This window comes from Cetorhinus maximus, chromosome 15, assembly GCF_964194155.1.
Source record: "Cetorhinus maximus chromosome 15, sCetMax3.hap1.1, whole genome shotgun sequence".
NCBI lineage: Eukaryota > Metazoa > Chordata > Chondrichthyes > Lamniformes > Cetorhinidae > Cetorhinus > Cetorhinus maximus.
In genome coordinates, this window is record NC_135893.1 from 87,861,366 (window position 1) to 87,933,454 (window position 72,089).

Sequence of the window (72,089 nt, forward strand, 5' to 3'; positions counted from 1 at the left end):
TCTTTGCTGGAGGTGAGGACCTGGATGGAGCTGACTGAGGGTGTCAGTCACTTGGCAGAGCTCCCTGTGAACCAAAGTAGAGATAATTAGTGCATAGCGGCAGAGTCAAAAGCAGGAGAGAGAGCACTCACAGTTGTGTTGAGAGAGGGAAGATGTGGTGCAGGATCCTCAGGTGTGTGTTCACCGCCGACCTCACCGTCATCGCAGGCACGACCCATGCCCTCACCAGTCAGTACGATGGCACACTCCTCAAAGTGAGTGAGGGGCCTAATGTGGGCTACTCCACCCCCTGGTCTGGGACCTCTCCCTGCTGTTGTGAGCCAACTTCTCCTGCATGAAAACAGATGGAGAGAGTGTGACCACCAGATTGTGAACCCGAGCCTGCATAGCACTGCATGGAATGTTTGTGTGGTGAGCAGAGCCCTGGACAGGATGAGGATGTGAGCTCCAGAGGATATGAGCCTGATGGAGATGTGAGGGTGTGTGCTCCTGCTCCTAATTCATACGTTCATTTCGGAAACAATGACTAGGGGGATGCCAATGATGGGCTATAAAAGCCTGTAAATTGTAGGAGGGAGGGAAGATTAGAGGCGGTGGGGAGTTTCATAGATGTAAAGGTCAGGACGAAAGCAAGTTAAAGCATTATGGGGGTGGCAATCCTTCAGTTCCACGCAGTGAGGATTGCATGGAGGAGGAACTTTGTGTCAGTTATGAAGCTTATGAAGAACAAGAGAGGACATCTCACTCGCCATCGCTGTGTCAACAAAATAAGGACAAGAAAGGTTCTTATATTGCAAACAGCATACGACAGTGGGTGTTAAAGCTGTTAGACACTAAACATATTTGTGGGACTGCCCTATCCCTTTTTTACTGCTGGCTGTGGGATCAGTCCAATCAGTAGTGTTTTTTGATGCTCTTTTCTAGCTCTTTATTTTCCAAAATCTTATGGTCATTGACCTACATTTACCTTTTCAAAGGTGTTAAGTAATTTTCCACATTTCTTGGCGTCATTCTTAATTTAGTTATTGGGGCTAATGGAGTTATTTCAATGACCTACCGTAGTTTTTATTCTTCCTCTTTGATAAATCAGTAAACCAAACTATAAAGTATCTGCAGTCTAACATACGACTTGCATGTTATATTTTTTGACTGTCATTTTCTAACATCTGACACAACAGAAATGAACTGTCTTCTCAACAATGGTCATGGATTAAACCTATTAAAGCTTTATACCTCCATCTCATTTTAGTTGCTCCTTAAAACCTGTCTCTTTGACCAAGATTTTGGTCACCTATTCTGATATCTCTTTATGTGGCTTGATGTCAATTTTTCTTTATAACACTCCTGTGAAGTGCCTTGAGAGCTTTCACTATGTTAAAGGTGCCATATAAATTCAGGTTGTAGCTAAGGATCTTTAATTCCACCGATTCCATCGGACATTATCAGCCATAAATTCGCATGCAAAGTAAGTTTCATATTGTTGAGAAGCCAATAGTCACAAGTTGAATCTTAGTAGCCCTTAGAGGAAGTGATGTGCAAGTTTTGATCCTTCCGTGTTAGCTACTATGAGTCCTAGTCTCAACTAACAGTCTGAATATCATTCCCAGCAGATCAGCAACAATCTATTATTAGCACTAGTTCAGCAATACTTTCACTTAGAGATGCAAAACCTGTGATAAAGCAGCTGCACAGTTGAGAGATGTAATGAAAGTAACATAAGCAGAGCCTCGCACCAATCCTGACCTCTCCACATTAAAGCTAGCCCCACAGTGCTTGCTTATGTCATGTCATGTCATATGTGCAAATGTGTAAATTGTTCCGTGCATCACACACTCATCTGTACCCTTAATAGGACATTTCTGCAGTGCAGTTATTGAGTCAGATGCAATATGAAGTTGTCTTGCATTGCTAAAACATATTTAGGGTCAGAGTCATTGCAGAGTCAGTGATGAAGAAAACCCAAAGCAGATGTGAAATCTGTAAAACCATAAAGAAGATGGTTACTAAATTTTTTAAAGTTCTTTTTAATCGTCCTTGGGGTGTGAGTGTTGCTGGCTAGGCCAGCATTTATTGCCCATCCCTAATTGCCCTTGAAAAGGTGGTGGCGAGCTGCCTTCTTGAACTGCTGCAGTCCATGCGGTGTAGGTACACCCACCGTGCTGTTAAGGGAGGGACTTCAAGGATTTTGACTCAGTGACAGTGAGTTGGAGGGGGGCCTACAAGTATGTTCCTGTGTATCTGCTACCTTTGTTCTTTTAGGTGGTCGAGGCCACAGGTTTGGAAGATACTGACAATGCAGACATCAGAAACAAAATTGGATTAAACACAGTCATTTACAAGGCTATGGGGAAAGAGCAGGCGTGTGGGATTAATCGATAGGTCTTTCAATGAGCCAGAGCAGACATGATGGGCTGGATGGCCTCCTCCTGTGCTGTAAGATTCTTTGATAAACAAAATGAAAACTCAGATCCTTTTGTTTTGTTCTTTCTTAAAAAGCTTACTCTTCTCTTTCGTCACAAATTATTCCCTTGTCACTCCTATTTTCCATCAGTTTCCAAATGAACAGGGAAGCAATTCCGGAACACGGAATGTTGCCTGTGATAGCTCCCCCAAGGTTTCTTCTGGCTCTTCGACTTTCCCTCCCTCCTCAGGGGATCTGAGCAGAATTCTTCAGATTCACATATTGTCAGTGCTGTTCAGCCTTGTTATAGGACCATAAGGCACAGAAGGAGGCCATTTGACCCATTGTGTTGCTGCTGGCTCTTCCAAAGAGTTAGCCAGTTATTTCCACACCTCCTGTCCTTTCTCCATAACCCTGCAATTTTATTTCCTTTTTCAATCACATATCCAATTCCCTTTTAAAAGTTACTATTGAATCTGCTTCCACCATCTTTTCAGACAGTGCATTGTAGCTGGCTGCATAAAAGAAATTCTCCTCATCTTCCCTGATTCTTTTGCCAATTATCTTAAATCTTTTGTCCATGAAAAGCATTTCACCTAATTTATTCTAAAGCCCACGTATGTTAGCCATGGCTTGGTTGGTATGGCTCTCACCTCTGAGTTACAAGGTTCTGAGTTCAAGCCCCACTCTAGGGCTTGAGCACAAATTTCAACACTGGCACTCTGATGTAATACTGAGGGGGCAATACCACTGTTGGAGATGCCGTTTTGTGGCTGGGATGTTAAATCGAGTCCCTATCTGCCTGCTTGGTGGATGTAAAAAAAAAACACTTTGAAGAAAAGCAGAGGAGTTATTGCTGGCCATTATTGCTGGTCCTTTAATCAACATCACAGAAAGCAAATGATCTGGTCATTTTTACATTGCTGTCTGTGGTAATTTGCTGGCCAGGATTTCCCGGTCGGTGAGCAGGGGGTGGGGCCCACTCGCCGACGCGTAAAATAACGCACGGTGACATCAGGCGGAACTCCCGACCTCACTGCGACCCCATTTAAATTTTCAGGTCGGCAGGGACTCAGCAGAATCAGCTGTGCGTCCGCCGACCAGTCAATGGCCAATTGAGGCCATTGACAAAGCCGTTAAACTAATTAGTGGACCTACCCGTCCAACCTTAAGGTTGTCGGGATGAGGTTTCATGTAGGTTTTTAAAAATGTAATTAAAGTGTATTTAAAAGTGATGGACATGTCCCAACTCATGTGACAGTGTCACTGAGAGGACATGTCAGGAAGGTTTTTTTTCTATTTTTCAGGTTTTTTATTGTGGAGCTGATCTCCCTGAGGCAGCACTTAGCCTCAGGGAGATGAGTGCGCTCTTTCGTGCGCATGCGTGAAAGAGCACACTCTCGGCTGAGGGAATCTCCTTCCCGCCCGCACAGGGAGCGCATAGCACTTCCTTGTGGACGTCACACTGGGCGGGCCTTAACTGGCCTGCCCACGTAAAATGGCGACGCCCCCCCCAATTGGGGGGTGCCGATCAGAGGCGCGCCTCTGCACGCCCGCTCCTAAACTCCCCCCCACCCCCACAAAGGGAGGTAAGTTCTGCCCGCTGTGTGCAAATTGGCTGCCATGTTTCCTACATTACAACAGTGAATACACTTCAAAAACTACCTCTTTGGCTGTAAAGTGCTTTGAGGTGCCACGTGATCATGGAAAGTGTTATGTAAATGCAAGATTTTCCTTGCCTCACAATTTTGAATGTCTCTGTTAAATCTCCCTTAACCTTTCTATTCTAAAGGAGAATAATGGCTAGCCTCTCCACATAATCTAGCCAGTTTTATAAGAGAGTAATTTTGACTTAATAAATCCAGTCCAAATATTGTAGATACCTACACCAAATATAATAAATAAAGCTCATAGCCATGACAAGCTACTTGCAGACAACAGCATTAAACCTGGCCTCTAATTAATGAGTGCTCAGTTCCTCTGAATTAATGCAGTGTAACATTACTGAGTGTGCAAAGAAAACATTCCTTTAATCTAATCATTCCCATTGAGTAAACATGGCCGAATATTTCAGGAATTAATTGCTGTCTCAGTAAATGATCCACTATCACATTAATGGTGTGCATTGTACTGTCGCACTCCCAGGGACCTTTACACAACCATTAAACGGCACTCAGAATGCCTTACTAGAAATGGTTATTGGGCTGTAACGCTTTTAGAGCTTTTAAATAGCACTGGAGTGTACAGTTTGTAAACACTTCAGCACACCTTTGAAAGAAGTAGCTTCTATTGTTCTGTTATTGTTTCAGTACCTCTTGTGGGCAATCCTTGCACTTGCCCAGCACTAACCACACTGTAGATACTGAGAGGGCTGAATCATTGCTACCTTACACTGACACACTGTGGTGTGTTTTATGGTGTAGGTGTGATTAGTCTTACTGCTAAAGATTAATGGTGTGGCTGTTTGCCAGATCATCAATGGAGATTTAAAAGGAAATTGCTCATTTGTTTAATAATTTCTCTGTCAGAGCCAAGAACTAAGGTTATTGGTTTAGTGAGTTTAAAAAAACAATTTTGCCCTCTTGTCCGGAATAAATTTCTGTCAACAGTTGGTTTAATTAGGGTCAGATTAATGAGGTGTGACTTCAGGAATCTTTGAGCCCTAAAGGAATGAAGCTGAATTGGTATTTGATATATTAAGAATTTTTCTTTTAGTAAAATGGTATCTCCCACATTGGGCTTCTCTTCAGAGGTCCTAAGATGGCACCTTCATCTAGACTGACATTTGATTTCATGCTTGCTATATCAATTTACAGGATTTGGTTAGCCTGCATACAGATCACCTCAAGGTAGCAGAGTGCGAACTGGTCTGGGGACAGAAAGGAAGTAAAATCCATAAGAAACTCTCGACAGCATTTAAAAAAAAAACACTCAATGTTATCTGAAGCTCACTAGCACAAGTAAAAGAAGAATGAAATAAAAACAGTGCTGTAGTTGTAACGTCACTAAACTAGTAATCCAGAGGCCTGGGTTAATGTTCTGGAGTCACGAGTTCAAATCCCATCACGGCAGCTGGTGGAATTTAAATTCAATTCACTAATAAATCTGGAATTGAAAAGCTAGTCTCAGTAACGGTGACCATGAAACTATCATCAGTTGTTGTAAAAGCCCACCTGGTTCACTAGGGAATGAAATCTCCTGTCCTTACCTGGTCCGGCCTACATGAGACTCCAGGTCCACAGCAATGTGGTTGACTCTTAACTGCCCTCTGAAATGGCCTAGCAAACCACTCAGAGGTACCAAAACCATCCAGCACTATGGTGTACCTGCACCAGGGGCACTGCAGCAGTTCAAGAGGGTTGACCACCATCTTCTCAAGGGCAATTAGGGATGGGGAACAAATGCTTGCCTTGTCAGTGACAGTCACATACCATGAAAGAATAAATACAATGAAAATTCTGGAAATAGTCAGCAGATCAGGCAGTATCTGTGAAGAGAGAAACAGAGTTAATGCTTCAGGTTGATGACCTTCCATCAGATCTGGGAAAGGTTAGAAATGCAATAGATTTTAAGTATGTCAAATGGGGAGGGGGGAGGAAGAACAAAAGGGAAGGTCTGAAATAGGGTAGAAGGCTGAAGACATTAAATGGTGAAAGAATTGGTGAGGCAGACCCAAAGGAAGTAGCATTCAGATCAGTAAAGAAAGAAAAGATGTGTCCAGAAGGGGTCTGAATGGCAGAAAAATTAAAGTTGCTGTCCGAAAGAAAAACAAGATTAGGATGGAAACAAACAAAGAAAAGGAAACAAAATTGGCAGGATGGGGGGTGGGGGACAAAGGTTATGGTCTGAAATTGTTGAACTCAATGTTGAGTCTAGAAGGCTGCAAAGTGCCTAGTCAAAAGATGAGGTGCTGTTCCCCAAACTTTCTCTGAGCATCATTGGAACACTGCAATAATCTGAGGACAGAGACAGCGTGAGAGCAAGGTGGTGAATTAAAATGACAGGCGAACGGAAGCTGGTCACGCTTACAGACTGAACACAAGTGTTCCGCAAAGCTGTCACTCAAGCGGCATTTGGTCTCCCCAATGTAGAACAGTGGAAAGAATGGACTTGCCTTTGTATAGTGCCTTTCATGACCTCAGGATGTTCCAAAGCACTTTACAGCCAACGAAGAACCATTGGAGGATGGTCAGGTTTTTGGTGTAGGAAAAGCAGCAGCCAGTTTGTGCACAGCAAGGTCTCATAAGTGGTAATCTATTAAGAACTGGATAATCACCTTTTTTGCTGTTCGTTGAGGAATCAACATTGGCTGGCACACCAGGGAGAACTCCTCTGGTCTTCTTTGAATAGCGTCCTTTTCTGTGTCTTAATCCTGCTCTTGAATCTCGACTTCCTGAGCAACAGGGTCGTCTTGATCAATGGGGGTGGGAGGAGCGCAGTGGGATGGGGCAGTGCTGGCAGGGGAGGTCTCCAGCTAGTTACCTGGGTGAATGGGGACATGGAGCAGCTCTGACGGAAGTAATGTGTGCAACATGACTTGAAGCAGAATCAACATCGGCAAAACCTCAACTAATCACCTTAATGGTGGCGACTGTAATACAAATTGAAGTTAATCTTTCTTTGGGCTGTGTGACAGACTTATGTCAAGCAGGGGAAAGATATGGCATTAGCTTGTTGTGCATCAAGACAAATTGTCCTACTCCCTCGATCTGTGGCGTAAACGAGGAAGACGGAATTGGAAGGTCCTCCATTGTATCATGATCCCATCTGAAATTAGAACAGAGGACTTTTGACTTTAATATAAATTAAGACCAGCAAAATCTTGTCACCTTGGGGGGTTATGGTGTGTTCAGAGAGCAGAGGGAAAACCCAACACTGCCTCTGGGATGGATCGGCATGTTTCAACTCCCAATTATCACCCACAGAAGCAGCTCTCGGTGCCAATAATCTGTCAACATTGAGGTTAGACTTGGTTAATAGAAAATGATCAAACAGAGAAATAGAAGTAAATTTTGGCAGTGGATATAAGAGCTGGGGGGGGGAGGGGGTGGGAAACAGCTAAACTAACATTCTTGGATGCCCCCGCCCCACCTCAATGGGTTTGTGATACTGTTCTTAATTTACAAGCTCTTCTGTGTTGAGCAAGTCTTGAAGTGAAGCACAGGCACAAAAAAAAAGACTTCAAGCATTGGAGAGCCTTCATCAAATGAAACCATTTCTTTTATTGTAAAAACACAGATTAAAGTGACCTAATTTAACCAGTTTTGATTGACATAAAGAGCTTTTTAAAGATAAAATGTTGGTGTTTCTATCAAAAGAATCCCAGGTGCATTGACCTGAACAGGCAAGTTTGAATCAAATGATAGACAACAGTTAAGTAGTTGGGAAAATAGGCCTGTTTTCAGAAATAATTACTTGCCACATTCATTCAGAGAGCATAAAAATAGTGGCAATAAATGTGTCACGAAATCAGCACCTGGTGTGAAAATGGTAAAAATGTGTTTGCTCGCCATATGTAAGTCAATTATAAAATAAATGGTAACTTGTGCTAACAAAATAGTTACATGGTATACTTGGTGGGTTCTTCCCGCTTTCAAAGGTGTTTAATCCATCTGGTGGCTAGACTTCACCCAGAAAGAAAATCGCAATCAGCCCAAGAACCATCCCATTTAGGGAGATTGGAACAAACCCCTGGCTTTCTTTGATTTGATTTAGCCTCAAAAAATATAGTACCTCAATGTCAACCACTGCCTTGAGTTTCACAAAAATTGCTGCATTTACACATTAGCTACCCATTAAACATGCCACAGGTTAATCAAGAGGTTAATGTTCCTCCATTGCCACTCAACCTCTCCCATCCCAGAAGAAAAGATAGATAAAGCTTTTATGTGGCACCTTTTACAGTCGCAGGCCAACCCAAAGCGTCATAGCCTATAAAGTACTTTTGAAGTGTAGTCATGGTAACGTAGGAAATTCGACAACCGATTTGCACGCAGCAAGCTCCCTCAAACAGCAATGTGATAATGGCCAGATTATCTGGGGTTTTTTTTTTTGATGATTGGGAGATAAATATTGGCCAGGAAATCGGGGAGAACTCCCTCGCTCTTCTTTAAAAGAGTGCCATGAGATTTTCTATGCGTCCTCATCTCATTCGAAAGGTAGCACCGCCAACAGTGCAGCACTTCCTCAGTACTGTACAGGAGTGTCAGCTTTGGCATTTGGGCACAATTCCGGGAGTGGGGCTTGATAGCCCCCACAGCTGACGCGCAGGGGGAAGGGAATATTGAAACTGTGGAGTTTCATTTCTACAGGTAGTAAGTTCTTCCAAGAGCTCTTTGGAATTAATTTTTTCTTACTTTTCTTTTCTCCCTTTCACTTTCTCCTTTAATCCGATCTTTCCTTCCCTCTATGTGTGTACTTTCCTTCCCTGTTGTTCCTACGTTTCATTTTCTATCCTTAAATCTCATTGGTTAAAGGTGATAGACTGGTGATCATGTTCTTTGTCAGGGTGCAAGGTTGACTCCATTGCCAGCTTTCGCTGCCAGCAACTTGGCCTGAAGGATGAGGGGCCAAATGTCTCACCGATGAGACTTACTGCAAGATACCCGGCTCAAACAAACTCTGTGCCATTAGTTTTTAATTTCCACAGCATTTGAAAATTCAGGTGCAATCGTGCATTCCTATAATAAAGCTGCACGCAAACTGTTCTGTTTTAATTAACACGTCGTGAACAGCTGAGTGCTGCTAAAATATAGCCACGGTAATAAATTCACAGGAAAATATTTAGCGATGTCTGTCATTAAGGCAAGGGATTTACTGCTCAAAGCCCCTGGGGCTTTTTAACTTAAATTTGCAGCACTTCACCAGAAAATCACAGTGCACACACAATCAAGAGATTATGGAACCAAAGTCCTTATATTTATATAATGCCTCTTAGGATATCCCAACCATAGAGTCATAGATTCATTATGGCCAGTCCGGGATGACTTCCCATATAGTCAACACAGGCCATTGCTCATCCACATTGGCCTTTGCCTTCCAGTCATCAACTGTGCAAAGAAGAGGTGATGGAATTTCCGCAAAGCAGATTGGCCAACATACAGCTAGACGTTGGAGCGCATCATTGTAACTGTGCCTATTCATAATATACCCCTGGAAGAATCATTAAGTGCTTTTGTGCTGCCCTTCACAAAGCTGCTTGAACAGCCATCCCCCATGCCTTCATGCAGCACTCCTAAAGGAATATGAATCATCTGATGTCGCTGACCCAGCAGACCGCCTCACTGAGTCTCTCAATGCTGCACATCCCGCCAGGTGGGAGGGAGCGACAGCAAGGCTCAGTTTCACTGACTCCAGTCGGAAGTGCTGGAGCCTGATTCACCATCTCGGAGCAGCCCAAAAATCACCTACCTTAAAACACCCATCAGTCACCCCGAACCAAGCTGCCAGTCACCTGCTCCACGTAGGAGGGACACCCTTGGAGAAGAAAATAAAAGGCATCACCTGTAGCAAACTGAAAAAAAATAACAGCAGCAACATGCAGAACACGGCACCCCTGATCTCTTTGAGATCACAGGACTGGAGAAAGCACTAAGGGACAAGAAATGTGGCAAAGCAGTGGGATATGTTAACATTGCACCAGAATTGCTGAAACAATTTGACCCCCATGCTGGTGCCTGGCTGACTGACCTACACAAGAATCATCGGCTCAAACATACTCCCGGAGGTGTGGTATATGGCAAAAAGCATTGCCATTCCAGAACTGGAAAAGATCTCACATTGGCGGCCAACCACTCACCAAATTCACTGCTTTCTGTGTACTTGAAGATCTTTCAGCATCTTATCCTGAAACTGAAATCTCCAGAAGTAGAGACCATCCTTAATGTCGACCAAGCTGGTTCCCTTAAAGCGCTCAGCACAAGCAATCAAGTTCTGGCACTCGCCACCTACATCACAAATAGCTTCCAAAAGAACCTGAAGACAGGGCATGGTGCTTCTGGGCCTCACAGTTGCCTAGGACACAGTGTGGCGCACTGGCCTGCTCCTAAAGACATCCGGAATGCTCCCAACCTGAGTCGGGACAGTTGTTGAAACACTCCTTTCTCAACAGGCGATTCAGAGTGCGCCTTGAGCAAGGGAGAAGTGCGTGGAGAAGACAGGCTAACGGACAGGGTCATCCCCTGGTGGGGGGTGGGGTCTGGGGCCCAGGGCAAATCACACTGCGTGGGCACCCCCCCCCCCCCCCACCCCCGGTAACATTTTTAGACGAGTTTCCTCTGATGGCTGGGCCCCTGAGAGAGTGTGAGAAAAAGAGCAGCAGCATCTTCCCAGTTACAGAGCACGCGGTTACAAGCACAGACTGCACGATTGACTGCGATGACTGTGTCGCACGTAAAACTACATCTTTCTTCCAAGGCTGAACATAATTGTTGTCTCTCCTTTTGTTCGGGTGAAATCCACGATCTCCATGGGATTCCGTTACAACATTTTTTACTAACACACACCCCACACAGCCCAACTGGAGAAAACTTTAAGGCCTGAATTTTACAGCCCCTCACGCCGGTGGGATCTTCCAGACCCGCGGGTGTGAACGGAGATTTCAATGGCTCATCAGCCCCGCTGCAGGGGGGGGACTGGAAAATTCCAACCCAAACGTCGGAGTGAGGAAATTCGCTGTGTTCAAATTATTTTTTTTTAAATTACAAACACGATGCAATAAATAATTTGACTTATTTAAAAAAAAGTACTGTCCATCTTCCAACGTGAAGCAAATGTTAGCTGCAAATGCATACTGCAGGAAAAATAAAATAAGGAGCGGAGGGTTTCAATTGCCTGGAACCGAAAATAAACACAGCAAGTGAGCGGCTTACCCCACAGGTCAGACGCTGTGCGCTATATGCTGGCTTTGTTTTATTTTTATTTGTTCATGGGGTGTGGGCATCGCTGGCTAGGCCAGCATTTATTGCCCATCCCTAATTACCCTTGTTCAGAGGGCTTTTGTTTTTAAGTGTCTGTTCCATTGCTGTGGGTCTGGAGTCACGTGTAGGCCAGACCAGGTAAGGGCGGCAGATTTCCTTCCTTAAAGGACATTTAAAGACGTTTACTATTTCGGAAACTTCACCTTGCCCCTCTGCGGGGAACGAGAGCTGGAATAAAAGCCGCTCTGCCGCTGCCGCCGAGGTCAGCGCTGCCCCCTCCAAGGGTGATGGGACGGTGCTAAGCCTGGTCAGCGCTTCCAGTTGCCCGGCCCTCTGCCTTGGCAGAGATTTATCCCAGTTCACATCGTTTTAACCTGCTTTCTCTTCTACCCTTTTATGAGTTTTTGAGAGGGGATACCTGCTTCGTTTATTCGCTTATATCCACCAGTAAACATTCATCTTGAGCTTAGAGTGCGAGAGACAGCGAATCAGCTGGTGCATACTACAGGCTAATTTATATCGCGGGGCCCCCCAAAGCACAGGGCCCAGAGCGGTCGCCCCGATTTGCCATACTCTAGGGAGAGCTCTGCCAATGGACTGCCACAGGACTCAGTGCTAGCCCTGCCAATCCTGTTCAACATATAGACAAACAACCTGCCAACAATCATGGTCCACAAGTTCATCTATGCTCATGACATTTGTTGAGCCACCCAAGCTCCATCCTTCTCCACTCTGGACCAGAACCTTACCAAAGATGGTACAAAATCGATGGACTACTGCAGCACATGGCGTCTCACATTAAATCATTCTAAAACCATATCCAGTGTATTCCACCTCCACAATGCCAGTGCCAAAAAAGAATTGCATATCTACATAGATAGCCACAAACTAAAGCATGGTCCCAACCCAACATACCTGGGTGCGACCATAGATAAGACTCTGTCCTTCTGGGAACATCTAAGGAAAACAGCTGTTGAGGTCAAAACCAGAAATAACCCACTCACCAAGCTTGCTGGATCTACATGGGGTGCTGCTGCCACAACGCTCCGGACCTCAGAACTTGCCCTATCATACTCCACATCAGAGCGCCGTGCACCTGTCTGGCAAAGGTCATCACACACACACACATCTTGCTGACACTCAACTGAATGCAATAATGCACATCATGACCGGAACTCTCCGCTCATCACCCATTCCCTGGCTTCCTGTCCTCACTAACATCACTCCGACACACATCCACTGACTGACGGAAACCCACAAGCTGGTTGAAACCAGCCGTGCTGCACCTCACTAACCACTCGGTGATAACCTGCTCAACCCACCTACTGCCCGCCTTCCATCTTGGCGCCCCATGTTGAGTACCTTTCCTGAGGAAGATCTACCAGCAGACATCCTTTGGATCAAGGAGTGGGAAACACGGGAAGTCACTAACAAGTTCCTTGTGACAAACCCCATCTGTCGAAAGGCAGGCTTTGAACTCCTGCGGCGATAGTCGCCCTTGCTAAACAGGTTCAGGACAGGCCAGGGCCCCTGTGCAGCCAACCTCCACCACTGAGGTCTCAGTACAATCACTTTATGCATTGTGGGAAGTCACAAACATTGCTGCACGTTAACGCGGTGTGTCCCCTCTACACACTAAGTGGCGGACTAATCTCCTTAAACTCAGCAAATGAGGAGGCTATCACTTGGCTTCAGGGAATTGCATTCGCTAAATAAAGTTATGGCACAGAAAGAGGCCATTTGGCCCACTGAGTCGTTGCTAGCTCTCTGTAGAGGAATCCACTCACTCCCATTCCTTCACTCTATCCCCATAGCCCTGTAAGTTTATTTCCCTCCAGTGCCCATCCAACATCCTTTTGAAATCATTCATCGCCTCTACTTCAACCAACCTCATATGGAGCGAGTTCCAGGTCATTATCACAGCTGTGTAAGAAAGTTCTTCCTCACATTCCACCTGTACCTAAACCTCTCCGGCTCTCTCGCCTTCTCTTTTAAGAAGCTCCTTAAACCCGCCTCTTTGGCCAAGCTTTCAGTCACTCCTTATAATATCCCCTTATGTGGTTTGGTGTCAAACATTGCCTAATAACGCCCCAGTGAAGCGCTTTGGCTGTATTACTGCATTGAAGGTGCTATGTAAATGCAAGTTATTGTTGTTGATTGAGCTGCTGTGTTCTTTTATCATTTCCAGTCCTCATTTCAGATTGCCAGCATTCACCCTTCCAGGTTTTGTTCTCGCCTCGAGAGTGCGTGTGTTTTTTGCCAACTGCAAGGACTTGCTAACAATGGTACAAAGTTGTTCGAAAGCAGCTGGATTTCCCTGGGCAAGGCGGAGCTGTGGGACAGGAAAGAGAACAGAGTCTAATGAAGGTTGGTTTGTTGCAATTGGAGAAGGGGGCAGTTGTGGGGGGGGTGGGTCACAGCCCATTCACAGGCTTGAAGGTGTAACTGCTTAGGTGGGAAACAGATAGCTCAATACCCAACTCCAGTGGGGCACCTTCAAAAGATTGGTATCAGCTAATTTCTTGTATTTGATGCTAGTGTACCAAATCTGGAACTTTATTCACAAAAAGCATTTCTTTTGATTCCCCAAACAAAGAAGCCTTGAAAGAAATTCGGGCTAATCTCAATAAGAATGATCAAAGGATTGTTCCAGAGAATGCTTTAAGACTGCAGATGGATTTCAAACTGCAAAAGTGGAAAGCACATAAACTTCTCCTTAGCCTCCTTTTGTTTCTCATTCTCAAAGCTGACACGAACAGTCCAATTGGTGAGTCAAACCTATTTGCCTTTCTAATACAGTGGATCTTATTGCGGTAGACTGAGCTCAAGTACATCAGCACACTGGGTCTGATTGATATTGATTCTCGATATGATTGGCAGGGCAGGTAGAGAGGAACGATTTCCTTTGGTGAATGAGTCCAGAACAAAGGGGCATAAGCTTAAAGGTAGAGCCAGGCTGCTCAGGGGTGACATCAGGAAGCACTTCTTCACACAAAGGGGTGTGGAAATCTCGAAGTCTCTCCCCCAAAAAGCTGTTGTGGAGAGGATGTCAATTGACAACAATGGATTAATCAAAAAGCATCCGCAGTAGCTTTTAGCTTTTTGTTTTTATCAATGGATTAATCAATGTTTGTCAGGTAAGGGTATTAAGGGATGTGGAACCAAGGTGGATAAACGGAGTTAAACCACAGAGAAGCCATGATCTAATTGAGTGGCAGAGGAGCTCTGAGGGTCTGAATAGCCTCCTCCTGTTCCTGTGTTTCCAGACTCTTGCCGGAACTGATGGGGAGATGATGGTGTAGTGGTAATGTCACTGGACTAGTAACCCAGAGGCCCAGGCTAATACACTGGGGGTTAAGAGTTTGAATCCCACTATGGAAGCTGGTGGAATTTAAGTTCAATTAATCAAATCTGGAATATAAAGCTAGGCTCATTAATAGTGACCATGTAACTATTATCAATTGTTGTATAAACCCATCTGGTTCACTAATGCCCTCTTTAGGGAAGGAAATCTGCCATCTTTACATCATCTGGCTTGCAGGACTCTCTAGGCCCACAGCAATGTGGTTGACTCTTAACTGCTGTCTGAAATGGCCTAGCAAGCCACTCAGTTGGAAGAGCAATTAGGGATGGACAACAAATGCTAGCATTGCCACATCCCAGGAAAGAATAAAGAAAATAATGGCGTTCCCCAATGACAAAGATGTAGCCCCCAACACTCCATAATAGAAACTGTACTTTTCCCAACAAATCAGCAAGTGATCCACTAACGAGCCCATTCCCTTTACTTCCAGCTCCGTTCTGAGTGAATTGATTTCTGTGATGAGACCCCTACGATTGGCATTCCGGCCCTAGAGGGAGTGACAGGGAATAGCCAGGGCTCCTGCTCCTTGATGCTGCATGGTGATTCTTCTAGGAAGTGCATAGAAGAAGGCCCACCATCACGATCCCAGGGCAACTAGGGCTGGGCAATAAATGCCAGCCTCGCCAGTGATGCCCAAATCCTGAGAATGAATTTTTATTTTTGTTTTAAGTGCTAGAAGTACACAACAGATCTACCAGCACTGACAGAGAAAAAAAAGGCAGGTTAAGCGCTTGGAGCGCAGATAATTCTTCAGTGTTCTTCATGCAGGTTTCAATCCAAAAATGTCAATCTGGCTTTTCTCTTTAAAAATTTGGAGACACATTTCCAGCAGTTTCTGGACCTCTGTTCTTTATTGAGTCAATGTTGAACTGCTCCAATGTGACCATTATGTAATAATACCATGGAGAAATGGAACTATGAGGATTGCTCAATCAGAGAGCTGGGTGCAGGCATGATAGTCCAAATGGCTTCCTTCTGCACCGTAACAATCCCATGATTCTGATTCTATGATTCATTCACCTTATTCCGACAGCAGAAATAGTCACAATGTGGCAAGCTGAGGATTTTAAAAATATTACTCATTCATCCATCGAACCAATGGAGGATGTTTCAAAACATGACCCGCTACACCGCCTGGAATGCAGCAGTTCACGAAGGCAGCTCACCCTCGCCTTCTCAAGGGCAATTAGGGACGGGCAATAAATGCCGGCCCAGCCAGAGACGCCCACATCTCACGAACGAATAAAAAAAATTGGTTGAATGCGATGCTAACGATTTCCTCCCGAGTCCTGGGGTCTGTCTCCAACCTTAACTGATGGGGTTAAACTCACTTTTCTGATTCACGGAAGGGTCCCAAGGAGCAAGTGTTGGGTCGCCCCTGCTCGGGTTCTGATGGGCATACCCATCCTCCCCACCCACACACACAGCTTGAAAGTCACCATAATTCAGCCTTAATGAGCAACCAAAAGGATGGTGCATGTGAGAAATGGGAGACTTTGTGTCCGAGCAGCGTTCCGATGGTGGAAGGGGGGTACGTTAATGGGACAAAGTAGAGAAGCAATACAACAGACTGGATTTTGCCATGGAGACATTTGTGGCTTTGGAGGCAGAATAGTGTTGGCCCGAAACATTTGCTCTGATTCGCTCTCCACAGCTGCTACCTGACTTGCTGGGAATTCCCAGAATTTTCTGTTTTTTACCCCACCTTCCAGCTTTTAGTCAGTTGTGCTGCAGGTTACAGCACCTCAAGTGCAAGTCCAAGTGTTTTCTTTTAAACATGATGAGGGGTTTCTGCCTCTACCAGTATCTTCAGGTCACAGTCATAATGATGGTGACTCTTCCCATCAAACAGATACCTTTCAGCAAACCCTACAACTTAATACAGAGGGGCGCTCAGCAGCAAAGCATTCACTCAATCATTTCGCTAACTGGAGACCCTGCTTGCTGAGGATGACAATGCTCCAAGGTGACGGGAGTGATAGCGCCTGATTCTGCTAAATAAACCGGTTAGTGAATGCGTTGAAGCAGCACACAGAGGGCTGTTTGAAAACATGTCAAGCAGTGCGCCACCACAGGAATTTAGCACCCCCCCTCCGCCCCCCCCCCCCCAGCTAACGCTCACCCACAAAGCTGGTTTTCCCGCACAGCGTAAGTAGATCAAAAGCAGACACATGGAACCTCCGCAAACAGAGAGGGGATCACGTGGCCACCAAAGTGCCACAAGGGGCACTTGCATGGTTTACACACGGGCGACTGGAAGAAAGTGGAACAGCTGAGCATCAGTATCAACTGTTGCCCCTTAGTGAAGAAAAATGAAAAGCAGAGCATGCAAAGGGCACAAGCCATTGGGGCTTGGGGGTCGGAATGAACAACTCCTGGGAATAATGTCAGGGTATCTTAATACTTCAAAGCGTGGTAGCAGGAGGAAAGAAAGCGTGAGAATTTTTTTTAAGGGCTATTAGGGATGGGCAACAAACGTTGGCCTTGCCAGTGACACCCACAGCCCATGAAAGAATAAAAAAAAAGGTTTCTATTTCTTCCAATATAAAACAATTGTTGAAAGCAACTCCTTTCTCCCCTTTCTCAAGTGTCCACTTTTCAACGGATCCCAATTTTGCTGTCGTCTATTTACGCCATTTCCTTTGTTGCAGTGTCACGCTCACGCCCTCTCACTTCAGGTAAACTATGTAGAAAGAGTCATGGCAGAAAATAACAAGAGGTCATAAAGTCAGCTTACTACTTGTGGAGTGATCCTTCATGACTTGGGAATTTGCATTGAAACAAAGAAAAACTTACATTTCTACAACCCTTTCACAACCTCAGGATGTCCCAAAGCATTTTACAGCCAATGAAGTATTTTTTTGAGCTGTAGTCACTGTGGTTAATGTAGGAAATGCAGCTGCCAAATTGTACACAGCAAGCTTCCACAAACAGCATTATGATAATGACCAAGTAGTCTACCTTTGCGATGTCGATTGAGGGATCAACATTGGCCAGGGCACTGGGTAGAACTCCCTTGTTCTTCGAAATAGTACTGTGAGATCTTTTATGCCCACCTGAGAGTGTAGATGGGCTTCATCTGAAAGATGGCTCCCCTGACAGTCCTGCACTCCCTCTGTACTGCACTGAGGGTGTCAGCCTAGATTTTTGTGCTTGAGTCCTGCAGTTGTGCGTAAACCCACAATTTTGTAACTGAGAGGCAAGAATGTTACCAACTGAGCCACAACAGAGATCTTAATGCTTGTGGGAAATTCATATTTATACACAGCAAGAGTAACTACATACGGGTCACTCAAAAGAATAGTGCTGATAGATTCATATAGCACAGAAGAAGGCCATTTGACCCATTGTGTCAATAAAAGCTCTCTGAAAGAGCTATCCGATTAGTCCTATTTCCCCTCTCTTTCCCAATAGCCTTTTCAAGTGTTTATCCAATTTCCTTTTGAAAGTTACTATTGAATCTGCTGCCACCGCTGTTTCAGGCAGAGCATTCCAGTTCAGAACAACGCGCTGTTAAAAAAATACTTCCTTATGCCATCTTCAAGGCATGGCAGTGCCACACCAGATTGCATTTTATGCTTTATACACTTTTTCACCAATTAGTTTATACAAATGAGAAGAGAGAGGTTTAATGAGAGAATTTAAGAGCTTAGGACCTAGGCAACTGAAGGCATGGCCACCAATGGTGGAGCCACTAACATCGGCCAGAGTTGAAAGGATGCAGTGATCTCAGAGAATTGTAGGGGCTGGAGAAGGTCATACAGATGGGGAGGGGAGGGGGGCAAGGCCAGGGTGGGATTTGAACACAAGGATGAAAGCTTGAGGCATTGGTGAACCGGGGGGCCGATGTTGGTCAGCGAGAACAGGGGTGATGAACAAATGGGATTTTGTGCAATAACATCCAAGTGTAATTAAGCCACATTAAAAAGCACAGCCACACATGATAATAATAGAATGTGGTGGCGGCAGCCACTGGATATATTTTTCACACTAGTGAAAGAGTCCCACAAAAACACTTGATGCTGCATGATCTCATTCTCCAAGTGAACATAATATCAAACAGCTTTATAGGCAGCACACTCTTCATAGCTTTGTGATAAAGTTTTTACAACATAAAATACTCTCTTTGTAGTAAGTCACCTTTTCATTTCTATTTAATCTTCTCTTCCACTGGGTCCAATCCTACCCATTGAGTTTAGTGGCCATCAACCCTGAAACAGACAGGGATTTACTGAAACGCTAAACAAAGAATGTTTGGTGATACCAGGCAATGCCCAGGAAACAATGGAGAGCCTTTCTACAAACATGGAGCAGTGCCTTTAGTGACGCTGGAAAATCAAAAATCACATTCGGACACCTGATTTCGCTTTCAAACTGTTTTCTTTCTCTCGCGTGAAGTTTGACAAGCTTCCCTCGAGCACTTGAAGAAAAACCACTGCCTTGAGTGTGGCACTTGGAATCAAGAGAGTCAAACTTATTTTTCAGGGGAAGCAATGCTGATAAATGAGGTCCTAAAGGCAGACACCCCAGACAAACAGCAGAGAGCCAACAGCCTGATCCAGCTGTGAATGTGCAAATATTTGCTGGTTGGCATTTATTCACTGTGGAGAATTTCGAGAACCTTCTACCAGTCACTCACTTTAACATTTCTTTACGTCAGTGGGGGGTGGGTGTGGGGCGGAGGGGGGTGGGGGGGCGGGGGGAGGAGCTGGCTTCATGCTTTTCCCATTGAAAAGACAAGTCTAGAAATTAGTCCTGTGATACAACTCACCTCCTCCGCTCTGCAAAAGTTACTATAGCCCAACACAATGGAACAATGTTAGAATGGGCAATTCTAGATTGACCCCTACAAAGTTGGCACAGGTAGCAGTACACCTTCAGAGCAGAGAGGGTTAAAGGAGCAAGCAAATGAGCAGCTCTGTAGGGAGACAGCAGGTTCATGTCTGTCATCAATTCTATATTTTCAGGGGAGTTTAAGAAGCTGACAGTTCAGGCCATCACCTGCTTTGAGCAGGAACAAATGTAATTAATATACCTTGCATCAAAGGATACCTGGAGAATTAATATTCACCTGTCTGCTCTTGTCATTATCCCCATAAAGTGATATCACGACTCCTGATTGTCCTTCCTAGCTCCAACATTGTCAAGGAAATGAAAGCTTTAACAGCGCTGAGGTAACGATTTGTGGAAAGGAAGGCAGAAGCACTGCTATCAAACTGAAAAGGGAAAATGACAGTGGCAAAGCACCCAGCTAATGTTCCCTGAGCCCTGCTTTGAAGAAGCTTGTTTCTGAAGTAACGTTAAATGTCAGCAAAACACTAAACAAAAGCCATACAATGGGTGTTTCTGCCTCTAAACTGAGATTGATTAAACATTCAACTGTAGAAAGCCTATGCTTTGTCATGCTAGTGTTGCCTAAGAATTAACATATCATTTCTTTCAATAGTTATTGAAATAAACCTCAGATCTAATCTTAAAACGAAGGGAAAAGTTACACCAGGCAAGTGTGAACATATATCACCGAGCTTTTATCTGACAGGCCTCACTGCACTCCTGATAACGTGGATTAACCCTTTCCCCGCTAAAAATTCTGATAATCCCACTTGAATGAACAGACAGGAATTGGTGTGAGTTACAACTTCTTTGGTGTTCTTTGCTTTCTGATTGTAACTCAGAACAAGCGGCAGTGAAAGAAGAGCCTTTGCTAAACTTTATCCTAATTTCCTTAGTCGGACCATAATACTGAAGGGCAGAGGATAATTGGAGATAGGATAAACAGCACATTCATCACGAAACAAAGAGCCCTGACAATGATCACATAAAACTTAGTCTTGTTATGTAGTTAGTTTTTTGAGAAGGAGGGAACCTGTTGGGGCTGCTTTTGCACTCATCAGGGTAAGGGATGTTCAGCATCGAGAAATTAAACATATTCTCCAAGTTGACACCCCTGTTTAAACTCTGAGGGGAAAAAAAGACTCAATCTACAGTGCCTGTCACAATTTCAGATAGTCCCAACGCGTTTTGCAACCAGTAAAGTCTTTTTAAGTGTAGTCACAGCAAAATCCCACAAACAACAATGTGATAATGGCCAGATAATCTGCTGTTTTTTTTAATATAAATTGATGTTGATTGAGGGGTGGCATGGTGGTACTGCTGCCTCACAGGTCCAGGGACCTGGGTTCGTACCTGACCTCGGGTGTCTGTCTGTCTGTGTAGAGTTGCACATTCTCCCTGTGTCCGCATGGGTTTCCATTGGGTGCACCAGTTTCCTCCCACCATCCAAAGACATGCTGGTTAGGTGGATTGGCTGCAGTAAATTGTCCCTCTCTGTGTGAGTGTGTGCCCTGTGATGGACTGGTCTCCTGTCCTGGGGTGTACCTTGCCTAGTGCCCATTGAAGAGGCACCAACTCCCTGCGACCCTGAATTGGATGAAGCGGTTCTGGAAAAGTCAACGAGTGATGTTTTTTGAAGAATAATTATTGGCCAAGACACTAGGGAGAACTCCCGTGTTCTTCCTCAGAATAATGGCTTGGAACCTTTTATGGCCAGCTGAGAGGATAGTTCAGTTTAAAGTCTCACCTGAAAAATGGCAGCTTCAGCAGTACTCCCTCAGTACTGCACTGCGATTTGTGCTCAGATCTCTGGAGTGGGTCTTGAACACACAATCGCCTGACGCAGAGGCTAACCACTCAACAAAGGCTAAAAGTTAGCTGTATTGGAGTTGATGCAGAATTGGGTTCTGTACTCAGCCCCAATGTTGTGCCTTAAGTTAACCCCACTATCAAAAAAAAAACACCATTTACTGAACAAAAAGGAACACAAATAAAAATGGGACCAACGAGAGCAAAAGGAGAGAAGTTAACCCAAGAAAGTCACTTTTTTTCCCCTACGCATTGTTTGATATTGTGTTAATCCCCATTTTCATTGCTAATTAACCTAGAGAAAGACAGATTCTACAACAGTGTGACAATCGCCCCTCACAGATTCCTGTTTTCTTTCTCACACTATAAGAGTTGCTGATGGTAATCCATCATACTCAAAGATAACAACCCTTGTTGGAAAGAGAATCAATTTCGAAGAGCGAGCAGGTGGCTTTGAAGGCAAGAGAGAAAAACCACTGAGCTGCAGTTAGGTTTGTGGAAGAGAAGCAGATAAGGAGTGATAAAAAGAAAAGAAAGGGAAGGTGGATTGTTGTTTGGCATGAAGGAGTAACAATGGATTGCAGGCCTTAGAAGACAAAGCTCTTTCCTACTGCCAGTACTTAGCAGCAGTCGATGGTTGGATTAGACACTATGATTGGAGCAGATAGAGGTCACAAGTGGTGAAGTTGATGCTTCGTGATGAACAAGGAGACGCTCAGAAGGAAAGGGCTCAACTATCAGAAAAGACTGAACAGGTCAGAGGCTGGGAATTCTTCAGCAAGTAACTCACCTTCTAACTCCCCAAAGCCTGACCATCTTCTACAAGGCACAAGTCAGGAATGTGATGGAATACACAATGCTCGAGAAACTCAACACCATCCAGAACAAAGCAGCCCACTTGATTGGCACCGCATCCACCACCTTCAACATCCATTCCCTCCACCACCAACATACAGTGGCAGGAATGTGTACCCTCTGGAAGACGCAGTGCAGCAATTCACCAAGGATCCTTCGACAGCACCTTCCAAACCCGCAAACTCTGCTGCATAGAAGGACAAGGGCAACAGGTGCATGGGAACACCACCAGCTCCAAGTTCTCGTCCAAGCCACACACCATCCTGATTTGGAACTATATTGCTGTTCCTTCACTGTCACTGGGTCAAAGTCCTGGAACTCCCTTCCGAACAACACTGTGGATGTACCTACACCATATGGACTGCAGCAGTTCAAGATGGCAGTTCACCACCACCTTCTCAAGGGCAACTAGGGATGAACAATATAAATGCTGGACTAGCCAGTGACGCCCACATCCCGTGAAAGAATTTTAAAAAGGCTTTGGTTAAAAAAAAGAGAAGACCTGATAAAAGGTCTTTAAAATGATAAAGGGGTTCAATAGGATTGATATAAATGTTTCCACTTGGAGGGAGTCCAAAATCAGGGGGCTGTAAATATAAGATGGGAATATGAAATTTGTTACCACAGGGAGTGGCTGAGGCAAATGGCAGAGATCCATTTAAGGGGAAGCTGGATCGATACTTCAGGGAGAAAGGAATAGAGGGGATGTTGATTGGGTGAGTTGAAGAGGAGGTGGGAGCTTTAATATCAGCATAGACCTGGACTGTAAGTTCCATGTGATGCTGCTGAACTGTGTTACTTGTAAAGACTTGGGGGAAAGAGTTGTGGAGGTGGATTTGTGGGAGCCTGGCTATGGGTAACAGGGAGTAAAGGCTGGTAATGTGATAAAACAGGACTAAGAAAACATCAAAGGAGGTATTAGCTATATTGGTAACCAGCATGGGAGAAATAATTCAGAGCAAGGCTGGTTGGGGCACAGGGTAGGTGACCACCACCCTCTCCAACCCATCTCCACCATGAGCAATGGTGTTTAAAGGTATGAAAACTATGGATCAACCATCAAAGCTCCCATCTCACCTGACATCTAGTCAGATCCAGCATCGCACAGTTGTTTAGACATATCAGCCCGCTCTTCCCCATAAGAGGAGATTACCTAGGGCACTGACACGTATCACACACAACAGCAATATTAGGTCTCAGTGATGTAACAACAAAGAACTGACTTGTGCCTGTTTTCTATTGTCCAATTAATACTTTTAATACTTGTAATTTACTAGGTACTAATCCTGAAAGTAATTTTACCTATTAATTTGGGGATATAATTTAATTACTGCAGCTACAAGGACTGACAATATGCATTCCACAAGGCTACCTTTGAGAACCCAATATTTAAAATTTTATAACGAGGTGCATGTTATATTTAGTATCCATAGCGTTCAACAAATTTTCCCACGCAATCGTCAGGTGAGACATTAAAGTGAGGCCCTGTCTAATTCCCTCTCAGGTGGGAGTAAGAGATCCCATTGCAGTATTCGAAGAAAAGGAGGGGAACTTTCCGCAGTGTCGCAGCCAATATTTATCCCTCAATCAACATAATCTTGTCATTTTATCGCATTGCTGTTTGTGGGAGCTTGCTGTGCATATACTGGCTGTTGCATTTCCCACAATGCAACAGTGACTACACTTCAAAACTGCTTACCTGGCATTAAAGAGCTATGGGACATCCTGAGGTCATCAAAGGTGCTATAGAAATGCAAGTTCTCTCTCAGGGCAGGTAGATGGAGTAAAGATCCCAATCAATCATGATCTAATTGAATGGTGCAAACACGCCTGAGGGGATGAATGGTCTCCTCTTTTTCCTAAGTTCCTTCCTTTCCATAACTTCATTATTTCCCAGGATCATAATATTGAGACACAAGCTTGGCACCAGTCAATCATTCCTACCTAATTCATCTCAGCTTTTGACCTTTCAATCATGGCACCATTTTGTACCCAAGGTAGCAAATGTTTCTACGAATCGCATGCATGCCTCTTCTCTCTTCCAAATTGGAGGATTTCTTTTTCACCTTCACCCAGTCTTTTGAACTGAAGAGGTAAGTATGTAATATGTACATGAAGGAGTCCATGTTAAGGGTCATTACCCATACAGTCCAAATATAAATAAGTGACAGTCGGGTGAAGAGGCTGGGTGTACTTTTCTACCTACAAAGAGGAAGCAAAGATCATTTTTATGATTACCACTTTGCTCTAAGCAGCCAGTATGTGATTAGACAAACGCCCACATCTTATTATTTGCACGTAGCACAGGCACCAGCATTAGATCATGTAGCAAACTAGTTTCAGTACAACTCACCCAAATCAGAAAAAGAAGACAATTTAAGGCAGGAGGTTAAACAACCCTACATCACTCAATGTTTTTATGTTCAGCAAAGTTGGCAAACTACTTTTTTCAATTCAAGTCTTCAATTTGATTAGACTGTAGATGAGAATCATCTCTAAAAACCTTCCTCAAATTGAGTTTAGAGATTTAATAACACCCCATGCCAACCATCCTACAATTACACCACAATACAGAAGATTTATTCAGTGTTGGTGCTGATGGACCGCTGGCATTTGCCAACTGTAGACTTTCTCTTCTCAATTCATTCACTGGCAAGGCTGGCCATGCCCATCCCTATCATCCTGAGAAGCTGGCTGTGAGCCGTCTTCTTGGACCACTGCATTGCCACAGTTTGATGCAACTCGGGGGTTTGCTAGAGGCCATTTCAAAGGACAGTTATGAGTCAAGCACACTGGTGTGGGACTGAAGCCACATATACCCAGGCTGGTTTCCTTTCCTATAATGACATTGGTGAACCAGCTAGGCTTTTCATCAATCTGACAGCTCTGTGGTCACTTTTAGTGATACCAGCTTTTTATTTCCAGATTATTAATTCAGGCATGTCTTGTGGTGTGGTGGTAGCATCCGTACCTCTAAGCTAAAAGCTCCAGATTCAAGTCCCATTATAGGGCTTGATGGCCAAGGAAGATGCATTCATAACATGGCCAAACAGGTTAAGTATCAACTTGTAAATCCTTCCAACATACGTCAATGGCAGGCGGTAAGAGCAGGAGAGATTCCTGGTCAACCATGTGATAGAAAGAAATTGGAGCCTCTTCCATCACGATCCATAGCTTCAGGCTACAACATGCATCTGAAAGTGTACGTTGCCGCAGCACCTCTGACTCATGGTCGGATGGTTGGTTTGGATTCGATTGGTGCCAACAGCGCGGGGTTCGATCCCTGTTCTGACTGGGGTGGGTTCGGGACCTGCCGCCTTGCCCTATCCATGGTGGAGGATATGGTGCTGTGGATCGGGCCTGCCTTCAGGCAGAGAACTGAAGAATAATTCAGGCATCCATAACACAGCCATTGCAACATTGTGTGACTTCTCAATGGAGGGGCAATTTCCTTCATAAATTTGACTTTTCCTCATCTAAATGTTTTTTAAATGACTCGCTAATATTTTGCTATAGCATATCAAGCAAAGGAAAGTAACATAACAACACAATTCCTTTGATTGAAATCGGTACACGTTTTTATTTTGTTGGATTTCCCTTGAGACTCAGTGAGAAGGTTAGTGACTCAATGGGGAACAGAGCAATCTAGCTCTGGGCTGCCCAGGAAGATCACAATTATGTGTAATTCTGGTGGAGGGGTTGTATGTGTGGGGGGACTGTCAGAGCTCCCCAGTCCTCTCCCAAATGGAAAGTGGGGCGTATGAATATCAGACAGCGAGGCTGAGCTATAATGTTTTTTATTCATTCATGGGATGTGGGTGTCGCTGGCTAGGCCAGCATTTATTGCCCATCCCTAATTGCCCTTGTTCTGAAGGCATTTTAAGAGTCAACCACATTGCTGTGGGTCTGGAGTCACATACAGGCCAGACCAGGTAAGGGTGGAAGATTTCCTTACCTAAACGGCATTAGTGCACCAGATGGGTTTTTACAACAATCAACAATGGTTTCATGAATTGCACTCTTGCCCCCTCCCCAGCATGCCAACTAACCTCCAGACACTTTTACTGCCTCGACCCAGTGAGTGAAGCACCACAGAGAGAACAGGAGCCACCAAATGGTGTCCAATAAGAAAGCTGCGACCTTGGGGGAGTGGAGGAGTGAGGGGAAGAGGGGCAAAAACTATAATCATCCCAGTGGAGGTGGTAGGAGGAAAATATTGTCTTTATTGCCTTTGAAAGCAATGACTTTCATCACCAGCTAAATCAAGGACCCAAAGTTTAATCGAGATCCGGGTTTACACCTTTGTTGGATAAAATAGGGCCCACAGAGTATAAGCAGCTGCGTCTCATGAAGCTCTTTTCAGAGGGGAAAAAAAATTAGAGCAGATTTACAGAAAGGAATGCATGTAGAATGTGCCTTGAATGCGAATGAATGCGACTGTGAAGAAGTTCAGCCAGGACAACACAAATAAAATGAAATACACATCAACTTTATCCTTCTGCACAGCAATTCAGCTCCCACCTGTGTGAGAGCAAGTCCAAGAAGTTGTCACCTTACAGAGCTCCTCCAATCCTGGTCTCTTCAACATCCCCAATCTTAGTCACTCCGCCAGTGCCAGACATGCCTTCAGCTGCCGAGGTCTAAGCTCTGGAATGCTTCCCCTAGACTTCTCCACCTCTCTCTCTTCCTTTACGACGCACCTTAAAACCTACCCCCGTGAGCCTGTCCTAATAGCACCTTGTGCAGCTCGGTGTCAAATTTTGTTTGGAAATCATTCCTGTGGCGCGCCTTGGGACATGTGGGCGCTGCAAAAATGCAGACTGTTGTTGATATAATTTACGGTAAAGTTCTATCATTTCTCTCCTGCTAATGTTCCGAATCCTTGGGCTTTAATAATAAATGTCAAAATACGTTTTTCTTGAATTTGGGGGATGGGGTGTTTCTCAGCAAGGGAGACCTGTTGTCTTAAGAATGTATGAAGCAGAATGCTACAGTTAAAATGCATCCAGATGCCAAGGAGTGAAGTGGAGAAAACTGATCTCGCACTAAAGCTTCAGCAAACTCATATTTCATCAGCTGCTCCTAGTGGAACAAAGAACGACTAAACTTCAGGAATCCATCATGTTTGGATTAATCCCCAACCCTTGAAGGGGAAAAAAAAAATGATCATTTGAATATAGGCAGAAAAGCTAGAATGAATTCCTCGCGCATTTCAAGGGCGAGGCTCCAGGAGGAGGGGATTCGAGTGGAGAGAGACTGATATACATGGGAACTCTCGCTGACATCATTCCCCCTCTCTTCCACCAACCGTCTCTCAGGATTGCACAGTCCACCCCATGCCCAGAAGACCTGCAAAAATTTCAGGCCACATACAACAATGGCATTGTCCTAATACCTGTGCTTCCCAACGCTGGTAGCCAGATAGGTAACATCACTCAACTTGTACAAACACTTCCAGTCAAATCTGAACCCGTACGTACATAAGTCGATTATAAATTCCTGGCAATCGGCATCGAATCTCTATATCTGCAAAAGAATCATTCTTTAAATAATTAATAAGTAATCATGTTTTCTGACTTGTGTGCTTCTCTGCAAGTCAATTAATTCAACAGTTACCTCTACTAGTTTGTGATTACTGTTTGGAAAATGTTTGCAGCAGCATTGCTTTCCCAGGTGTGTTGCCTCAAACTTTGACACGTTCTTCCAAAGGTTTTAGTGGATAATGGTGGGACTAGGCTACCATCAGGACAGAATGACCCAGCTTCCATTTCCAGCCCGGGCTCCTATTTGATGTCAGGCTGGCCAGCGTTTGGCATGCTACAATTGCATTATGAAAGGGAGGCAGGGGTGGTTGGTTTGAGGGAAGAAAATCAGGCCGGATTGTGAGCCATGAACCTCGACCTTTACTGGGGGTGGAGGGGAAGGTGTTTAGGGTGGGCGTGGGTTTCAGGGAGAGAGAGAGAGAGAGTGAAACCACGGAAATCTTGACACGAGATGCTAGCCCATTTTAACTCCACAGCATCACTGAACATCCCAGGAGAGGCGCTCTTCCAGAGGCGGAATGACTGGATGTCAGGGCTAGGGGGGAGGGATCAGGGAGATCAAGTTGGGAGCCTCAGGACGGTAGAGAACCCAAGGGTCCTATAACTTCAGTGCTGGGATCATGATCCCTATAAAGTGCCTCCAACCACTACCCCACCTTGCCAGAAAGCGCTAGTGTCAGGGAAGAGCAGGTTTGGGCTCAGCTGCACTTTTACATAGCGGGATTACCTGTTGCCACTCTACATCCAGGCTTGTGCTCACCAAACGGGTTAATGTAGGCAGATTGTAGAGGCACCCATAGAACCAGGTTCCAACAAAAGCAACAGGCCGCTAAATTGGATAGGCCCTGAAAACCATCATGGGGATCGTGATGTGCGATTAACCCCGGGGATTTGATATAATGTAGATTAGGCTTTCTGTTTGTAGCCAGCACCAGCCAGGCTGGTGATTGGCTGCATGCAACAACAGTGGGGGCCCAAAATCAATACTTGCAAGCAGTGCATGCAGTACCTCTGGTGGAATGGAGCAGGTGCTAGGGATCATGCAGGAAGTGAATCTGACCTGGGAAACAGGGAAGAATGGCACAATATGGCAGAAAGCAGGCTGCAAGGTTTTCCAGTGCTGCACTGGAGATCTTGATGGAGGAGGTGAAAAGGAGGAGAGATGCCCCATTTCGATAGTCGGCGGGGGTGGTTGTTAAAAGACAGTGGGAGCAGATAGCCATGGAGGTCAGCACCAGGGGTCATGCCCCGAGAATCTGGAGAGTGTCAGAAGAAGTTTAATATCCTCACGAGTGGTCAAGGCGAGTGGATGAATTTTCAAACGCTGTTCCCTACCAACTGCACCACTTGCCTCAGGCGCTTCTCAAATCACCACACCTCCATCACTCACTTTCCAGCAATCCCCACCAATCAGAACTCATAGTTAACATGCATATGCTTCGCCCAACAGTCACACTTAACATTGTTGTAAATCTTACAGCTTGCACACACAACCATGACAGCCACATCACCCAGGACAAATTCCCATGGCACTCACTGACACACTTCCCTCACTCCTGCAGGAGAAAGTGATGCATAATTGAAGGCAACAGGGTCTAACTGGAGTGGGAGAGGCATGCTGGCATGTTCGAACCCCCAGGGAGAAGTGGACAATATCTGGTGAGAAAAAATTTGCAGGGCCACATGGGAGTGGGACTAGGTGAGTTGCTCTTGCAGACAGCCAGCACGGACACAACAGGCCAAATGGCCTCCTTTTGTGCTGCAACCATTCTATGATTCTGCTATGGGAAGGGCCATGGCCAGCAGCAGGGTGGGAACCATTGAAGATCTTTGTATCATCGTGCTTAATCCACCACCTCATATCCCACTTCCTTCTCATCCCACAGTCACTTGTAATTTACAAGCTGCAAATGATATAAGCATGCACCTCTCACTTTCCCCTTGCACCCTAACCCTCTGGCAATGTGGCCAGGCAATGGAGGAACACCAAGATGAGAGAGATGATGAAGGCACACAGTCACTTGATTTCACGTTCACAGCCACTATCTCAGATACTAACACTGCGTATATCTTAGAGGATAGAGGTGGGATCTGCACATGGTGAGACCAGGTATGAGTGCCCCACAGCTAATGCAGGGAGCAAGGATAGTGCAGATGCCAGCTCATGTAGGACGAGATTGCACATGACTTCTGCCACAGAGGACAGATGGGATTTTGTTGGGGGAAAGTTACAGAAGAAGCCTGGTGCTTGACTGGTCTGCTAGAAAGCCTAGAAAGGGGCATGGAGCAGCTAACGTGCCACATGGCTTTGGGCAGAGCTTGGACTCCATCCTTTACAGCATGGAAGTGGTGCCCAGTTCTATTAACAGGCCTGTGGACCCAACCATGATACAGCATCTGATGTCCAAAGTCTCAGCTTCGATTGCAACACAAGCAGCAGCCACCCAAATATTTGAATGCTGCTGTGGAAGCTCAGACTGCTGCCATCACGACTCTGGATGCCAGTGTGCAAAGGGGCCCCCACAATATCACAACATGTCTGCAATCTGTTCTCCAATAGATGTGCTCCCTGAAGACTCTCTGCGGATATGGCTTCCTGCTGACAGCCCTTGTTCACCTCCTCCTCCTCCCTCTTCCAGCACCTTGTCCTGCTCTGCATGGCCTCAGCTCATTCCCCCAGACAATGCCAATCCCTGCTGCCTAGGAGCAACTGGTTTGTGCAAAAACCTTGAAGTCAGAAAAAAACCTCCTTCAGCACACCACTCCCTGAGACTTTTGCAACTTGAAGCAACTGCAGAAAACACCAAAAGCATGTAGAATTTTAGAAACAGCCAGAAGCAATCGTAAACAGTGCTGGTGGGGGGCTGCTTCTTGCTGTTTAACATGTGCTCAGGTGTGCGAAGTTAAGAAGGGACATCAGCTGGAGTGTGGAGCTCCAAAATGGCAACCCTGGCATCAATTCAGGGTTGTACACTGACTGACGTCATAATCAGCCTGCTGTGCATACTTTCGGTGGATGATAGCTGTGCACATGCTGATGCTACATGCTATATAGAGTACAGCATGATTCACAGCAAAGGGTGTGTGCACATGCACACAGTGGATGCCATTTAAGTTTCTGAATGGCACCAGTAGCTCCCAAACAATGTGCGCTACTGAGCTCAATTTCCCACCGCAGTGTCCATGGGAGAAGAAGGATGGGAGGATGTTTTGCAAGAATACATCAATGAGATTTACATCAATTGTAATATAAATTTAGAGAAGAAAAAGAAAGTGACCACCATCCTGATGCAGCGCCGTAAAACATGTTCACCCACCCCTCTCACCCAGCAGTTGTTAATTCCGATTCTCTGTCTCCATTTGTCGATTTTAAAATTTTCATCCATGGCCTCACCCCCTTTCCAAGTCTACAATCCTCTGAGATCTCTGTGCTCCACCAATTTTCAACTCTTGTGCATCCTCAGTTTCATTTGTTCCACCACTGGCGGCTGTGCTTTGCCTGCCTGGGCCCTAAGCTCTGGAATTCCTCTCTGTCGTTCTCCCCCTTTAAGATGCTCCTTAAAAACCTACCTCTTTGACCAAGCTTTGCATCACCTGACCTGGTACCTCTTTATGTAGCTCGGGCCAAATGCTGTCTGGTACCACTCCTGTGGTGCACGGTGGGACACTTTTACTACTTTAAAGCTGCTATATAAATGCAGGCTATTGCCCATTAAATCTCCCAGTGTCCTTGGTTGTATCAAAAGGACTGCTAAGATCTATTACAAAACGCTCTATTCAAAGAAACAAATTCACATGACATTGTATTATACCTAAACACAAGAGCGCCTGATAATGCTATTTATTTTCATTGACGTGTCTTCACACTTTGAGACTACCAAATGAGTGTACAATAGCTCCATCCTCGCGACTGTAGAACATTATCCTTCAACACCTGAGTGTACTAACATCCGATTAACTGCCTTTTCTCCAGTACTGCATCAATTATCATGCAATTTTATACTGAGACTAAAAGGCTGACAGACAAATAGTCGCAGGTCCACCACACATCTTCAATACCAGGAACTGACAGATGCTATAGAGCCACAATGTGACATCAATCAACCATTTTGTAATGAAACATTGGCGTAAGTGCTTCAAACAAATTAAAAAGCGTCAGCATGTTAAACCTAGAAGGGATCTATTTAGCACGAAAGACCACATAGGCTGTGGGAACTATAAAACCAAGGTTAATGCAGTATAATTTGAGCTGAGGCTTTTAAAGGCAAATATGCTTTCCCTAGATATTGTCTCTCAGCTAGTTCAACTCTGCAGTTCATTCTCCCATCCCAAAAAAATAACCCAAATTATTTTGCTTCTGTGCATTCTTTTCCATGCCCTTAGGACTGACTCAACAACATCAGTGACTGGTCACTTATTTGCAAGTTTTTTTTTTAGGATCAAGAGCAGATTTTCCCTTGCTAACAAGCAGGAACAGCCAGTGACAACAATAAGCTTGGCCCTGATACTTCATCGGTTCTCCATCTGGGCTCCCAGTTCTCCCAGAGGTCCAGACATTCCCCTCCCCCTGAGGTCAGCAGATTTATGTCTGTCACCAGGTTTCTCAATTTTTCTACATTTGCTGACTCACTGACTGTTTTCTAATAAAAGATGCTTGCTGCACTGTTTTCCCTTGGATTCATTTATGGAAACTAGGGCAGGGAGTCCCTGAGTGCAGGGGTTCTCAAACTGGGGGTCCATGGAGGCTCTTCGGGGAAGTGCTTATACATGGCACCATGGGAAGGGAGCTTGATACAAGCGACGAGGCAGCAGCAGTGTGTGACCAACACATCAACAGCATAGAGCGGGCTGGTTGTGTCCGCTAGGAGGAGAGCACACGTGGACGAGCGCTGAGAAAGACATACAAATTGACAGGTAGACCCGGAGTTACCAAGGCTGGTAGCGGGCACCAGTTGAGTTGGACCTTATACAAGAAATGGGAGTTTAAACTCCAGCATTTCCTGCCTCTATTTGCAATAACAGTTTTTCTTCATATTGCTATTCCCAAATTATGACTACTTCAATCTACACTCATCTTTGCAGACTTGAAGCACTAGTGCTACTGACACCCACAACGACGACAATTTACATTTATATAGCGCCTTTGACACAATGACGTGCCCAAAGCCTCTTCACGGGGACATTATAAAACAAAGTGTCACCGAGCCACATAAGGAGATATTAGGTCAGATGACCAAAAGCTTGGTCAAAGGGATAGGAAGGAGTAAAGGAAGAAAGCGAGGTAGAGAGGCAGAGAGGCAACTGATGGCATGGTCACCAATGGTAGAACAATTATGATTGGAAGCGTTGTAGGGTGTTGAATACAGTTCGGAGGGCCTTAATGCAGTCTTCATCATCTTAAGTAGGTTAACTAAATGTTAAATGGGAAAATGTGAGGTTATCCACTTTGGTAGAAGGAACAGATGTGCAGAGTATTTCCTAAATGGTAAGAGATTAGAAAGTGTAGATGTACAAAGGGATCTGGGCATCCTTGTCCATAAGTCACTGAAAGCTAATGTGTAGGTGCAGCAGGCAATTAGGAAGGCTAATGGAATGTTAGCCTTTATCGCAAGAGGATTTAAGTACAGGAGTATGAAGTCTTGCTTCAATTGTATAGCAGCTTGGTTAGGCTGCACCTGGAGTACTCTGTGCAGTTTTGGTCCCCTTACCTCAGAAAGGATGTTATTGCCATAGAGGGAGTGTAACAAAGGTTCACCAGACTTGTTTGGGGATGGCGGGACTGTCTTGTGAAGAGAGATTGGGGAAACTGGGCCTGTATTCTCTAGAGTTTCAAAGAATGAGAGGTGATCTCATTGAAACCTACAAAATACTTAAAGGAATTGACAGGGGAGATGCAGGTAAGATGTTTCCCCTGGTTGGAGAGTCCTGAACCAGGGGACACAATTTCAAAATAAGGGGGAAGCCACTTAAGACCGAGATGAGGAGAAATTTCTTTACTCAGAGGGTTGTGAATCTTTGGAATTCTCTACCCCAGGGGATTGTGGAAGCTCAGTCATTGAGTATGTTTAAGGTAGAGATTAATAGATTTCTGATTAACAATAACGTAAAGGTATTGAAGTGTTCGATCAGCCATGGTCGTATTGAATGGTGGAGCAAGCTCAATGAGTTGAATGGCCTTCTCCTGTTCCTATGCTCCTAACTGTATGTATTTATTAACTACAAGAACTATGTACATAAAAGCAGTAAAGGGTTAATGAATAAACTCCTAGGTGAAGAGTCCTAGGTGCGGGTCATGTGTTCTCTTACATCACTATGTGGGCGGTACCTGTACTCAGTCCCACATTAACCCTATATGTGCCAGACCCTTATACTACAGGGAATGCACAAGAGGCCAGAATTAGTGAAGTGCAGATATTTCAGAGGGCAGGTTCTTAACTTCCTTGTGCGCTTGTTCCTGGGCATAACCCCAAATCTCTTTTATGACTATTAGATATTTAAAAGGTGACAAATCCAATAGAAATCTCCCCACGTAGTTGATCCTCCCAATAGTTTCAGAACCCAGCAATATGTCAGCACTTGGACCGGTCTATACATTCATCAGCGATTTGAAAAGAGTACAAAGCTGGTGGTCCTTTTTTTGAACAGTGCTGAAGGTGGAAACCTCTTCCCCCATATCTAGTTACAAATGGAAATGAAGTAAATTCATTAACAGCCGACTCATTGACTCATGAAAGGCAATTTCCCAGCCTGACAACAGGTGTGTTAGAGAGAAGGCAATCAAAATGAGCTTCACACCATCTCACATTTGCATCTTCTCTCTTAAAAACCAGCCATGTGTACAATCAAAAGAGCACAGGGTCTCCAGACTTATTGCAGGTGTAGAGGGGTGAATAATGGCCAGGACAACACTATATCCATTGGAGTTTAGAAGAATGAGAGGTGATCTTATTGAAACACATAAAATCCTGAGGGGACTTGATAGGGTGGATAGCGAGAGGATGTTTCCTCTTGTGGGGTAGGCTAGAACCAGGGGACACAGTTTAAGAATAAGAGGGAGATGGGAGAATTTTTTTTCTCTTAGAGGGTCATGAATATGTGGAATTCTCTTCCGCAGGAGGCAATGAAGGCTGAGTCATTGAATTCATTCAAGGCAGAGTTAGATTGTTGATGGACAAGCAAGCCCAGGGTTATGGGAGGCAGATAGGAAAGTGGAGTGGAGGCCACAACTAGATCAGCAGTGCTCTTATTGAATGATGGAGAGTTTGAAGGGCTGAACACTCCTGCCCCTAATACCCATGTTCCTATGACGACAGGGCCTCCTTGTTCTTCTTCCAAAAATGCCATGGGATCTTTAACGTCCACCTGAGGGGGCCTTGGTTTGATGTCTCACCAGAAAGGCAGTAGCTCTGACAAGGCAGCACTCCCGCAGGCATTTTGGTGATGCCCTCAGGATGTGCAAGGTGCTCGATCAATGTGTTTTTTTTTCTTAATGTAGAGAATAAGGACAAACAGGAGTTTATTCATGCAGCATAAAGCTGCAGTTAACCCAGTGGGCCAAACCAAATACAAAAGCAAGGTAAAGAAAGTTCAGAACATGGTCAAGAGTTAAAATAGAAACTGAGGTTTAGACAGCAAGAAACGTTAAAAGAAAGAAATGGAACAACTTATTTTGATAAGGTTCCTTTAATTTATAAAATGATAACAGAGAGATTTACAGAAGTGTCATAAAAAAAGGTGCCAAACCAAAAGAAATATTAGGAGGGGCATACAATCGTTTAGTGAAAGGGTGGATTTTAAGGTGGGTCCTAAAGGAGGAAAGGGGGGAGAAGCGGGGGAGAAGGAGTGAGGAAGGAGAACAGAGGGAAGAGGAGAGGGAGGAGGAGAGAAGGAAGAGTACGAGAGAGGGAGAAGGAGCGAGCGGGGAGGACGGAGAAAAGAGGAGAGGGAGGGGAAGAGAAAAAGGAGGAGAGAGGGAGGAAGACAGAGAAAGAAGAGAGGGAGAAGGAGTGAGGGAGGAGGAGAGTGGGAGGAGTAGGAGAGGAGAGGAGAGAAGGAGGAGGAGCTTAGGCAGTGGGAGAATTTAACCATCTTACTGTGAAGTATGTATTTTGTTTGTTTTTTTTTTCCCCTGTTTGCTTACCCCTTATTTTAGATATTTACAATGTCAATTGTTGGCCATCTTGCGATGTTAAACCTATGCCCCTTCAGCTGGGGGTAGAAGATTCCATACCACAATTTAAAAGAAGAAAGGAAAAGTCCTGGCCAATATTTGTCCCTCAACCCAAATCATTATGAAAATAGATTATCTGACCCTCATCACATTGTTTTTCTTTTGCGGGAGTTTGCTGTGCGCAAATTGGTTGCGATGTTTCTTACAGTGCAACAGTACTCCATTGGCAGTGAATTCCTTTGGGGCGTGCTGAGGTTGTGAAAGGTGCTATATAAATACAAGAATATTTTTAGAAAAGTGGGAGTGAGAATGGGAAGGGGAATTGGCATGGTGTGTCAAAGAGAGGTCATGATTTCAGAGAGAGTAGAAATGGGCAATGCAGTCACCTGCTCTGTGGTTGGTCAGATCACCAATCACAACTCCTTTGATCACCAATCGCAACTCCTTAAATGCAGTAAAAGACCCCCAATGGCTTCATAGGAGCATGAACAAACAAAACCTGACACCGAGCACACCAGGAGATATTAGGACAGGTAGTCAAAACTTTGGTCAAAGAGGTAGGTTTTAAGTAGCATCTTAAAGAAGGGAAGAGAAGGAGAGAGGGGAAAGATTTAGGGAGGGAATTCCAGAGCTTAGGGCCCAGGCAGCTGAAGGCACAGAGTGCTGCCCTGTCAGAGGTGCATCAATGGTGGAGCAAAGGAACTGGAGGAGCCGCTGGATTTTCATAGCAGCTGGAGAAGGTAACAGAAATAAGAAGGACTGAGGCCTTGGAGGGAATTGAACACCAAGATGAGAATTTTAAAATCGAGGCATTGTCAGACCAGGGGTCAACATGGGCAGGTGAGCACAGGGGTGATGGATCAATGGGACTTGGTGCCAGCTGGAATATCGGCAGTAGAATTAAGCAATAATCTACGTAGGAATCACACTAGCGGAGTGGTATACTTATAACGCACTGTCTCACATGAAAGGAGTATGTGGGGCCCCAGACTATGTAGAGAGAAGTCAACTAATGTGTTGCATCTTTTAATACCTCACCAAAATTTCCTTCTCTCCCATTCTCTTTAGTTTATATGAACTGTACTTTAACTTTCCCATACTGGATGAGATAATTCATTGGCTGTATTCCAGAGAAGAGATAGCTGCCAAAGCCAGGGAGTTCTTATTGGCACTGTCCCCAGGGGTGAATATCATGGAGTTAAAATATCAATTTACCCAATTATTGAGGGGTGGGGGGAGGGGGGAGGAGGGGTTGGAATTCAACTCCCTTTGGTAAGTTCACATGACAAGTGATGGGAAGACACAAATTGTCACACTCTGACAGGATTGCAACATTCACCGATGGAGCAAGTCAGTACAATGGAAGTCGATTTATACATGTATCGTTTAAAATGCTTTAGTTACAGGGAGTGTGCATACCACACTGATATGTGTGGAACTGAGACTGATGATTATCCTTTTTCATATTGGGACGGGCTACAAAATAAGTAATGAACCCTCTTTATCACAGCACTTCATTACACCGAACAAACATTTAATCAGGAATTTAGCTGCAAGGAGGAAATGTTTTGTAAGCAGCGAGCACAAGTCAAAACGAAGGAGCAGAAAGATCATTGTGATCCGTGTACCAGACTCAAAGATCTTCTGTTTTTAAAAAAAACCTACTCTTATAACCAAAGCCCCCAACCGGTTCCCCTGCCAGGAAATTATCCAGCACCGTCATGAACCTGCTGTTATTTTCTGGACGAGACATTAAACTGAGGCCTTTGACTGCCATCCTTGGTGGGCGCAAAAGATCCCACGACACTATTTTTAAAAAAGCAGGGGAGATCTCCCTGATAATCTGACCAGTATTCATCACTCAACCAACATCATTAATACAGGTGATCTGGTTATTATCACATTGTTGTTTGTGAGACCTTGCTGTGCGCAAATTGACTGCCACATTTTCTACATTACAACAATGACAACACTTCAAAAAGTGACTGTAAAGCACTTTGGGACATCCTAAGGTCATGGAAGGAACTGTTTAAATGCAAGTTCTTATTTTTTTTGTTTACAAACAACTATTTCTTCAGCACCAAGATCATTTGGGGTTCCCCTTGCAATAGTGTGGGACCACAGGAAAAGGATAATACACATGAATGTTCAGCCACAATACCTTAATTGCAGCGATCTACAGGGTTAGATCTTTGTCAAGGAGTGACAGACTGCATGGCTGACTGCTACAGGACTAGTTTTTTTCAACAACTTGCATTACTATAGGGTGGAATTCTCCGTGCCCGCTGGCATCAGGCGTGTTTGGCGGCGTGAGCGAACAATATGGCGAGAAGACCAAAAATCAGTTTCACGGCGTCGTGAAACCAGTTTGAGATTGTCCGCTCAGCCCACCAATGGCAGGCCGTGTTTCCCACTGTCAGACATCAGGAACCTTATTGTAATACATCTGCATATCATTATAAGCCCTGCTCGCTGGAATCAGCCCCCCCCACACTGGATCATCCAGGCACTCACGCCAACGTGTTTCACAACTGTACATCAGCGTCATGTCCCTGGCAAGCTGCACTTCACTGAGGGACATCGAGGTTTGTTTGCCTACCTGGCTTCGGGCAGCACTCACGGTCATCAGCGCCAGGCTTCACAGGCAGCACCACATCACTTTTAGGGGGGGCTCACGGGCAGGTCTCTACCTACCAGGCCAGCCGTAAGGCAGGGGTGGCTTTTCAATGGCTGCAGGGCTGTGTCTTGCTTGGGGAAAGCGGACCAGTGGCCTCAGGCAAGGGAAGAGGCTGCAGGGTGAGGGCTGTACTGGGGAAGGGGAATATCCCAGGGTGTGTGTGGGGGCACATGTTGATCAGTGCAAGTGGCCTCGAGATGGTGAGGGCTGAGGAGGCAGTCTCCAGAGGAGATGAGGCCAGATGGACATGTGAGGGTGTGTGTGAGAGAGTGAGTGGTGATGTCCCTTGAGCTGGCAGTGAGTGAGAGGCCAGTGAATGTGTGATGGGCTTGTGAGTGTGTGAGTTTAGAGTGATGAGCTGGTTGCCTTATCCTGGCGGCACGGATGAGATCATTCATCTTCTATCTGCATTGGATGGCCAACCTCTTCTGTGCAGCATTGGCACTGACCACCGCTGCCACTGCCTCCCAAGCCGGAGTGATAATGTTGCTGCCCCTCCTGTGGCCACAGCGGGAGTAGAGGACATCAAGGCGGGCCTCCAAGTGCTCGAGGGAAGCGTCACTAAACTGGGGGGCTGCAGTCTTCTTGCCTTTCAGGGCCATGTCTTCTGCACAACAGTCCCTGGGCTGGGAGCACTGAGAGGTGTGCGCATGGCTGCACTTTAAACATGGTGCCCAGAGTGAGGAAGTGGTGAGGTGACGGTGTGGTGGGTGAATGAGAGCCCACCCGCCATCGAAGCGGCATGCTTCCTGGGAATGCATGATTAATGAGGCGGGATTGGGATGATACAGCGTGAAAAGCCACCAGGGCAGCCGACGGGTAAAATGTCCTTTCTCCCACCCTCTACCGCACTTAGTGCAAATCTGGGACGATTCCGCCCATAGTGTCTTTAACATAATTTACCATCCCATAGCATTTCACCTTAGAGCTGTGAAGCAAAACTTGACACCAAGTTACAAAAGGAAGTATTAGGACAGGTGACCAAAAGCTTGGCTGGTCACTCACTCACTCATTCACTCAACTAGTCACTCATTCACCCCCTCACCTACTCACTCATTCACTCAACTATTCACTCATCCCCTCACTCACTCACTCACCCACTCATTCGCTCACCCATTCACTCACTCACTCAACTATTCACTCACCCCTTCACATTCACTCATTCACTCAACTACTCACTCACCCACTCACTCATCCCCTCACTCACCCACTCATTCACTCCCTCACTCACTCGCTCACCCATTCACTCAACTACTCACTTACCTACCCATTCATTCACCCACTCACTGATTCACTCAACTACTCTCTCACTCACTCCCTCACCCACCCACTCACTCACCCACTCACTCTCAATCATTCAACCACTCACTCACCCACTCATTTACCCATCCACTCACTCACCCTCATTCACTCATTCACTCTACGACTAGTAAAAGACTTGAGACCTATAACAACTTACCTGAATATGGCACTAATGTCATAAAAAGGGAGGGGTCCTCTTTTCACTCATCCTCTCCTACGCTTATCAGGTTCTGCACTGACCCATCACTGCTGCAACCTGGATTGCAAGTCCAGAAATCTTCACGTGCTGTGGCAGTACTCACAGCATCAACACTGGCCAAAAGATCTGGGCCAATGTCTTCTTCTGATGCGAAGCGTCTATGGCCAGTATTTTAGAGATCCAATATTAATGCAAGATGTTCTTGTAGCGCCGACCACACTTCACCCGAGCAGAGATTTCTTCACCACCTGCTGATGATATCAGGCCACAGCAATTTCCCTCTGCACTATCCCTCAAGTCAAGGAGAGCTCAAAGGCAAATCCACCCAGGTGAACAGCAGCACATCTGAATACTGAGGGACTCATCAAAAAAGGCAAGTTTCAAATTCTCATTTGTCATTTTTTTTTAAAAATTCCTTTTTAAGGATCAGTACCCAGAGGACGCGGATTTAAGGTAATTGGCAAAAGATCCAGAGGCAAGATGAGGCGAGTTTTTTTGATGCAATGACTTGTTGAGAATTTTACCAAGGCCTTGGAGGCAGGCTTGGGGAGCTAGGCAAGGGGTAGGGTGAGCAAAATCAGAGAAAAATTCTTCGGACTAGTTTACCGATATGTTCCTGCCTCCAGCACTTATCCAAGGAACAGACCGACTCTAATGTTGGCAACCCATTTGTTCTGTTTCCTTCTATCCTTAAAACACAAACTCACCAATCACTCACATAGGACTGGAAACTATATTGTGAGTTCTTTATTTGAAGATTACAGTAGTAGAAACATGTTGCTGGAGAGCTCTTACAAGTATACCTTGTTTGGTCAACTAACGCATTCCAATTGCTGTGTCATGTGACAAATGACATCACATCCTGTCTGATAATGTATACAGATTATAGACATAACTCACTTAAAGACAGACTACAACACTAGGCACCAGTGGCGGGGAGCCAATTGAGGTAGTTTAGAAATTAGCAGCAACTTTCCCACAACAATGCAATCGATACATGGGTTCCCTACTAGGTCTACACCTCATCAACTCAAAGGAGGCAGTTGTGCATGCGTGAGATCAGAACAGCGTGAAAGTTCAATGAATTCCAATCATTAACGGCACAAAATGATAAGCCTGATGTCTTCAGCAGGCAGTCTTGCCTATTGTGTGGGGACTCCTGGAGACTGGTGCCCCCGATAGTGCTGGGGGAGAGGTGGAGCAGTGGCAGGCGCTCGCATCAGACTGATGCTGCCTCCCTCCCTCTCCTGCTGTATTCCCCTCAGCAGCCTTCTCACTGCAGGCACAGCGAAGGCTGCTGGCTACCTGAAGCACGCTGAATCCTAATTGGGTAGCAATCCCAGTGGGGGCCTGTTAACCGGATGTATTCCGGGAAATTGAGCCAGATAGGCGTGCTGCTTTCACGGCTGGGATGTGGATCCAGGAATGGTCCCAACAGTTGAGAATATTCTGTGCTAGGAAAAGTCAGCTTGTTAGATCTGGAATGCACTGCCCGATCAACAGTCCCTCACACCAGGAATCACCAGACAACAGATTGTCAAGTTTATAGAGGGTGGATGCTGGGAGGCCAGCCAGGAGATCATTGGAATAGCCAAGTCCAGCCTTAATAAAAGCATGAATTAGTTTTCAACAGCAGAAGCAGAAGCGGAGACAGGCACTGTCAGGGAGGTGGAAATTGGCAGATGGAGAGGGTATGGGATCGGAACTGATCTCGGGGTCAAACAAGGCACTCTCCCTTGGTGCCTTTCAGACAGTGCATTCCAGATGGTAACTCACAGCTGGTTCATTGCCATTTCGACAGTAACTCATAAAAGGGAAATGGATATAAACTTGAAAAAGGAACAAATTTGCAGGGCTGTGCGGAAAGAATAGAGTGGGACTAGTTTGATAGCTCTTCCAAGGGACCAGCGCAGGCATGATGGGCGGAATGGCCTCCTTTGGTGATGTACTATTTTATGAGTTTGAATATTAGTCCGCCTGACTGTGCGCGTAGAATTTAAAAATCCCACACCGTCCCTCTCCGGTTCTTCAATAGTTTGGAGAGTTAGCTCCTGAATCAGGAGTGCAGGTTCCAAATGGATTGCAGTTATGGCCAGTAGTTATTGAAGTGATAGAATGGCTGACCATCGCCTTGAGATCCTGAACGGAATGGAAGGAAAGTGAAACATCAAAAGGCTTGTACGTGACATTAGCAGCACTGGGAGTTCAGATTTGGCTCGTTCGCAGATCCAACAGGACAGGCTTTGCTCAGGCACGCATGATACAGGGAATTAGCAGTGCCAGAGAGATTACTTTCACAAGACGGCAGCCTTTGCACATAGTGGAGTTTTAAAATGTGAAACAATGGGAGATCAAATGAACGTACTCAGTGACTTCATAGTCACTCACTATCACTTACTTCAATTATGTCAATCCACTGTGAGTCTGGTGATCCCCACTGCAAGTAAACATTGATTAAACCATAGTTGTGTCCTGGCACCCTCTCTTCTGGCACCTTGTGTTGCATTGTGTATGGCATAAGCATTACATAACCCTCCTAAGAAACGTATGTGCATTTCTTTCTTAGCTTTGCTTCATTCCTTTATATCCTGGAGCCTTTGATATTTGGCCCAGAATTTCAGAAGGAAGCTGAAACACCCTGTGTGAAATCTCAGAGAAGCTCCTGTCACCAGACACCAATGTCCTTGAGTACTATCACAGTGCTTCAGGAGGACAGGTGCCCAAGATCCAGCTGTACCTCAAATCCAATTGATGCAGTAGCCCCAGCACCTTTGCCAATGGGACAATGCCAGCAAACCAAGATTTTGGGGACATCTGATGGCCTAACAGGCAGGAAACCTTTGTGCAGTTATAACAACAGGAATAGGCCATTCGACCTCTAGAACTATTGTCTTTGGCCCCAGCTCCAAACTCTATTCCCTAGCCACTGATTTGATTCCCCCCCCCCCTCCCATCCCCCCCCGGGCATGATCCCAAGCTGAGCCTGTTGTCCATCACAAAGAATGCCTACTTCCATGACTTATATCGCCCATCACCACCCCTGCCTCAGCTCATTTGCTTATGAAATGCTCATCCTTGCTTTTGTTACCTCCAGACTCAATTCTTCCAATCCTCTCCTAGCCGACCTCCTACCTTCCATACTCCCTAAACTTGAACTGACCAAAATTCTGCTGCCCAGATTCTAATTCTCACCAAGTCTTGTCCACCCTTCACTCCCTGTTGCTCACTCACCTACACTGGTTCCCAGTTCAGCAACAGCTCGGTTTTAACATTCTCATCCTTGTCTTCAAATCCACCCATGGCCTCGCCCCTTCCCTATCTCTGCAACTTCATCCAGCCCTACAATCCTCCCAGATATCTACGCTTCTGGTCTCTTGTCCATGCCCCAAGTTCCTTCACTCTACCACTGGTGGCCTTGCCTTCTAGGCCCTAAGTTCTGGAATTCCCTCCCTGAGCATCTCTATCTCTCTCCTCCTTAAAACTTACATCTTTGGTCAAGCATTTGCTCACCTGTCCTCAATGTCTCCTTCATTGGTTCCAGTGTTAGTTTTTGTCTGATTTATTTTCCACACATTTTTTGAAGGACAGGGGGGGGCAACCAACTATCCTGACAGAAAAGTGGAACCATGGAAACACAACTAATTTAATGTCACCCATATTAGGGATCATGAAAACTACATCTAAATCTGTAGTGGCTGATGCCATTATCCCTATGAATGACTCAAATAACATGTGGCTTTACACTGCGCAATACAGAAGAGAATAGACTCACGTGCAAACCATACATAACACTTAAACTACAGAGCAACATCCTTGCATGTTATGCAAGTTTAAAGAGAAAGCTCTGTTAAAAAAAATAAAGACTTGCATTTCTATAGCATTTTCATGACCCTCCAGATATCTCAGAGTGCTTTACAGCCAATGAAATACATTTGAAGTGTAGTCACTGTTGTAATGTAGGAAATGTGGCAGCCAATTTACACACAGCAAGCTCCCACAAGCAGCAATGTGATAATGACCGTAGTCTGTTTTTGTGATGTTGATTGAGGGATAGATATTTGTCAGGACACCAGGGATAACTCCCCTGCTCTTTTTTGAAATCGTGCCATTCGATTTTTTTCGAGGGCACAAGGGGCCTTAGTTTAATACCTCATCCAAAGATGGCACCTCAGACAGTGCAGCACTCCCTCAGTACTGGGCTGGGAGAGTCATCCTGGACCTGTGCTCAGGTCTCTGGAGTGGGACTTGAACCTAGAACCTTCTGACTTATACAAGTCAACATTAACTCCAATAATATACACAAGACAAAACAGTCAGAAATGTTTTCTGTTACTATGGGGAGTGAACAACCCCCCCCCAATAACTGCACAATAATGTTCCATTGCATGAAGCAGCTTATCCCAAATATTTCTCTCCCTATGGCTGATTCAAAATTACAAAAGATCTGAGGCAATGCTAATTGAGTTTAAATGCAGGAATAATTCAGTTGGAGTTCATCCTTAAACACAATTAAATGTCTCTCCAACTTATCCCAGTATAATTTATTAAAGCATTAAACAGATCACAGAACTTTATCCGTGAGATATATCTCGAGCTATCCCCCATTGTTACAATGCATGGAAACTATTTTTACCATTTGGCTTGTGGACAGACTACAGCAGTCAGCTGTACGCAGTTGTTGGGAAAATATCCCTTTCAAGGAATGGTTACAAAAGGGTGTTTGGGCAAATCTGAATTCAGTTTCAGGGTTTCTTATCAATGCAATCGGTTTGATGGACAACTTTGGGGCCCTATGGGCTGCTGAGTTAATTCGGATGAACTGGTCCGAGCTGATCCAGATGAGTTCAATGAAAATAAGAATAAGATTGTGTGCAACAGGTTCAACAGCTTCTGAACAGAATAAAAGACCCTCAGTTGGTGACCCTACATCAGAATCCTACCTGAATTGTTTTCAATGAAGGCTGTGTATGGGTGTAAATGTGTGTGAGTGAGGGCATATAGTTGTGTATATGAGATATATATAGATATAGATGTATGTGTGTGTATGTATGTGTGTGTGTATGTATGAGTTTGTATGTATGTGTTTGTATGTATGTATGTGTGTGTGTATGTATGTGTGTATGTATGTATCTATGTGTATATGTATATGTGTGTGTGTATATATGTGTGTGTGTATGTATGCGTGTGTATGTATGTATCTATGTGTATATATATATGTGTGTGTGTATGTATGTATGTGTGTGTGTGTATGTATGCGTGTGTATGTATGTATCTATGTGTATATGTATGTGTGTGTGTATGTATGTATGTGTGTGTATGAATGTATGTATGTGTGTGTATGTATGTATCTATGTGTATATGTATATGTGTGTGTATGTATGTGTGTGTGTGTATGTATGTATGCGTGTGTATGTATGTATCTATGTGTGTATGTATATGTGTGTGTGTATGTATGTGTGTGTATGTATGTGTGTGTGTATGTATGTATCTATGTGTGTATGTATATGTGTGTGTGTATGTATGTGTGTGTATGTATGTGTGTGTGTATGTATGTATCTATGTGTATATGTATACGTGTGTGTGTATGTATGTATGTGTGTGTATGTATGCATGTGTATGTATGTATCTATGTGTATATGTGTGTGTGTGTATGTATGTGTGTGTATGTATGTATGTGTGTGTGTGTATGTATCTATGTGTATATGTGTGTGTATGTGTATTCAGATTTTGAACATTCACAGTATTTATGTCCACACATTCATACAAATCCAATTCAGCATTCATATCTGTTTCAGATTAGTTAAAACAACTTGAATTCATTTAGCGCCTTTAACATACTAAAACATCCCAAGGTGCTTCCACAGGGGCATTATGAAACAAAATATGACACTGAACCACATTAGGAGGTATTAAGACAGGTGATCTAAAGCTTGTTCAAAGATGTAGGTTTTCAGGTATGTCTTAAAGGGGGACAGCAAGGTGTGGAGGCAGAGAGGTGTAGGGAGGGAATTCCAGAGCTTGGGGCCCAGGCAACTGAAGGCACAGCCACCAATGGTGGAACAATTAAAATCAGGGTTGCTCAAGAGGCCAAATTAGAGGAGCACATGATATCTCAGAGGATTGGGGGACTGGAGGAGATTACAGGGAGGCCATGAAGGGATTTGAAAGGAAAGAAGAGAATTTAAAAATCAAGACACTGATTGACCAGGAGCCAATACGGGTCAACGAATACAGGAGTGGCAGGGGAACAGGACTTGCTGCGGGTAAGGATGCAGGCATCAGAATTTTGGATGACCTCAAGTTTAAGGAGGGTAGAAAGTGGAAGACCAGTCAGGTGCACTGGAATAGTTGAGTCTAGAAGTAACAAAAGCAGGGATGAGGGTTTCAGCAGCAGATGTCCTGAGGCAGGGACAGAGTCAGATGATGCAACAAAGGGAAATCCGAAGCATTTTTGGTTGTTGCTTAGAGCATGTACTTGAAAATAAAATGAGACAGGACGTGCAGCACAGAAACTGGCCATTCGGTCCAACTGATCTGTGCTGTTATGCCTCACACAGGGCTAATTGTTGCATGTTTATCATTGGAGTCTATTGCCTGAAATATTGTGGAGGGGTAAAACAGACATACTGGGCAGAATTTTTCCCTGTCAGGCGGGCGCGGTGGGCAGGCCCAGGAGTGGCCATGAAAACGGCCGCCACCCGCAATTGGGCCCCGATGGCAATTTGTCGCTGTCGGGCCAATTAAGGCCCACCCAGCGTGAAACACGGTTCCACGCTGGCCGGGAAGGGCCGATCGGAGGTGGGGGCCTGTTGGCCACCGGGTCCAATGGCAGCCCGGCGGCCGGTTTAAAAACAGCCCAGGCAACCCCAGAAAGGCTGCAAGGGAAGGACGTCTGTCTGTCATTGTAACTAATGGAGTCGAGTGTGGCTGTAAACGCCAGGCGGGAGGGCAGGTCGAGTGGGCACTCGGCCCCCTGCTTTTCTGTTGAGTGCCTCACTGCCCTCCTGGGGGTGGTGGCTGCCAGGAGGGACACCGTTGTCCCCAGAGATGGGAGGAGGAGGCCGCCGCACCTCACAGAGAGGGAATGGGAGGTGGCAGCGCTGGTGAGCAGCCGTGACGTGGTGTGGCGCACATGGGTACAGCGCCGCAAGTGCTTCAATGGCTTGCTGCGCTCAGGAAGGCTGAGTACCATGCTGGCATGTGTCAGTGTGCAGGTGCATTAAGGTGTGGTTCTACCCCCATGGACCTCAGGGGTGCTAGTGCCTGAGTGCCAATCACGCCAGAGCTGGCCAAGAGGGTGAACCCTGGCTGCTTGACCTGAGTGCCTTGTGGGTCGAGGGCCATGACCTGGCTGTGCCCTGCGATGTGTTCCTCAGCTGGGGTTGGCCAGGCTGCAATGGTGCTACAGGTAGAGAGTGGACTCATCAATGCTCCTTTGTCCTTTCAGGAGAAGACGAGCCATAACCAAGCCAAGAGGGCACGTAAAGACGGAGGCCCACCCTGCCTGCTGCTGCTCTCCTGGTTCGAGCAAGATGCCCTCGAGCTGGAGAGCCGGCATGCTCCCCGTGCAACCGGGCATGGAGAGGCGGGGTGCTAGTGCGCAGTACATAGAGGTGAGAGTTCAGATTGTGCAACCATTCTAGTGTAGTCTCTTCATAGGTGGGAGCCTCAAACCTAGAGTTCCCATTGATCAATGAAAGACAATGGCACCATAATGCAGATCTCCATTGTCTCACCAGGGTGCCTGGCATGCACAGTGACAGATGGTGACTTTAACTATTGACATGTCCTTCTTCTCCCTTTTAGGTTCGCCAGCAGGTGTCCAATCTGCAGATCCCAAAGGGCCACCCCTGACGCTGGAGGACCACCAGGCGTCACTTTTACCTGCATCGCACCCGCTCTCTGAACCAGGCACCAGCGCAGATACCAGCACCTCAGTGGGCATTAGAGTGACGGTTAGTATCTCGGTGCACATTGGTGAGGGCACCTCACAGTTGCTTGAGACACAGGCAGAGGCAGAGAGTGTCCAGGGCGCTGGCAGTCAGGGGAGCGCTGGGACCAGGACAATGCTCAGTCGAAGGCTGATGATGGGCCTCTGGAGTCGTCCATTAGGTGGCAGATGCTGGATGTCCAGTGAGATGTGCAGGAGGATCTGGCTGAGATCCATTAGGGTCTGCTTGCCTTGGTCTTTATGATGGAGGAGTCCATGCGGAGCGTGAGCACTGTGTTGACCCTCATGGCCGAGTGCACTGCCTCCTCCTTTGAGAGGGTGGCGATTCTCATGGAGAGGCCGCTCCAGGGACCGAATGAGGGGTTCCTGGGGCTGCACTCAGACCTGCAAGCCCTCACACAGGCACTGAGCTCAGGTGATCAGTGCCAGTGTGGGAGATGGATAAGGCACCCAGTATCCCAGCTAGGTGCCCGTCTATCCATGGTGAACAGGAAGGTGCAGAGCGACCTCACATTGGTGCACAAGCTGCCTGTCATCTCTGCGGGCTCCTCTCGTGGCGCTCTGGATGATGGCAGCAGCTCCTCCGCCCCTCTGCCAGTGACATCTGATGAGGCTGCGACGACTGGGGTGATACCAGCTGTGGCACTGGCTGCTCCCTCCCAGGCAGGGCCAGCACAGGCTCCACTGGCCAGGGGACAACCGCCAAGGTCATCAAGGCCAACAAGACAGCAGAGTCAGCAGGCTGTCTCCAATGCCGTTGCCAGTGAGGTGGGGGAGCACCTAGACATAGCACTCACAAACGTAAGTTAAAGGCACCATGAGCACAGGAGGGTCAGGTCACGAGTGATTTTATGTTCATTTATGTTTACTTTATCTATACTGGTCTGGGAATGAAGACCAGAGAAGTCTATGTCAATAGTTTGGAATTGTCAAAATGAGATAGATTTTGTTTCTGTCGTCATGGCCTGAATATGCTTGACCTTTTTATTTTATTGGTGCAGAGTATGCTAGTATGTAACGCTGGACGTGAGTGGCTGGATACTATATTGCACAGGCACCGAGTGTTCTTTGTGTTCAAATGAAAAGAACCTTTCAGACATCTGGGATGGAGGCGGTTGCCTTGGCATGCGTTTGAAGTTCATCTTTGGCAGCTTAGCTGAAGGAGCGTTGGATCAAGGCGTCCCTGGTGTCCCTGCCTCCCTGGAGATTACCAAGGTCTGGCTCCATGCCCTCAGTGTTCTCCTCACCGTGCTCATCTTCGGACTCAGTACTGGACTCATCATCTGTGGCCTGTGCAGCTGCGTCAAGATCCTCTTCCTTCAGTGGGTCCCCCCCTTGCCAGTGCCAGATTGTGGAGAGCGCAGCATGCAACCACGATCAGTGACACTCGCCCTGGGGGTTATGGTAGTGCTCCCCCTGAATGGTCCAGGCATCGGAAGTGCATCTTGAGAAGACCTGTGGTCCTCTCTACCACTGCCCTTGTGGAGGCGAGACTCGTATTATAACGCTTCTCTGCCTCTGTTCTTGGATGGCAGAGAGACGTCATGAGCCCCCTCTTCAACGGATAACCCTAGTCACCCAGCAGCCACCCATCCAGTCAGGCTGGAGCACTGAGGAGCCTCGGCACCTGGTTGTGTCTCAGGATGTAAGCATCATGGGAGCTGCCAGGGCACCTTGCACAGACTTGCAGAATCTGCATCCTGTGGTCACACACTATCTGCATGTTCATGGACTGGAATCCCTTCCAGTTGACGAAGGCACCCGGCTGACCCGCTGGTGCCTTGATGGCCACGTGTGTGCATTTGATGGCACCCTGGACACGGGGGAACCCAGCAATCGCTGCAAAGCCTCTGGCTTGCTCAGCCTGACTGGCCTCGTCCATATGGTAAAGAATAAAGGTCAGGACCTGCCTGAACAGAGCTTCTGCCACCAGCTTGACAACTGTGGACAGCTGATTGGGAGACTCCACACAGATCCCCCACTGACCCCTGGAAAGAGCCAGAGGCATAGAAGTTGAGGGCCACTGTGACCTTCAGAGTCATTGGCATGCGATGTCCACCCACAGTAGGAGCTGATCTCAGGCCCAATCATCTGACAGATGGAGGTCACAGTCTCCCTTGAGAGACGGAGCCTCCTTCGGCATTGCACCTCAGACATATTGAGGTAGCTGCATCGCCGCCAGTAAACCCTGGCAGCAGGATAGTGGCATCTTCTGAGGCCCCTTCCGCCTTGGACTACCTGCTGACCCTGTGCCCCTAGTACCTGCGCCTCTCCTCCCACAGGTCCCTCCCCTGGAAGCTGCACTGGGGCACTAGGCCTCCTCTCCCTCCTGCACTTCTCTTCCTCCTCAGAAGAGGTGCCACCAGCAGAGACCACAATCCTCGTTACCAGGGTAACAAGAGGCTATCCTGGAAGAGTCCACACGGTCCGAATCCTCAGGGAGTCTGGCCGACAGCAATGAGTCCTGAAATGAGGCCTGGAAATGCTGGGAATGAAGCCCCGAACAGAGGTGACGCTGCCAAGTACCAAAAGCAACCAATCTCTAAAACTGCTGACCACTCCCACTGGCAATGCTGCTGACCCTTTTCATCCCGCCCTTGGATGAGCTTTGTGAAAATGCCGGCTGGCCGCCTGCCCGTTTTTGCCCGTGCGACGAGCAGAAAATCGCACGGACAATGAAAAGTCACCGCCAATTGGACCGTTAAGGGCCCTTAAGTGGCCGCCTAATTAATGGCAGGCGCTGCTCCGGTACCCACGCGCGCCCACTGAGCGCGGGTGCGCAGTGACGTCAGGATGCTCACCTATTTCACTCCTGCAGGACCAAAAACTCTGCCCAATGTGGGGAATATGTGAAGATTTTACAAGTTACATTAGTTGGTTTTTAGCCGTTCATTTCAAGTCATAAAAGGACTTTGCATAAACAACTGTAAATTTTTGAAGTTGCATTTCATAGACAAACGTGTGTAGTTCAATGATACAGATCCATCTTCATTTTAATTACTTCTGGTAAGTAAAATTAATTCTTCTTCAAAAGGACAGCACCTGTATGTCATCTGTCAGATTATAAATAAATTCATTTTCTCCATTCTGTATTTAATACTGGGGGATCATAATAAGGGCTCACAGGCCTATCACAAAGCCTCTATTTGAAGAATTAATTCCGTGTAATTTTTTTTGCAGGTGCAGAGGCTTCTTTTAAGAATAAAATAAATATTGCACCGAGCACCTGTCACAATGCAAAGACATTGAAATGCACAACGGTTTATTAACATATTTATCTTTCAACATTAATCTACAATCAGGAAATGCAGTTGCTGCCTTGAGGATATTCAGTGTCACCACAGTTATGCCCAGACAATACCATTCAAACTCGATGTAAAAGAAGGGCGTTAGAGCTGACACACTCTGACAGAGAGTGGGGCCAGATTTTGGAGCTTCCCCTTACAGAGTTTCCATTTTTGGCCCACAGGAGGAGGCGGTTATGACAGTGAGGCTTTAGGCTAACAGAGGCATGAGCTACACTGAGTCAAGTGGCCTTATCTCAGTTTCAATGCAAAAAGGCATCCAACAATGAATGGGCAAACCACCAAAGGCAGGAAATGAGAGAGTATGTCCTTCCAGATCACTCTCATAACCCCAAGCAGCATCTTATACAGCAGGGGAGTAATGGAATAGAATAGAATAGAATCATGGAACCACAACGGCGCAAAAGGAGGCCATTCATCCCATCGTGCCTGTGCCAGCTCTCTACAAGAGCATCTCAGCGAGTTCCACTCCCCCACTTTTTTCCCCATAGCCCTGCAAATTTTTCCTTTTCAGATAATGATCCGATTCTCTTTTGAAAGACATGATTAAATCTGCCTCCGCCATAGTCTCAAACAGCGCATTCCACATCCTAACTCACTGCATACAAAAAGTTTTTTCTCAGCCACCATTGCTACTGTTAAGCCAATCAGGTTAAATCGGTGACCCCTAGTTCTCTATCCTTCTACCAGTGGGAACAGAGAATCTAACCATTGCCCCCTTAACATCCAATGGCATTACCATCGCTGAATCCCTCATTATCAACATCCTGCAGGGTACCATTGACCAGAAAATGAGCTGGACTAGCCATATAAATATTGTAAATGAGTATTTACATTGTTTTATTCCTCCACAATATTTCAGGCAATCAATTCCAATGTTGAACTGTGGCTACAAGAACAGGTCAGAAGCTAGGAATCCTGCAGTGAATAACTCACCTCCTGACTCCCCAAAGTCTGTCCACCATCTACAAGGCGCAAGTCAGGAGTGTGATGGAATACTCCCCACTTGCCTGAATGAGTGCAGCTCCCACAACACTGAAGAAGTTGGGCATCATCCAGGACAAAGCAGCTTGCTTGATTGGCACCACATCCACAAACATTCACTCCCTCCACCACCGACGCATAGTAGCAGCAGTGTGTACCATCTACAAGATGCACTGCAAGAATTCACCAAGGCTCTTTACACAGCACCTTCCAAACCCACAACTGTTACCATCTAGAAGGACAAGGGCAGCAGCTACATGGGTTCACCTCCAAGTCACTCACCATCCTGACTTGGAAATATATCGCCGTTCCTTCACCGTTGCTGGGTCAAAATCCTGGAGCTCCCTCCCTAACAGCACCGTGGGTGTAGCTACACCACAGGGACTGCAGCTGTTCAAGAAGGCAGCTCACCAACACCTTCTCAAGGGCAATTAGGGATAGGCAACAAATGCTGGCCTAGCCAGTGATGCCCACATTCCATGAATGAATAAAAAAAAGTTTCTCCCTATCTATTCTGTCTAGATCCATCATGATTTTGAACACTTCTATCAAATCTCCTGTCAACCTTCTCTCTTTCAGCCCCAGCTTCTTCCTGGTGTCTTGGCCAGAATTTCCCCCTCAACTAAGTTCACTAATCCAGGTTATCTGTTTATTTATTGCATTGTCTTTTATGGGATCTTGCTATGCGCAAATTGGCTGCCACCTTCCCTACAATGCATCAGTGACCACACATCAAAAAAAAAGTAACTCTTTGGCAATAAAGCACTTGGGCCAAAAACAAAAATTGCTGGAAAAGCTCCGCAGATCTGACAGCATCCGTGGAGAGAAACACAGGGTTAACGTTTCGAGACCGTATGACTCTTCTTCAGAACTAAAGAGAAGTAAAAATGTGGTGAAATATATACTGTTTAAGGGGGTGGGACAGGTAGAGCTGGATAAAAGGCCAGTGATAGGTGGAGGCAAAGGAGAGATTGCAAAATATGTCATTAACAAAAGGTCAAAGGAGTGTTGATGGTGGTGATTCTGGCTAAAGGAGGTGCTAATGGGGTCATTAAGAGTAGAAAGCAGAATGAGCAAGTGACAGATGACCCTAGTGGGGGTGGGGGGAGGGGACGATGTGGGGAAAAAAGATTGAAATAGGCTAAAAGGTGGAGATAAAACAATGAATCAAAATAAATTTGAAAAAATAATAATATTAAAAATAGGTGGGGAAAAAATATTTATATATAAGAATTTTAAAATAAATATTTGAAAAAACAGGATAAAAAGGAGTGAGGAAGGAGGAGAGAGTTCATGGTCTGAAGGTTATTAAGTCCGAAAGGATGTAAAGTGCCTAATCGGAAGATGAGGTGCTGTTCCTCCAGTTTGTGCTGAGCTTCACTGGAACATTGCAGCAAGCCAAGGATGGACATGTGGGCATGAGAGCAGGGTGGTGTGTTGAAATGGCAAGCGACAGGGAGGTCTGGGTCATGCTTGCAGACAGACCAAAGGTGTTCTGCAAAGCGATCACCCAGCCTGCGTTTGGTCTCTGCAATGTAGAGGAAACCGCACTGGGAGCAGCGAATGCAGTAGACTAAATTGAGGGAAGTGCAAGTGAAATGCTGCTTCACTTGAAAGGAGTATTTGGGCCCTTGGACAGTGAAGAGGGGCGAAGTAAAGGGGCAGGTGTTGCACCTTCTGCGATTGCATGGGAAGATGCCATGGGAGGGGGTTGAGGTCTTGGGGGTGATGGAGGAGTGGACCAGGGTGTCCCGGAGGGAATGATCCCTATGGAACGCTGACAGTCGGGGGTGAAGGGAAGATGCGTTTGGTGGTGGCATCATGCTAGAGTTGGCGGAAATGGCAGAGGATGATCCTTTGAATTTGGAGGCTGGTGGGGTGGAAAGTGAGGACAAGGGGGACCCTATCATGGTTCTGGGAGGGAGAGGAAGGTGTGAGGGCAGAGGCGCAGGATTTGGGTCGAACACGGTTGAGGGCCCTGTCAACCACCATGGGTGGGAAACCTCGGTTAAGGAAGAAGGAAGACATGTCAGAGGAACTGTTTTGGAAATTGGCATCATGAGAACAGATGCGACGGAGGCAAAGGAACTGAGAGAATGAGCTGGAGTCCTTACAGGAAGCAGGGTGTGAGGAGTTGTAGTCAAGGCAGCTATGGGAGTCGGTGGGCTTGTAATAAATATTGGTGGACAGTCTATCACCAGAAATTGAGACAGAGAGGTCAAGGAAGGGAAGGGAAGTGTCAGTGATGGACCATGTGAAAGGGATGAAGCAGTGGAAATTGGAAGCAAAATTAATAAATTTTTCCAGGTCCAGACAAGAGCATGAAGCAGCACCAATACTGTCAGTGATGTACCAGAGAAAGGGTTGTGGGAAGGGGCCTGAGTATGATTGGAACAAGGAATGTTCCACATACCCCATAAAAGGACAGGCATAACTGGGGCCCATGCAGACACCCATAGCCACACCTTTTATTTGGAGGAAGTGAGACAAGTTTAAGGAGAAATTGTTCAGTGAGAGAACAGGTTCAGCCAGGCTGAGGAGAGTAGTGGTGGATGGGGATTGTTCGGGCCTCTGTTTGAGGAAGAAGCGGAGAGCCATCAGACCATCCTGGTTGGGGATGGAGGTGTAGAGGGATTGGACGTCCATGGTGAAGAGGCGGTTGGGGCCAGGGAACTGGAAATTGTTCATATGATGCAGGGCATCAGAGGAATCACAGATGTAGGTGGGAAGAGACTGGACAAGGGGAGAGAGAACGGAGTCAAGATAGGAAGAAATGAGTTCTGTGGGGCAGGACCAGGCTGACACGATCGGTTTACCAGGACAGTCCTGTTTGTGGATTTTGGGGAGGAGGTAGAAGTGGGCTGTCCAAGGTTGAGAGACTATGAGATTAGAAACTGTGGAGGGAGGATCTCCAGAGGAGATGAGATCAGTGACAGTCCTGGAAACAATGGCGTGATGTTCGGTGGTGGGGTCATGGTCCAGGGGGAGGTAGGAGGAAGTGTCTGCACTTGGGCCACCCTGAAATCATGAAAGTGGCTATATAAATGCAAGTTCTTTCCCTATACAGTAACAGAGATCTAGGACAATGACTATGAAAGTGATTTTGCCTGCCCGGGTTATGTTAGATGGTTGGCAACATTCAGTTTCTTGAAAATGAAAAATTTCATCTAAAAATGTACTGCTGCTTCTTGAGTCTCCATCGGAGATTAAATCCCATAAATAACCATCTCATCAGACAGGTAACACTCAAAAATTCTCTCATTCAGCTCTTTCGACAGCAAGCTTGTTCAATCCAGCTTTGGAAGCACAAGCATCATAATTCTACCTGTATCTACATTTCCTATTTGTTGGTTTGTGCTGTTTGAATGTTGTGGGACTGGAGGTTGGAAGGAACCAGATCACCTCTGCCTCCATTGGGCACAGAGATATTGCCCACAAATACCGAATGTGTGAAGGCACTGCCTGAGGTAACACCAATCCAAGAAGGTGCCAGGTTAAATCCTTGATCTCAGCCAAGCAATTGGTCTTGGAGCCCATCCATCTAGATTCTCCCATCTGCTACCCAGTGACATACCTACTAATACAAATAATGCCTTTCACATTCCCAGGACATCCCAAAACGCTTTACAGCCAATGAAGTACTTTTGAACTGCGGTCACTTTTGTAATGTAGGAAAGGTGGCAGCCAATTTGCACACAGCAAGCTCCCAGAAACAGCAACCTGATAAATGGCTAGATAATCTGTTTTAGCGATGTTGATTGAGGGATAAATATTGGCCAGGACATTAGGCTCAACTTTCCTGCTCTTCTTCAAAATAGTGCCTTGGGATCCTTTACATCCACCTGGACAGACAGGGCCTCAGTTTACTGCCTCATCCAAAAGACAGCAACTCCAACAGTGCTGCATTTGGCATCTCAGCTTGGATTTTGTGCTGTGGGCTGGAAGTTGAATCCATGACCTCCTGACTCAGGTGAGTATTCTAACCACTGAGACATGGCTGACACTCAATACTTCAAGTTCCATGCATGTAGGCATCCTTTGAGGACGGGGCCAGGCTCAGCTTTGATGGCTCTGAGAGTTGAGTAGTCTTCCATTCACAAATGAAGATCGATTACTTGGACAAGGTGCTGGAGAGCTGTCAGAGTCCACAGATAGTAGGAGTCAGTAGCCTAGAAAATCCAGCATCTACATTTTTGGGCAACTAAGGGGCAGGGCCACAGGGATCAATGCCTGCACATACATGGTGAGGCCTGAGGTACCCCCAATATTGGGCCTTGGCCCTCATTGCCATCAAGCTGTTCGCATAGCCCTGGGTCTTTGGATGTGCTCAAAATCTGGCTCCACACTCAAGAAAGCATAGTTTAAAAGCTTACCTCTTTGTTTGCAGCCTCAGCAGCCCCTTTAAAAGCTGCGCATTTTGACTTAGTTTCCCTGAGTGCAGCCACGTGAGGGTAAACCAGTTTGTGTAGGGGGCCTTGGCAGGCCTGGGTCACTTTATAGACAATGGTCCTGTTGCCTGATTCAGCATTGGGAACTGCATGCCAAATTTTGGGCCTTTACCAATTTATTTTTTATTCATTCACGTGATGTGGGCTTCGCTGGCTGGGCCAGCATTTACTGCTCATCCCTAGTTGCCCTTGAGAAGGAGGTGATGAGCTGCCTTCTTGAAACGCTGCAGTCCATGTAGTGCAGGTACACCCACACTGCTGTTAGGAAGGGAGTTCCAGGATTTTGACCCAGCGGCAGTGAAGGAACGGCGATATATTTCCAAGTCAGGATGGTGAGTGGCTTGGAGGGGAAATTCCAGGTGGTGGTGTTCCCATCTATCTGCTGCCCTTGTCCTTCTAGATGGTACTGGTCATGGGTTTGGAAGGTGCTGTCTAAGGAGCCTTGGTGAATTCCTGCAGTGCATCTTGTAGATTGTACATACTGCTGCTACTGTGCATAGGTGGTGGAGGGAGTGAATGTTTGTGGATGTGGTGCTAATCAAGCAGGCTGCTTTGTTCTGGATGGTGACAAGCTTCTTGAGTGTTTTGGGAGTTGCATTCATCCAGGCAAGTGGGGAGTATTCCATCACACTCCTGACTTGTGCCTTGTAGATGGTGCACAGGCTTTGGAGAGTCAGGAGGTGAGTTACGCATCGCAGGATTCCTAGCCTCTGAGCTGCTCTTGTATTTTTTTTGCTAGTCCAGTTCAGTTTCTGGTCAATAGTAACCCCCTGGATGTTCATAGTGGGGGATTCAATGATGGTAATGTCATTGAACATCAAGGGGCGATGGTTAGATTCTCTCTTGTTGGAGATGGTCACTGCCTGGCACTTGTGTGGCACGAATGTTACTTGCCACTTGTCAGCCCAAGCCTGGATATTGTCCAGGCCTTGCTGCATTTGGACATGGACTGCTTCAGTACCTGAGGAGTTGCAAATGATGCTGAACATTGTGCAATCATCAGCGAACATCCCCACTTCTGACCTTATGGTGAAAGGAAGGTCATTGATGAAGCAGCTGAAGATGGTTGGGCTGAGGATACTACCCTGAGGACTCCTGCAGCGATGTCCTAGAGCTGAGATGACTGACCTCCAACAATCACAACCATCTTCCTTTGTGCTAGGTATGACTCCAACCAGTGGAGGGTTTTCCCCCTGATTCCCATTGGCTCCAGTTTTGCTAGGACTCCTTGATGCCACACTTGGTCAAATGCGGCCTTGATGTCAAGGGCAGTCACTCTCACCTCACCTCGGGAGTTCAGCTCTTTTGTCCAATTTTGAACCAAGTCTGTAATGAGGTCAGGAGCTTGGTGGCCCTGGCACAACCCAAACTGGGCATCAGTGAGCACGTTATTGCTAAACAAGTACCACTTGATAGGACTGTTGATGACCCCTTGCATTACTTTACTGATGATTGAGAGTAGACTGATCGAGCGGTTATTGGCCGGGTTGGATTTGTCCTGCTTTTTTTGTACAGGACATATTTGAACAATTTGCCACATAGCCAGGTAGATGCCAGTGTTGTAGCTGTACTGGAACAGCTTGACTAGGGGAATGGCATGTTCTGGAGCACAAGTCTTCAGCACTATTGCCGGAATTATTGTCAGGCCCCATAGCCTTTGCACTACCCAGTACCTTCAGTAGTTTCTTGATATCACATAGGGTGAATCAAATTGGCTGAAGATTGGCATCTGTGATGCTGGGGTCCTCCGAAGGACACCGAAATGGATCATCCACTTGGCACTTATGGATGAAGATTGTAGCAAATGCTTCAGCCTTATCTTTTGCACTGATGTGCTGGGCTTCCCCATCATTGAGGATGGGGATATTTGTGGAACCTCCTCCTATAGCGAGTTATTTAATTGTCCACCACCATTCATGACTGGATGTGGCAGGACTGCAGAGCTTAGATCTGATCCGTTGGTTGTGGGATCGCTTAGCTCTGTCTCTCACTTGCTGCTTATGCTGTTTGGCATGCAAGTAGTCCTGTGTTGTAGCACTAGGTTGACACCTCATTTTTAGGTATGCCTGATGCTGCTCCTGGCATGTCCTCCTGCACTCTTCAGTGAACCAGGGTTGATCCTCTAGCTTGATGGTAAATGTGAAGTGGGGGATATACCGGGCCATGAGGGTACAGATTGTGTTCAAGTACAATTCTGCTGCTGCTGATGGCCCACAGTGCCTCATGGGTGCCCAGTCTTGTGTTGCCAGATCTGTTCGAAATCTATCCCATTTAGCACAGTGGTAGTGCCACACAACATGATGGGGGGTATCCTCAACGTGAAGCCGGGTCTTCGTCTCCACAACAGCTGGTTGAGTAGGTTGGGCCTGTACTCATTGGAGTTTAGGAGAATGAGAGGTGACCTTATTGAAACATATAAGATTCTTAGGGGGCTTGACAGGGCAGATTCTGTTTCCCCTTGTGGAGAGTCTAGGACCAGAGGGCATAATCTCAGGGTAAGTGGTCGCCCATTTAAAGCAGAGATGAAGAGGAATTTCTTCTCTCAGAAGGTAGTTAATCTGTGGAATTCTTTACCGCAGAGGGATATGGAGGCTGGGTCATTAAGTATATTCAGGACGGAGATAGATATATTTTTAATCACTAAGGGAATCAAGGGTTATGGGGAAAAGGCAGGAAAGTGGAGTTGAGGATTATCAGATCAGCCATGATCTCATTGAATGGCAGAGCAGACTCGATGGGCCAAATGGCCTATGTCTGCTCCTACGTCTTATGGTCTTATGTGCGGTGGTCACTCTACTGATACTGTCATGGACAGATGCATCTGCAGCAGGCAGATTGGTGAGGATAAGGTCAAGAATGTTTTTCCTCTTGTTGGCTCCCTCACCATCTACCACAGACCCAGCCTAGCAGCTATGTCCTTTAGGACTCAGCCAGCTTGGTCAGTAGTGGTGCTACCGAGCCACTCTTGATGATGGACATTGAAGTCCCCCATCCAGAGTACATACTGCACCCTTGCTACTCTCAGTGCTTCCTCCAAGTGGTGTTCAACATGAAGGAGTACTGATTCAACAGCTGAGGGAGGGCCTTATATGGTAATCAGCAGGAGGTTTCCTTGCCCATGTTTGACCTGATGCCATGAGACTTAATGGGGTCCAGAGTTGATGTTGAGGATTCCCAGGGCAACTCCCTCCTGACTGCATACTCATACACTGTGCTGCCACCTCTGCTGGGTCCGTCCTGCTGGTGGGACAGGACATACCCAGAGATGGTGATGGTGGAGTCTGGGACATTATCTGCAAGGTATGATTCCATGAGGATGACTATGTCAGGCTGTTGCTTGACTAGTCTGTGAGACAGCTCTCCCAATTTTGGCACTAGCCCCCAGATGTTAGTAAGGAGCACTTTGCAGGGTCAACAGAGCTGATTTTGCCATTGTCGTTTCCGGTGCCTAGGTCAATGCTGGGTGATCCGTCCAGTTTCACTCCTTTTTTGAGATTTTGTAGTGATGTGATACAACTGTGCCTTGCTAGGCCATTTCAGAGGGCAGCTAAGAGTCAACCACATTGCTGTGGGTCTGGGGTCACATATAGGCCCGACCAGGTAAAGACAGCAGATTTCCTTCCCGAAAGGACATTAGTGAACCAGTTGGGTTTTGAACGACAATCGGCAATGGTTTCATGGTTATCATTACACTTTTAATTCCAGATTTTTATTGAACTCAAATTCTACCAACTGCCATGGCAGGATTCAAACCCTGGTCCTCAGAGCATTACCCTGGATCTCTGGATTACTAGTCCAGTGACAATACCACTATGCCATCGTCTCCCCTATATATATGGCAGGTGAAGCATTTTCAGCTCATAATAAGCCTGTCTACCATTTTGAAGCCTTAGTTAGGTGGCCATTAATTGCCCAAAAAATAGGCCCTGCACAAGCAAGTTTCTAAGCCAGTGTGTTCAGTAAAGAATGAGCGAAAGCAAAAATTGGGGATAGAATTATTAAGCGATCCCAGATATTCACCCAGAATCCAGTGAACACAGAAATGTTTGTATATGGGCTGCTCCATGACAGTCGTGCCAATGTGCCTCAGAGCAATGAGACTGTTGCGGTGATACTCCAAAACCAGCCAAGCCAGTCAGAGAGGCACTGAGCCAAGGGCAGGAATTTCCTAAGAGAGGAGCACCTGGCTTCCAAGGTAGTTTTACCAGGAAAAGGAAGTAGGAATGTGCAGCCACATCTCCCCACGGCAGCTTAGTTCCCAGAAGGTGAACCTGGCACAACGACAAGCAATCCTCAGTTCAATTCTGCTTTCTTGTATAAACGCATGCTTGGTTTTGTAAGTGTCTTAACTTTAACCAATGATTGGATGTATTAGTGATCCTAATGGTAGCAAAACAATCTAGAATCAGACATCATCCAACATAGAAAGAGGACATTCAGCCCATCACACCTGTCCTAGCGCTTTGGTAGCACTGTTCAATTTGTCCCAATATCCTGCTCTCTCCCAATAGCTCTGCAATTTTTTTCCGCTTTCAAGTGTATATCCAATTCCTTTTGAAAGTTACAGTTGAATCTGCTTCTAACATCCCTTCAGGCAGTGTGTTCCAAATTGTAACAATGCATTGCCTCAAAAGACATCTCCTCCTCTTGCCTAATATTTCCACCCTCCCACCAACTCCTATTCTTTTGTGAATTACCTTGAATCCGTGTCCTTCGGTTCGGATCCTCTTGACGATGGAAGTAGTTTCTCCTGATCTATTCTATTAAATGCATCACTATTAGTTTAAGAAAATGTTTTAAATGGTTTCTTCCATCCCGCCAGAAAGTGAGGACGATAAATGGTACAGTTTAATCATCAGTTTATTCCTTCACAAAAAAATCATACACGACAGCAGGAGGCCATTCGGCCCACCTTGCCTGTTCTGGCTCTTTGAAAGAGCTATCCAATTATCCCCACTCCTCTGTTCTTTGCCCATAATCCTGCAAATTTTCTCCTCTTCAAGTATTTGTTCAATTCCCTATGGAAGGTGAGAAATACAGAAGTTTAATGTGTGAAAGAAATGTCTGCAGATCAACTCTATCGTAAATAGCACAACTCGGCCACCCTACAACAAACTGTCAATGAGGATAAAACAGGATTGAACAGAGGAGATCAAGTTAAAAAGAAGTCACCACTGTACCTCGGCCAGCGATTATAAGTAGCGAACTCCGTTAGAATTGAAGAAGTTATCCCCTCTCAAAATGCCACAATTTGGGAGAATTGATCCTTTTGAACCAGCCACAGACGATTGGTCTCAATACATAGAACGCCTCACGTTCTTTTTTCAAGTGAATGAGATTGCAGGGGAAGAGAAGTGGTGAGTGATCCTCTTGAGTACTTGTGGGAGCAAAAACTACAGCTTGATTCAAAGTTTGATGGCACCATGTGCCCCAGATTCGAAGAACTTTGGTACATTGGTGGACCTCGTGAGGGGTCACTTTCAATCCAAGCCCTCAGTCACGATGAAGAGGTTCAGGTTTAACTTGCGAAATAGAGCCCCGGGTGAGACAATTGCATGCTACATGACAAATTTGAAGCAGCTAACGGAACATTGTGAGTTCAGTACAACTCTAAACGACATGCTCAGAGATCGTTTAGTGTGCAGCGTGAAAGAGGACACTATTCAGAAAAGATTATTGTCTGAAGCGAATTTGGATTTCAAGAAGGTACTAGAGATAGCACTGACCATGGAAAGCACAGTAAGAGATTCAAAAGCAATACAGGGTGCCCAAAATGGTGCCGTCCTCTACATCATACGGGAAACCTCAACCGAAAGTGACGCAAAAAGCGAGACTCTTCCAAGAAGCGGGAAACATCCCCCACTAGCCGAAGAATAAAGAATCATAGTTTAGCAGCGAAACTGAAAAATAATTTTAATAGAGGTGGAAACAATCAGTCTTTTACCAATTGGCAGTTTAAAAAAATCGAATGCTCCTATTGTCACAGAAATGGTCATATGATGAGGTGGTGCAAGGAAAGATTCAAGCAGGCTTGTAAACAAAAGAAGAAGCCCAATGAAATCTACAACGTAGAAGAGCCTGAAACAACAAAGTCTGACAGTTACTCGTTGTTTAATCTGAAAGTTGGATGGACAGAATCAATCTTTGTCACAATGAAAGTAAATAGCAAACCTGTTAGAATGAAAGTGGACACGGAATCTTCCATTACAGTAATTGGGGAACATACCTTCAGATATTTGAATAATTGTGAACATCAATTAAGTTTAGATGAAACAGATGACAAGCTAAAAATATATATGAGTGAAGGCATTCAAGCAAAAGGCGTAACTGTCCATTATGGAAGCCAACTGGCAAAGCTACCAGTGTTGGTATTGAGAGGCAGAGGGCCAAGCCTTCTAGGGTGAAATTGTCGAAGGGAAATCAACCTTGATTGGCCACTCAGATTCCAAAAGGAAGCTGGAAGCATTCCTGTTTTGAAAAAGGAGTGCGCAAGGATTCAACAGCCTGACGAAATGCAGGCTGTCTTAAGCCTAAACCTGGAAGAACAGCAGAAGGAACTTGAAGAGACCCTGCTTGATGACAGAGTTCGAGATGAGGTGAGCAACATTCGAAGGGAAAAAGAAAACCTGTTGAAAGACCTTCACAAGCTACAAGATTCCCTTAGGTCAAAGTTTGTACCTCTGGAAATGTATGAAGAGAAACAGAAAAAATTCAGCACCTCTCTGAACAAACTGAAGAATGAGTTGACAGAGAAGACACAACAATGTTCAATTTTCCAGGAGGCACCAAACAAATACAAAAAAGAGACGGAAGAGCTGAAGAATCAACTAAATGAAGCCAAAGAGGCTTTGGAAGCAAAAGTCACAGAATTTTCCAAGAAGCAGACAGATAATGAAATTTTGGGAGACTCAACCACTGAGCTCAGACAAGTCGAGCTTGCATCTGAGAGAAGTCTGGCAAACAGTGAAGTCAAAAAGAAGGACGAGATTAAAGTCTGAATTAAAGAAAGAAGAAGGCAAGTAGAATGAAGATACATTAATACTAACAGAGCTTTAATTCTGGCAGCGTACGAATACACTTTCATACATAGGCCTGGCAATCAAATCGCAAACGCCAATGGCCTTAGCCGTTTGCCTTTACAAGAAAATGATGAGCACATCCTAGTTCCACAGGAACTTGTTTTACTGTTAAATTTCTTAGATTCGTCGCCAGTATGCACTCGACAGATCAGAGACTGGACAAGTCGGGACCCAGTCTTATCTCAGGCAGGAGAACAAGTGCTACATGGTTGGCCACAGGAGCTCATATCTGACGAAATGAAACCGTACTTCAACAGAAGACGTGAAATAACCAGCCAGGGTGGCATCTTATTGTGGGGAGCACAAGTGATAGGTCCTCCAAAGGGAAGAGAGCCACTTTTAATTGAACTACACAGTGCCCATCCAGGAATTTCCCGAATGAAGACCGTAGCATGCAGCTACCTATGCTGGCCTGGGATGGATGGCGAAACAGAGAGTTTAGTAAAGCACAGTGTGCAATGTCAGCAACTGCAAACTTTGCCAGTGACAGCTCCATTACACCTGTGGGAGTGACCAGGTAGACCCTGGGTGTGATTACACATTGACTACATTGGACCTTTCCTGGGAACAATGTTTCTGCTCATTGTTGATGCCCATTCACAATGGTTGGACGTATATGAGGTGAAGTCACCAACGTTGGCTGCTACAATTGAGAAACTACGTCAGAGTTTTGCTATTCACAGACTACCAGAAGTAACGGAATAGCATTTACAAGTGCTGAGTTTCAGCGGTTTATCAGCCTCAACGGTACCACTCATGTGAAAACTGTACCGTACCACCCTTCCTCAAACGGACTGGCCGTAAGGGAAGTTCAAACGTTCAAGAGAGACATGAAAAAGCTAACAGGTGATTCATAAGAACATAAAAACTAGGAGCAGGAGTAGGCAATTCAGCCCCTCGAGCCTGCCCCGACATTCATTATGATCATGGCTGATCTCATTTCGGCCTCAACTCCAATTTCCCGCCATCTCCCCATAACCTTCCAACCCATTACTAATTAAAAATCTGTCTATCTCCTCCTTAAATTTATTCAGTGTCCCGGCATCCACTGCACTCTGAGGTAGTGAATTCCACAGATTCACGACCCTTTGAGCAAAGTAATTCCTCCTCATCTCTGATTTAAATCTGCCACCCCTTAGCCTAAAACTATGGCCTCTCATTCTAGAATGCCCCACAAGGGTAAACATCCGCCCCACATCTACTTTGTCTATCCCCTTTAGCATCTTATATACCTCAATTAGATCTCCTCTCATCCTTCTAAACTCTAGCGAGTATAGGCCTAAACTGCTCAATCTCTCCTCATAAGACGAGGCCCTCATCTCCGTAAACAATTTAGTGAACCTCCTCTGAAACACCTCCAGTGCAACTTCATCCTTCCTCAAGTAAGGGGACCAAAACTGTGCACAGTACTCCAGGTGCGGTCTCACCAATGCCTTGTACAGTTGCAACAACACTTCCCTATTTTTATACTCTATTCCTTTAGCAATAAATGCCAAAATTCCATTTACCTTCCTTATTACCTGTTGTACCTGCACACTAACTTTCAGCGATTCATGCACGAGGACACCCAGATCCCTCTGCACTGAAGCATTCTGAAGTTTCTCTCCATTTAAATAATAAATCGCCTTTTTATTCTTCTGACCAAAATGGATAACCTCACACTTATCCACGTTAAACTCCATCTGCCAAATTTTGGCCCATTCACCTAACATGTCCATATCCATTTGTAAATTTCTTATTTCTTCATTGCAACTTACTTTCCCACCTATTTTGGTGTCATCTGCAAATTTAGCTAAAGTACCTTCTATCCTTGAATCCAAGTCATTAATATAGATTGTAAATTATTGGGGCCCAAGGATCGATCCCTGTGGCACCCCACTATTTACAGCTTGCCATCCAGAGAAAGACCCATTTATCCCGACTCTCTGCTTTCTGTTGTCTATCCAAGCTAATATATTACCCCTAACTCTGTGTGATCTTATCTTGTGTATTAATCTTTTGTGCGGCACTTTATTAAAGGCCTTCTGGAGGTCCAGATATACTACATCTACAGCATTCCCATTATCCACTTTGCTTGTCACATCTTCAAAGAACTCCAGCAAATTAGTCAAACACAATTTACTCTTCATAAAACCATGCTGACTCTGATGGATTGCATTTTGACTTTCCAAATGCCCCATTACTACTTCCTTAATAATGGATTCCAATAATTTCCCAACAACAGGCGTTAAACTAACTAGTCTATAGTTTCCTACTTTCTGCCTCCCCCCCAACCTTTTTGAATAAAGGCATTATATTAGCAATTTTCCAATCCACTGGAACCTTTCCAGCATCCAGGGAATTTTGGAATATTATAGCTCATGCATCCACGAATCCATGATTCTTTGGCAACCAAGCTGGCACACTTTCTTTTTCCTTACAGGACTATCCCTCACACAACAACAGGTGTCACACCTGCAGAGTTATTGTTGAAACACCGTCTCAGGATGAGATTGAGCTTACTAATGCCGAATTTAAAGGGCAAGGTGGAAAGGAGTCAGGGAAGCCAAAAAATTAGACATGACTGGCGTAGTGGCGATAGGAAATTTATCGTGGGAGTCGGTATACGTGAAAAACTTCAGGAAAGGACCAAAGTGGTTACCGGGTGAAGTAAGTGCGGTGACTAGACCTCTATCTTACCACTTGGAGGTGGAAGGCTGAATCATCCATAAACATGTGGACTACTTAAGGAAGAGAGAGACAAATCATCAATATATGGTTCAACCAGTGATCATGACCGGGTCTGTGTTTCCTGTTGAGCATACTCAACCCAGGACTGACATGTCTGATGTTCCTGTAAAAGTTGAGGATACAGAATTGCAAGTGCCCACTGAACCACCTGATGTTCAGGCAATTCTGAAAAAGGAGGTACCTGTCAAAGAGTCTGAAGTTGTGGAGCTGTGACGTTCCACACGTACCAGGAAACCACCTGAAAGATTGAACTTGTAAATTCCTTACCCAGTTTAAATATTATGTTGTCTTGAAAAATATGTACTTGTAAATATAATATGTGCAGCTGAGTTAAAGGGAGAAAAATGTAGTAATTATGGTTTTATTTAGTATGTAATGTACCTTTAGGAATAATACGTGTTAGGCAAGATCACATGATGTGTAGTAACCAATAGGAGAGTAGAACGGGCTACTTCAGCAGTCAGTGTAGAGTTAGAGTTGGAGTTGGAGTTGAAAGCACGTGTATAGTTGCTGCTGAGTATATTGTAGATAAACTTAACGTTTCCACCAAAGAAGTGTTTACAGATCAACTCTATCATTAATAGCACAACTCAGCCACCCTTCAACAAGAAAGATGAAGAGAGCCAGGGAAATGGAGAAGGAAAATCTGGGACATCACTTTGCATTAAATTGTAGTAGTGGAATAAACTAAGCTTAAGACTGATATCAGGAAGGCCTTCATCACACAAAGAGTTACCAACACTTGGAAGGGGCTTCCAGGTAAAGTCATGGACACACAAACCTTGAAATCATTCAATAAAAAAATAGATGGTGCAGTGGGGGGAAATGTAAGGTCTTGTAAAGAAATGAATAAGATGAGCCAAATGGCCTCCCTTAGTGGTTATCATTGCTCAATTTTGTGAGCAGGGTGCTCCTTTGATACAAATCTTTCTTTAAAAACAACCTTTAGAATGTGTTGTGTGACATTTGGAGATCCCGGGCCATGTTCTAGCTGAATGCTGACGAATTATTCTTGCCTTTCCGCTCCTTTAACTTATTTATTTTTGACTCAACGTCTTTGCAACAGTTAATTCTTTCTTTTAGCATTTCTTTGTCAATGTTGTGCACACAAGACCCAGGGATTGCTAGGGGAAGAAGAAAGCTTTATTTCCTCGACAGTTATTTGTCAAGGCAGACTCCAAAACAACATTCGTGAAGGATGCTGAGCCTGACAGTGTGGGGCTCATATTCCACATAATGGTTTGGGCCCCAGTTTCCTGATAGAAGGCTTAAACCCAGGCAACCTTTTAGCCCAAAAGTGATGGTATTCCAGTAAGTACTTGCTTTGTCTTATAATCACTTATACACAGATCTAAAGAATACGATAGTGGGAACACCCCAGAGAAATTGAAAGATTTGCTCCATTAATTCCCTATGCATTCCTCCAGACTCAGCTGAACGAATTTCCCATTAAGTAAATAATAGACATCTACAACCACTATTCGCACATTTAATACTCAATAGTTTAAGTTGTTTCATTTCTTAAAAGAAAGATTTGCAGAAATCTTAAAACACAAAAAAAAATTATTTCAGATACAAAACTCAGTCGCGCAAATGTTCCGTCCAAGGGGGAATGTGTGTAATAGGACACACAAAAAGAAACGTTTTTGGAATTTCTGAAGAGGCACCTAAAGACTTAACAGAAGCCTTTGCAAAGAAAAACACCTCAGACATCAAACACGCCTAAGTTTGTGCTACAGCCCAGAGGAACACACACATTGAAAAGGGAAGATCATTTTACAGTTTAAGCAACTGCAACACTTTCACACACAAACAGCCAAGGATCAAACACATAGTCAAGCCCAATGCAATCCAATACCTATTGGCTACTTCGTTTAATGCATCAGGAGGATTCGTCTGAATGCAACTGAAACATGGCTCAGTGATAAAAAGGCAGAGCTGGACTCACATAATACTAATAAAAAATAATTCCACACTTTTCGTGTTGGAGCTTTGCTTCATGTGAATTAGAGGCTTAACACTATGGTGCCTGTGACATGAAAAGGTATTTAGTCCTAATTTTTAAAGAAGTTCTATTAATGGGTTTGAAACATAGCAATAGTGTTTTATTTAAGTTCAATGAGAAATACACAAATCTCAGTTCTCTAGAGATCTTCCTGTCTAACATTTGTTTCTTACTTGACCTAAAGGCTATCAGATTGTTTAAGTGTATTCTATTAATAAAAAGCAGGGAAATTTGGATTCCCAATGGCTCAGCCACTAAGCGCACAAAGTGGATTGTACCTCACAAATCTCATGAGGTAATGGTAGCATAGTGGTAATGTCACTGAACTAGCTAATGCTCTGAGGGATATGGGTTCAAATCTCATCATGGCAGATGATGGATTCAATTAATAAATCTGGAATTGAAAGCTAGTCTCACTAATGGTGACCATGAAACTGTAATTGACTGTTGTAGAAACCCATCTTGTTCACTGGTGCCCTTAGAGAAGGAAGCTCCATCCTTACCTGGTCTGGCCTACATGTGACTCCAGATCCATAGCAACATGGTTGGCTTTTTAATGGCACAGTAAGCCACACAGTTTAAGGGCAATTAGGGATGGGCAACAAATGCTGGCCTTGCCAGTGATACCCATAAGAGAATAAAGGGGAAAAAAGATCTCAATCCCTGGTCCCAGCTGAGTTTACCACTCCAAAACTCCCAATTCATCCAAAACTCTGCTGCCTATGCTCTTGAACACTCATCACCCCCTATGTTTGATGACCTTTATTGCCTCCCAGTTAAGAAATGCCACAATTTTAAAATTCTCATCTTGCTTTCAAAAGCATACATGGTCTCTTGCCTCCCTACCTTTTTAATAATAACAAGCTGTTAAAGTAGAGGAGGAACAACAACAATAATTTTATTTATTTTATGTATGGCTCAAGATGCTTTATAGGAGCACTATAAAGACAAAAAATGATGTGGAGCCACATAAGGAGATATTACACAATGTTCAGCACCATTCACGACACCTCAGATACTGAGGAGTGCCAATATTCAGGCTTGGGCTGATAAGTGGCAAGTAACATTTGTGACACACAAGTGCCAGGCAATGACCATCTCCAACAAGAGAGAATCTATTTCCCCTTGACATTCAATGGCATTACCATCGCTAATCCCCCACTATCAACATCCTGGGGGTTACCATTGGCCAGAAACTGAACTGGCCCAGACATATAAATACTGTGGCTGCAAGAGCAGGTCAGAGGCTGGGAATTCTGTGGCAAGTAACTCACCTCCTAACTCCCCAAAGCCTGTCCACCATCTACAAGGCACAAGTCAGGAGTGTGATGGAATATTCTCCACTTGCCTGGATGACTGCAGCTCCAACAACACTCAGGAAGCTGGACACCATCCAGGACAAAGCAGCCCGCTTGATTGGCACCACATCCACCACTTACAACATTCATTCCCTCCTTCACCAATGTACAGGAGCAGCAGTATGCAACATCTACAAGACGCAACATAGCAACTCACCAAGGCTCCTTCTACAGGACCTTCCAAACCTGCAAACTTTATCGCCTAGAAGAACAAGGGCAGCAGATGCATGAGAACACCATCACCTGCAAGTTTCCCTCCAACCACACATCATCCTGACTTGGAAATATATCACCGTTCCTTCACTGTCTCTGGGTCAAAATCCTGGAACTCCCTCCCTAACAGCACTGTAGGTGTTCCTACAACACATGGACTGCAGCTGTTGAAGAAGGTGGCTCACCACCACCTTCTCAAGGGCAATTAGTGTTAGGCAATAAATGCTGCTCTAGCCAGCAACACCCACATCCCATGAATGAATTTAAAAAATTAGGTCAAATGACTAAAATCTTGGTCGAAAAGGTAGGTTTTGCAGAGTGTCTGAAAGGTGACGAGGTTTATGTACTGGTGGGGCAATTAAAATCAGGGGTGCTCAAGAGGCTTGAGCTAGATGAGCACAGAAATCTCAGAGAATTTTGGGGCTGGAGGAGATCACAGGGATAGGGAGGGGTGAAGCCATGGATGGAAAACAAAGACGAGAATTTTAAAATCAAAACATTGTTTGACTGGCAGCCAACATAGGTCAGCAAGCACAGAGGTGATGGATGAATGGGACTTATTGTGAGTTAAGACACAGACAGCAGAGTTATGGATGACTTCAAGTTTAGAGAGGGTAGAATGTGGGAGACCAGCCAGAAGTGCGTTGCAATAGTGGAGTCTAAAGGTAACAAAGGCATGAATGAGGGTTTCAGCAGCAGAGGAGCTGAGACAGGGGCAAAGTCGGACGATGCTACAGAGATGGAAACAGGCCTTCTTAGTGATATCACAAAAACATGGTCAGAAACTCACCTTGGGGTCAAATGTGACACCAAGGTTGTGAACAGACTGGTTTAATCTCTGGCACAAGCAGGGGTGAGGGACGGAGTTGTTAGCCCAGTGCTTCAATTCAGGTTTGAGGTCTAGATGGGGGTCTTTAGGGTTTGTCTGTTTCACTAAGAAAGCTACTTTAGACTGTAGTTCATAAAAACTATTCTTGTTCATTTATACATCTATGTACATCTTAGTAACTCGACACAAGGTTATACTTCTGTTTCCCTCCATATCTCAGTTACTCAGTCATGCGTCATTACATTATAGTTACAGCAGCATTATATGCTTCTGATGTTAACCCTTTACTCTAGGCTGCGTTTGCTGCCAACGCCGTGCATATGCAGTTGTTTGCTGCTGTCAGGCCCATGTTCATGGGCTGCCATCTTTATAGGGGACAATGTGCATCAGGGCACATGTGCAGCCGTCATCCTTATTGGCAGCAATCGGCAGTGATATGAACCCAGCTTATTTACTTTCAAGAACTACGTACCAACTATGCATCAAAATAAAGTGGCTGTCAGTACTTTGCAAAATCATATTCAGTTCTGCAACGCCATTAATTCATTGACCTTCATTCAGAAACAATTCTGGATTGTCCCTGTCACTCTTTCTAAAATACTGTAACACTTTCTCCAAGTGTCAACAAAATGCTTGTGAGCTAGGGGTTCCAAGCGACCTGCCGACTAAGTGATGTGTGGGATTCGTGGAATCCACAAACGGAGAGTGTATTGCAATAACCGAGTTAGAAAGCAAAATGAGTTGGTGGCGTGCTGAGTAAACTGATGTGTACGCCTCATTGGGTCAGTGCAGACCAGTGCGCACACACAGACAGGTATTGGTGGCCATCTTGCACAGCCATATTGCATTGGCAGGAGACACAGTGTTTACTCTGCATGTTCCTCTAAGTCATTATCCCAAATATATACATCCTCTTACATCTCCCCACAAGGTCTCAGGCTGGAATTTTCCAGCCCCGCTGGCTTCGGGCTGGGGGAACAATATGGTGAGATGTCCAAAAATCGTTTTTTATGCCGTCATGAAACCACCCGTCAATGGCGGGCCACATTTTTCCACCACCACATGTCAGGAACGCCATTTAAGACATTTGCATCTAACTATAAGCCCCGCCTTCTG